This window comes from Euphorbia lathyris, chromosome 6 (genome assembly GCF_963576675.1).
Source record: "Euphorbia lathyris chromosome 6, ddEupLath1.1, whole genome shotgun sequence".
Classification (NCBI taxonomy): domain Eukaryota; kingdom Viridiplantae; phylum Streptophyta; class Magnoliopsida; order Malpighiales; family Euphorbiaceae; genus Euphorbia; species Euphorbia lathyris.
In genome coordinates this window covers 80,422,133-80,478,950 of record NC_088915.1, presented here as the reverse complement: position 1 = coordinate 80,478,950, position 56,818 = coordinate 80,422,133, and the positions used below count along the sequence as shown (strand labels likewise).

The 56,818-nt window shown below is 33.5% G+C and overlaps 1 protein-coding gene and 1 long non-coding RNA gene across 2 annotated transcripts; one reads left to right on the top strand and one right to left on the bottom strand.

Annotated features, from left to right (window-relative positions):
- Window positions 1-8,122: 8,122 nt before the first annotated feature.
- Window positions 8,123-10,249, bottom strand: LOC136231998 (uncharacterized). The gene is made up of 3 exons (XR_010690228.1): window positions 10,046-10,249; window positions 9,601-9,662; window positions 8,123-8,593 (listed from the first exon to the last, which is right to left on the bottom strand). It is a non-coding gene; the product is annotated as an uncharacterized lncRNA (long non-coding RNA).
- Window positions 10,250-29,559: 19,310 nt separating this feature from the next.
- Window positions 29,560-46,188, top strand: LOC136233779 (alpha-farnesene synthase-like). The gene is made up of 11 exons (XM_066023470.1): window positions 29,560-29,709; window positions 30,650-30,908; window positions 36,530-36,618; window positions 36,720-36,844; window positions 36,912-37,012; window positions 38,608-38,666; window positions 39,363-39,793; window positions 41,573-41,791; window positions 42,832-42,982; window positions 44,239-44,487; window positions 45,518-46,188. The coding sequence occupies exons 1-11, from the start codon at window positions 29,581-29,583 to the stop codon at window positions 45,824-45,826; spliced, it is 2,121 nt and encodes a 706-aa protein (XP_065879542.1). The 5' UTR covers window positions 29,560-29,580; the 3' UTR covers window positions 45,827-46,188.
- The last annotated feature ends 10,630 nt before the right edge of the window (window positions 46,189-56,818 follow it).

Here is a 56,818-nt window from a genome sequence, read left to right as displayed (position 1 = left end):
TTGTAGAACTTCGTACATTTTAACACTTTTGATATTATATGTACTTTTTTATGTTTATTAATTTTTGTTTTAATGTTTATGTTTTTAAATTTTATTTGTTAAAGGGTAATCCGAGTTAAAATGCCGTAATCTTATTTCTAAACGGATAATTCGACTTAACCACAATTATCAACTATTTTTTTTTTTTGTGATTTATTCATGCGGGCGTGAGGTAATCACGCCTCACAACAGGGTGAGGCGTGAGACTATCACGCCTCACGCCTCACCACAGGGTGAGGCGTGATTACCTCACGCTCGCGTGCCGGGAGAGGTTTTTTTCCCCATTTTCCCACCTCAAAGCCTCAAAGGGTACTTTCGTCCTTTCACGGGGCTAGAGGTGGGAAATTGGGGCTGGGTTTAACAACACCCAAAATATATGTACCAATACAAAAAAAAAAATATTTGGACCAAAATCTAAACTAAAAGTTTTTAAAATCCTAGAATGACTTATATTTGGGGAAAAAACTAATATGCTAGAACGATATATATATATATATATATAAGGGAATGAAGATAGTAACTTTAACTACTATAAATAGTATGTTGTGCGGATTTAACGAAAAATAAATAAACAAATAATCGAAACACAGATTTACGTGGTTCCCCAACGTTGTGTTGACTAGTCCACGGGCAGAAGGAGAATAGTATTTATTAGGAGGCGGAAAATCATATTACAAATTAGATTTACACAATGAAGTATTTATAATACTCAATCTAACCTAATCCGACTTGGAATCCACGATGTCCCCACGATGTCTCGTTGCTTCCTGTCATAGTGCATTATACTGATTCAAGGCATTACGACATACTAGGTAACCTTCAATTATAGAGCTGATAAAATTGGTAGTTTAAATGAAATATATTTTTTTTAATATTTCGATTTTGATATCATTTAGGTGTTATTTGGTTTGAAAAGAAAAAAAAAATCTGAAATGGTGATTTTAGAAGACCGAAGCATGCTTTTTAGGAAATGTTGGTTCTAAACAACTTCAATTCTTGAAATTTTTCAATTTGAGATCAGCAAATGTCATTTTGGAGTCGTTTAGTTTTATAAGTGACTTTTATGTTAGTAAAAAGATTAAGTTTGGTGATTTTTATATCTAATTTTGAAGTTTAATGTTATAAAGAAAATAAAGTCAAAGTCAAGTATATCTTAGTACATCCATATTAGATGTCTCATTAGCCCTGAACTTGCATAAACTTGTGCCCACCTTTAACTCTATGTAATGAACTTGCATAAACTTGTGCTCACCTTTAACTCTATGTAACTGAACAATGAGATATTTGCACAAATTAAAATGTGCATTACTTATTAAGTTCAAATTTTTAATAGATTATTATAATCATGTTAAGGGGATGATAAGTAATTTTAAACAAGTTTAAAAGATGAATAGGACATTATAAGCAGTGGCGGATAAAGGATTGGTCGGCTGGAGGGGCCAATTTTACATGTGCATGCATAAAAAAAATTTGCTAAATCAAACTCGTTCAAAATGTTTTTTACGTATATATACATATTATCATTTCAGTAGTTCAGAGCCAATTTTTATGTACTACCATAAAACAACTTCTCAACAACAATAAGCTAGATTTGGACTATAAAAGTAAAATTGAGTCATTTTGAATAAATTTGATTTTTTTTTTATCATTTATCATATATTAATCAAGTTGGATTTGATCATTAAATACAAACTCAATAACTTAATTATCCACTCGAAACTTAACCGTTTATACTACAACAAAAAAACATTATATTTAATCAAATCACCAATTTATAATAATTATATAATATAAGAATTCCTAATTTATTAAATGCTCAATTAAATACTAATCAAAGTACACAATAATTAATAAATACTAATCAAACCTAGATAGACAACCAAGTTACAAAGGAAAGGAAAAGAAAGTAAGAAAAAAAACTAACATAAGTTGTGCTTTGTAATTTTGTCACTTGAGGTCTGTTTTGTAATTTTGCCAATAAAACAGAAAAAGAAAAGAAGTATGGAAACACCCCTGATTAGGGTAGTTTTGGCGGTCGGAGGGGTTTAGGCCCTCGTTTCCGCCTTTGATTATAAGTAAATTTAGGGATCAATGAGGTATTTCCAAAATTCAAAACGTATCGAATAATATAGACAAGCACACAGGGCCTTTGAAGTATAAAGTAAAAAACTATGGTTATATAATTTTGGGTTATACTTACCACCCTTCAGGTATAAAAAAATGGAACGCCAATACTACAAATTTTCATACTTTTAACATCAAAATCATTCAACTTTAGATTTAATTTTTATACCGTCATTTTAGTTTAATTATTGTAATTATAGTCGTTAAAATATACACCGCGAAGAGTCATACAAATTTACCTGTGGATTAAAAATCTTTAGAAAAGTAATGGCATGTCTTAAATAGTTGAATGTGTTTTTTGATGTAAATGCTTGTATTTTCATTAGACGAAAAACGTACAAATATAATAAGAAAACCACAAGAAATAAAACCTTACAAAAATTCACAAAGAGACAAAAATGACTAAAAAGAGCATGAAAAACCTATAAAAGGTATAAAACACATAAAAAAAGAATAAAACAAATACTTCTTGGAAATCAAAATCCGCAGAAGAGCAACTGCAATCCGATCTTCATCACTCAGACCCTTTCAAATATTCAGATCAAAATTCTTTCTTTTGTTAGAGCCACATAAATCTATTGATCTACGTATAAAATAAATCGTTTCCACTCTTACTAAATCTGAAAAAGGTATAAATAAAGTAATGATTGAGAGCAGATACAATTCAGACATATAGAAAAATCTTAAAAAAAAAATAGACACGGATTAAAAAGAAAAAAATAACAAAAAGAACACAGAAAACCTAACCCGGTATGAGGAGGAAGAAAGGAGATAAACTTCCTTTCTCCTCTTGAAAGTAGACCCACTTTGATTTAGAAAGAGAAAAAGCAAAATCAACAGGAAGTTTTTTTTTTTTCTGCAGAAAGAAACTGTTGTTGGCTAGAAATAGTAGTTGAATATGTTAGTCACATGAAAACCTGTCTAAGGCATTGTTCACATATTTATTTCGACGACTATGGAATAGATAAAGTTAGACGATTTTAATGTTTAAAAATTAAAATTTGGATGATTTTAATATTTAGAAATAAAATGTTTGGAAAATTTATATAGAAATTTAAATTTGAAAAATTAATTATAACTATGTTAAGTATTAATTTAAATAATATCAAATTAAATAAATTATTGTTTTTTTTATATATTTTAAGAACTAGATTTTATGAATTAACGGTCTAAAATATATATTTTAGGATTTAAATTTATGAATTGAGATCTAAAATTTATAAATTATGGTATAAAATTATATTTTATCTGTGAAATATAAATGATAAAATAAAAGAACTTTTATATTCCACTTTGAAATTCAAATGTCATAAAGAAAGTAAAATAAAAATTGAAGAACATAAATGTAATTTACTCTTAAAAAATTAAAACTTTGAGTATCTAATTATTATTCTTACGTCCAATATCTTTATTGTAATAACGTCAACCATTTTTTAAAATTATTAATCTAAACGGTTAATATTTTTTTTTTTCATATACAGCTTTTTTTTAAGAGAGACTTATGAGATTATTTTTGGCTTAAAGCACTTTTTGGCCATTGATCTATCTAAAATTTGTGCATTTGGCCCCTGATTTATTATTTGGTCATATTTGGCCCCTGACCTATCAAATTAGATAAAATTCAATCCATATTGAATGGAAAATTAACTGTATTGGAAAATTAACAGCATTCACCAATACAAAAACGACACATGACACATAAATAAAATTAATTTTCAACTGGAGATGACAACGGTAACTATTTTACATAGTAAAAAAATCCTAAAAACTTTTTCTAGTGTTCCGATAGAGTGAAAATTAATTTTATTTATGTGTCATGTGTCATTTTTGTATTGGTTACTGCCATTAATTTTCCAATAGAGTTAATTTTTCATTCAATATGGGTTGGATTTTATTTAATTTGATAGGTTAGGGGCCAAATATGACTAAATAATAGGTCAGGGGCCAAATGCACAAATTTTGGATAGGACAAGGGCCAAAAAGTGCTTTAAGCCATTATCTTTTGGTAGATGCTCTTCCAATTAAAACTTTCCGTATATGTTAGGATTCTAATATGAAATCTAACTTAAACGATTTCAAACTCTTAACCACTCCAGATAAATGATTAAATTTTTTTATTTTCATAAGAATGTCAACTGTATTCTGAAAATTATCAATCTTATAATTAAGATCTTTATCGCAAGAACTTCAACTATTTTCTTAAAATTATTAATAGTAGGTTTAAGTGGTGTTTGTTTATTTCATATTCTTCTTATATTTGTCTTTTCATATTAAAAGTGGAAGTTTTAAGTGTTTGGTTAAATAACTACTATTTCTGTTTTATTATTTTATACATGAAAAACAGAATTTTCCAACAACAGTAAATTCTTACTTTTTCAAAAAGAAACAACGAACAGTATATAGACGAAACTGAGCCTTTAGGAATGTTTGTTTCAGCTTTTAGGAAGAGTGTGTAGCGTTTCACTCCAAACCGCAGGAAATATAGCGTTTGGTTAGGTTTATATAACCGAGCATTTAATATTTTCTCTTGAAAATTGCAGCATTTTAGAGTTTTTCACAAAAAGCTCATTTTTGGAGCTTTTCATTAACAACTGTTTGTAGTTATATATTGACAGAATTATTCCACAAAATAGGTTTCCTTTTTAACATTTGTTTCTATTTTTATAACATAATTATCGAAAGACAAAGTTTTGACGTTCAATATTTTATTTTTATTTAGATTATTTTTATTAATTTATATAATATATTTCTTATTTTATAATTTATTTGTTGATTAATTTAAAATATATCCATATTAGATATTCTAAATACTAACAACAATGGTTCAATATAATTTTACCAGGCCAGTTCATTTGTTATGGCAGCAGTGTGTATACCGGAACTCTCACGCCTAGGCTGATTGAAGCGCTTGCATTACGAGAAGGTTTGCTATGGGCTATCACAAACGAATGGACGAAGATTGAGTTTGAGTCGGACGCGTTAAATGTGGTAAAAGCCGCAACACATCCGAATTCTGACTTATTTGATTTTGGTATGGTTATTCAAGACTGCAGACATTTATTATTGAACAATCGAGATTTCTCGGTTAATTATGTTCCTAGATTAGCAAATGGGGCTGCTCACTTAGTTGACAGGCAATCCCGTTCCAATGTTAATTCTTTTGTTTCAAGTGTAAAGCCGTTTTGGCTAACATCCGTTCTTGAGCATGATCTTTCATCCTGTTCGTTTTAATTGAAAGGCTTTTCTTACAAAAAAAAAAAAACAACAACCGTTCAATATAATTTTACCAAACACTAATAATTAAATACTTCCTCCGTTCCATTATATAAGTCGTTTTAGAAAGTGGATTTTTTTCCAAAATATAAGTCGTTTTGGTTTTCCAAAAACTTTTAGTTTAGTTTTTTGGTCCAAACATTAAATATTTTGTCTTGATCTATGTGTTTTTGAACATTCTAATATTTATTGCCCAATAGTGACATGAGAGAGAATTTTTTTTAAGTTAACCAATGTAAATTTATTAACTTGACTCAACATTAATTGTATTTCTTAATTTGTGTGAAAATTTCTAAAACGACCTATATTATGGGACGGAAGTAGTAACAAACATCAACAACAAACAATTTACTGCAACCACAAACAGCTACAGTAACAGCTGAACGAAACGGGGATTAATATCTTATCATCTCAAAATCAAATCATGGTCCTCACAAACATTATCTTCTTCCCCTAAAGTAGGATAATAATGAAATTCCATTTGGATAGAGATATTGAATCCTATCAAATAAAAAATCTCCTTATTTTCTTTGATTTTCTTATTTTTGTATGGTTGATTTTCTTATTTCATAGACCAAATTCACTATCAACATTTAATTTTTTTAGTGAATATCGAACACGTGATGTAGAGCCATTACCAGACAATTCCATTTACGCAATTAACGTTTTTGACCACTACATATCAATTTCGAACTCTTTTCTTTTCTAATGATTTAATAATAAAAGAAAAAAGGATCCTTTTTTAATGATAAATTATACCTATAACCATTTAATTTTAAGGTAAATTTCAAATAAAACCCATTTGGTTTCACTAATTTTCACATAAGAGACTGTGGTTTACTTTTTTGTCAAAACGAGAATTGAGGTTTCGCACTTTTAAGAAAACAATGACTTTTTGGATTAATGCTATTAAAACAATCTTTAACGACCTGAAAATGAAAATTTTCAAGAATTAAAGTTGTTCAATGTCATATTTACTATGAAACTACATTTTCGATTTTCGAAAATCATCTTTTTTGGAACTTTCTCTCTCTAAACATTAACTTTCTCTCTCTTTACCAAACATCATCTAAATAATCTCAAAATAAAAAAGTTGAAGAATTAAAGTTGCTTAGAATATTAGTAGTTCTTAAAATATGTCATTTTTGAAGTCGTCAATGGTGATTTTAATAGTATCAATCGAAAAAGTCCTTATTTTGCTAAAGTTGAAAACCTCAGTTCTTACTTTGAAAAAAAGTAAATTACAGTCATTTATCTGAAAATTAGTAAAACCACAGAGGTTTTATTTTAAATTTACCATTAATTTTATGGTTATTAACATTATGACCCCATTTCAATATATATATATATATATATATATATATATATATATATATATATTATAATAATTACATTTTAAAATAGGATATACAAATTATTCAATTTTATCTTTTATTAATATAAAAGTCTTTTTTCATTTGACTAAAAGTAAAAACTGTAGGGTTAGATACAAATAACTACCATATGATGGATTTAGCGGATTTGTAGACCGGTATCCGTGACATTTTTTTTTACAAATACAACCCTATGGTTGCAAAATTTTACATATTTTTTTTACTTTGAATAGTTTGACCGATAACGAACTCAAAATGAAAATTTTCAAGAATTAAAGTTGTTTAGTATCATATTTACTATGAAATCATATTTTTAATTTTTCAAAATCATCATTTTTTGAGTTTTCTCTCTCTAAACATTATCTTTCTCTCTCGTAAAAAACAACACCTAAATAACTTCAAACCTAAAAAGTTGAAGAATTAAAGTTGCTTAAAATATCATTTAACTCTTGAAAATTTTCATTTCGAAATTGTTGTCGACCAAATTCTGACAAAGTGAACTCAAATGCAAAATTTTGCAAACTATAGGGTTGCGTTTGCAAAAAAAATAAATACCATAGATATCTGTACGCAAATTGACCGAACCAAAGGATAGTTATTTTTATCGACAGAATTTTTCACTTTGGCAGCGGTTTAAATCGCCACTAAATTATTAGAACAGTTTCCAAACCATCGGATAACTGCCCGCTATAAGCCGTTGCATACATTGCGAAGGTTTTCTACAAGCGTCGTGATAAAGTTTTTTAGCGAGGAAAGTGATGTACCTATGACTTTTAACGTCACTAGATATAAAAAAGCAAAACCATACACGGGCATTGCACGGGTTTTTATTTTAAATTTTTAATACATGTTTTGATTTATCTTTTAAAGATAAAGATAAAATTTAGCCTTAACATTTTAAAGAAAATGCAGATTTAGTTTTAACGTATGAAATGATGCATATTTAATCCTAACGTTTCCAAGAAATATCAATTTTAGTTATACGTTATCGAAAATTAAAAAAATTGGTTTTTACTGATATTTAAAACCTTCCAAATATCAAATATATTTAAGATATTTAATGTATTACTAATAAAATTACAAAAATTATGTTAAAAATTGTAAAACTAAATCTGCTATTAGTTAAAAAGATCAACCAAAAATATATGAAACGGTTTCAACTTATTTGGAAGGTCGGTTCTAACGAAAGGTCGGATGTGACGGTTGGATGAAAGCTATCTATGAGTTTTTTTTTTTAAAAATCAAAAGGCACTCAATATTTTTTATAGGGATAAAGTACCAAAATACACCTAAGATGTTTGAGGAAGTACCAATTTAGGCTCAACGTTCAAAATAGCACCAATATAGACTTAACGTTTACAACATAATATCAATTTAGGCTTAACGTTTACAATATAACATCAATTTAGGCCTCACGTATAAAATAGCACCAATATAGGCTTAACGCTTACAAAATAATACGAATTTAAGTTTAACGCTTTACAAAATATATACAATTTAAATATAAGAAGAACTGGTCCACTCAATAGAAGGAAAATGCTTCCTGCAATTTGCAGTTGTCAAATTCAATTTTGACTATATAACAGCAATTACCTTGGGAAAGTTGTCTTTATCTTTCATATAACAGGTTCTCAAGTTAAAGCGAATCATATAAATCACCCACATGGTTGTTATCAAGGTCGCAGAATCAAGTACTGTGTGTATGACAAATTCCATGACAAAACTGCAATACAGTCTAACAGCTTCAAATATTGCTCTCAGCTCCTGTGTTTTCAGTGAAATTCCTGCAAAGAAGTAATACTTATGAATGCATTAGATGATTTAATTGATTAAAACCTATTATTAGGACCTGATTGAACATATCTTAATTCAACCAACTACACACAACTAAACCTAAAATTGGCATGGTAAATATAAGTTTGAACCAAGAAATCGAGAGAGTAAAAAATTAGTAATATTATAAAGGCCTACTACACAAATAATCCCTTGAACTTGTCCAAATGTTGCAACTGTCCCCCTCAACTTTCAATTGTAACAACTTACCCCTTAAACTTGTTCAATTGTAAAATGTAACCCCAAATTGGGAATTTTTTTACTCCGTACTTGAAGCAACAGCAAAAGCGTTTCCCTGGATTCGTACCACGCCAAAGATCTGATTATCACACTCCACAAGTGTTGCAGATTTTGCATTTCATGTGTTTCTTTAATTGCAGTCAATGTCAGCAATTTGGGGTTATATTTTACAATTGGACAGGTTTAAGGGGTAAATTGTTACAATTAGACAAGTTCAAGGGGTAAGTTGTTACAATTGAAAGTTGGAGGGGGCAGTTGCAACATTTGGACAAGTTCAGGGGGTTATTTGTATATTAAGCCTATTATAAATGCAACCCGAAATTACATTGCAACATTTTAGACCATCTTAGATTCTTCAAAGATCTAATTTTGGATGTGGCTCCGCTTGATGTAGCATTTTATTTTCACATTTCTCAAAATTAATAATAAGATGCCCAATTGAAAGTTGGAAAAAGGAATAACTCATGTATCATATTGGCCTACATGGACTGTACCTAAAGTTTCCTCAACAATTTGGAGAACTTCAACCGCTAAGGGAGCAAAATGCATAACAGGAGAAATTGATAATATGTTCAATTGGCCTACATGGACTGTATCATATTGGCCTACATGGATGGACTGTATCTAAAGTTTCCTTAAATTGATAATATGTTCTAAATGCTCAGATAAACCCATTTGAAAGCATAACAGGAGAAATTATCAGAGAAAGAAAACCGACCAGGAAGAAGATGCAGCAGACGCTATCTCCAATTCTTACCGAGTTTTCCCAAATCAAGTCACCTGAAAACAGAAAAATTGGGAATTCTATAATCCAAACCAAAGAAACCACATATATAGAAGATTAACTCTAAGTAAAAAGTTATCTGAATCATGTAGGAACAATAAATTTTAGAAAAACAGTGGCACATATTGGAGCACCTACTGTGTTCCTCTTGAGAACAATCTAACACCACTAACACCACTATTTGTTTCAGAAGAATATCCCCAAACCAGTCCGCACCCTTGGAATAGATCTAGGAATTTGCAGAAAATTCAACATGTGTCTATATACTAAATCAAACAAATTTAAGCAAGATCTACACACAACTAAACCTGGTAAAGAGAAGTTTGAACAAAGTAATCGACAGAGTCAAAAATTAGAAAAACAAAATTTTTTTTTTTACCTTAACAGATCCACTTTTCAACAGCAAGAGATCAGTACAACAGAATCGAGAGAGGCAGGCAAGACCGACTGAGATAGAAGAAATGGGAGAGAAGAGATCGGTGAGAGCGTGAGAGGAGTTCGAACCAACAAAATATAATACTGTCGAGGGATCCGTGTTAGAATAATGGGAAATGAGAGAAGAGGATGCTTTAGAAAAATGACACGTAAGCAAAGCTGGTCTTAAAATACTACACATCAGCAATATTATTTACAGATTAAGTAGATATATAGATGTTTGAAACTATTATAAAAACTCTAATAAAACGATAAGAAAGAACCGTAAAACCAAGTGGAAATCGCATAAACAAAGTATATGCATACATTCTTGTCGCTTTTTGCCATTGAAATCGATTTGAAAGACTTTGGAAGAAGAAATGTAGAGATTCAATGACGCTAGAAATTTGCAGAGATTGGGACACTTCGAGTTTGCAAGTTAAATATGAAGAAGGAGAAAGGGAAATTTGGCTAAGTTGTTATATATATATATATATATATATATATATGAAGGGTATTATGGACAATTCATATGAAACAGTCTAAATATGTAAGTTGTTTTCAAATGGGTCTTAATATGTAAACGGATCTCTAATTTGGCTCAGTTTTGTAATTTTCCCACGATAAAATAATATAGTCTTAAACTTAATGGTATTAAAAAACTTTATCCCTACCCTAGTAAAACCCTCGGTAACAGTAGCAACGACAACGATAATAACACTTTTCAACGGTTATAAAAACCGTTGCTAAAATTGTTAAAAACGGTTCTAACCGTCGGTATAGTAGAAAAATCTGTCGGTAAAACTTTTTTTTTTCTAGTGAGAGATATATCTATTAATACAAATAGTCTTAACTAATAATCATTCAGGATCCCAGAGGCACGCTCATATTTAGCACGGAGCGGAAAGATAGAGTTCAAAGTGTTGGGGTTTTAGTGTCCTATAGACAATTGTTCTAGGATACAAACTTAATGTAAATGAAGTGTTTTTTATATCATTTGTTTTAATGAGATATGGTTTCATAACTATATAAAGGCAATCCCTTTTAAGAACTAAATAAAGTCTAATAAAAGGAGATCCGTATGTTTGTTTAAAGTGATTATAAAGTGTTCATACAAGCATGAAACTTAAAACCACCCCAAGTCAAATAATATGTTTAGGATTGACATATCACTGCTGAGACTTGCATGTAACAATGTCTTCTGTCACGAAAGAAAGCTGATCTCACAAGCTTCATATACACAGATATCTGGACAGTTACGTGGATCCAATGAAAAGGAGTTCATTAGGATTGGGGACCCGACTTGAGATAACAGGATGAGTAGATTCATCCTTGTCACCTGTTTATCTCATTGGTATTAATAGGTATAAGTAATCCTCAGACTCAAAGGAATGTTAATTAGTAATTCTGGATTATGGAATGTGACGCTTTGATCCTGTTGTAACACGATCCTTAACAGAGATGACTCTAGGGTGTGAACGGCAGACGTTGGGTATCACAGGAAGTAATTGCAGGATAGTTATACATTGGATTGAGCATTTATCACTCCCGATAAATGGGAGATATGTCCATGGATCACTTGTGGAAGACTTGACTCTAAATCCTTGCAAGGTGATAGCTTAAGATTGAAATACAGATTTCTCTTAACCTATCTAATTGGAGTTGACTCGGCCTGTACAAGTAAAACGAACGTCTGCTATATGTGACTTGACATATCCATAGTCATAAGATTCAGTTCAAGGATGTAGTTGATAAATGATCGAATTATACTGTAACTAATACGGAAAGGTCAACGAAAGAATCAACCTGTCTTCTTATAGCTCTAGGGGGAATGTTTCGGATTTGCCAATCACATTTTGCGTACTCATTCCGTTATGCAAAGATTAAATATAATTCTGTGAAAATTAATTTAATAGTTGCATACGACTAGAAGCAATAAGAACCTAATGGGTCACACATAAGACTTGGAACCCAAAAGAGAAACAGATGTTAATTAATTGATGGAAGCCCAACTGAACGCAATAAGGCCCAGTTAATGAAGGGGGCGATTTTATGTATATAAAATACATAAATAATTAATTTGATTTTATCAATTCTAATTAGATTAGGATTATGAATTAAATTAATTAAAGGATAAATAAGTTAGGAGTTTTAATTAGATTATATTACTCCTATTATTATCCTATAAGGTTACTAATATTATCTTTATATTTAAGATATAATTATAGATAATAAATAAGAATTATATTCCGAATTAAATTCTTATTCAGTAACCTAATTCTATCTAACTAGGGTTTAGATACAAGAGGATATAAATACCCCCTTATATGCAATTTTCGAAACACACTAAGCAAGCCGGGAGAGAGAATTTCGACCCCACACTATAAGGACGAGATTATCTACCGCTTCCTTCCGTTTAATTGATTTTCATCTCTTTCTCTTTATCTTTGATCTTGTGTTGATTAATTAGAGACAATCTATTTTGGTTGTTATAAACGGTTGAATTCTAACTTGATCTTCGATTGTTTTGTTTTGTGCTCGGGAACTCGAAGTAAGAGTTGTGGGCACTTCGTTTGCAACGGTAGATAGAACTTCTAAAAGGTATTTCTTTCTATCCCTCTTTATATGAAATAACGATTAACGGATCTTGGGTTTATGGAAATAGGTTAAAATTTTTATATTTCCGCTGCCATACGTTAGCCTATTTTCCCTCACGAAGACCAATCAAACGCTGCCACGTGTCTAGATACACATTTTATTGCCTATAAATAGCTTGAGAATCAAAGCTAGGGCTTGTTTGGTTCAGCTGTTAGCTAATAGCTGTTGCTGTTTGCGGTTGCAGTAAGCTGCTTGCTGTTATTGTTAGTTGTTTGCTATTAGCTGTTTAATTATTAGTGTTTGGTAAAATTATATTAAAATGTTGCTGTTAGTATTTAAAATGTCCAATATGGACATGTTTTAAAAATATTTTGTGGAAATAAGAAGGATAATTTTGTCAATAACAAACAACTATTCATGAAAAGCTCCAAAAATAAACTTTTCGTGAAAAGGTCCAAAACGCTGTAGTTTTCAAAAAAAAAATGCTAAACGCTGCGGTTATATAAACCTAACAAAACGCTATATTTCCTGCGGTTTGGAGTGAAACGCTAAACGCTCATCCAAAAAGCTAAAACAAACACCCATTAAAGGTACGGAATCTCGTAAACATTCTCTCTTACTTAATTGCTTTTTAATTACTTAATACTTCCTCAAGTATTCTTTTGACTTAAGCATGAGAGATGGTTCGCTAGATCTCTGGCCTCTTTTTTTGACAGTTGTAATCGTTTCAGGTCATTGAAAACAGCTAAAGTACAGATTATTGAAATTGTTATGTTTCTTAAAATCGTGATCCTCACAAACACTATCTTCTTGCCCTAAACTAGGATAATAATGGAGTTCTATTTTGATAGAGATATTGAATCCTATCAATTAAAATATCTCATTTTATTTGCTTTGATTTTATATTTTTTGTGGCTAGCTTTGATTTTCTTATTTAAGCACAAATAATTTTTTAATTTGTATTTATGGGTGAATATATATCGAACACGTGATGTAGAGCCATGACTGGACAAGACAATTCAGTTTACGCATTTAACGTTTGGGACCAAGACAGATAACTACTCGTACGATGAAATTGGAATTTTTTTATTTTTTATTTTTTATTTTTTATTTTTTTAATGTTGTGTCCATGATTTATCAGGGAGTTGCTAAATATCACCCCTTTTACTTGTCACTGTATCCTTTTCGACGTTTTTGCCATTTGTATAATTTTAAACAAAAACTGAAAATCCTCTCTTTCAAGCAAGAAACTGAAATTCTAAAAAATGGATCCGAGAATTTCGGAAAAATGACGATTTCGAACACGAGATAATAAATCGATCCGAGAACTATTAAAATTAACGAATTTTTTGAAAAACTCGTTTTTTTTCCGGTTGAGTTTTCTTTTTCCGTGTCTGTCAGTCATGATTGTTGTTCGGGTTTGTGATTTTAGAAGAAATTAGAGACAGAATTTTAATTTTTGATTGAAAATATGGCAAGGGAAAAAATGTCCAAAAGACGGCGGTGATAAGTAGTTAAGATGCGATATTTAGCAATCCACTTTATTAAAGGCATAATGCTAGTTTGACTCCCAAAACTAAAACTAAGTCTTCAAAGTCAAGATCTTAAACTATCAAAATTATCAATGAGATCTCTGAACTAAACAAAAATCATCAATTGAGGCTTCATCGAAAATCATCCGGTTGAAAAGTTTGAGAATCTCTTTCCAACCCATTTTGAACCAACACAAAGATTATTACAGTCTATATTTTGATTTTAGGATATGATAAAGACTCAATTTATGATTTTTGCTTAGTTGAGGAACCGAATGATGATTTTGATAGTTTAGAGTCCTGATTGACTTTGAAGCTTTAGTTTGGAGAGCCAAATGGGTATAATGTCTTTATTAAAGGCATAACACTCGTTTGACCCCATAAACTATACAAATTCACTTAAGACTTGAAACTATTAAAATCATTAATTAGGTCTCTGAACTAAACAAAAATCCTCGATTGAATCCTCATCATATCCTAAAATCAGAAACGGTAACTATTTGATATGAACTGTAATTATTTTTGTGTTGGCTAAAATGAGTTTGGGGAAGAAGGTCTGAAACTGTCCAACCGAATATTTTCGATGAGGACTTAATTGATGATTTTTGCTTAGGATTTAAACTCAATTAATGATTTTTGCTTAATTCAAGATCAGATTAGTAATTTTAATAGTTTAAGGTTCTATTTGACTTTGAAACTTTAATTTGAGGAGCGAAATGCATGCCTTTGTTAAAAGACAACAAGATATTTGATTAAGTTTATGGGTAAATTACAAATATAACCACTTAATTTTATGTTTACTAAATTAAGGTTAGGTGTATTTCCAAAAAAAAAAAAAAGATTAGGTGTAATGACTCGATACAGAATAGGTGGCGCCGAGATAGAAAGTCTAAGCAATAAGCGACCCATAAGAATGACGATAGAGGCAAGAATGAACTGAATCCCACATCAAAAATGGAGAGAGAGTGACCTTATCTTATCACTAAGGTGTGTATTCAATATACGTCACGCGTTTTAAAACCGCGAGGTTCAAGGTGTTGGATTTGGACCAAAGCAACGGGGTATTAAACTTGAAGCAACCTCCCCGATCAATGTTAATGTCAATGGAAAATTCAAGTCTAACTGGGATGACCCTTTCGTCATTAAGAGGGTAATGTCAAGAGGAGCCGTGAAGATCATGGACATGGATGGAAACGAATTCACAGATCCTATCAACTAAGGCCGAAGGCTCTAATGTGTATAAAAAATATAACAATATCGATAGTTTGTTAGAATAATATATCAAAAGTAAATGGCAAAATAAAATAAAATAAATCTCTTGTTAGGTTGAAAACCCAAAAGGGAATTAAGGCATTGAGCGACAATGGCTGATTAGAAACCCTTAACGGACTAGCTGATAACATAATATGTTGTGTTTGAAATATAAACTAATAAATTGTACCCATTTTGATCTCATTAATAAAGTGTATGTCTTCTTGAACGATTTGTGATGCATAAAGAACACCGTCTTTGTTGAACATGCATAAAATAAGTTTTTCATTTGCACTAAATAAAGATATAGAAGTGTTCAAACTACATCAAAAGCACTAGATACTCATCCTTGGAAGGGAACAACTCTAAGAGTCCTCACGAGAACTCTCTCCTGGAACCTCCTAGTTAGCCGTCTCCTATCTACAAGTTCAAAAGTCTTCCGGAACATGGCAATCCACTCTCTATAAATATCGGTAGACTCGATGCTCAGCTTATCGTGTATGGAAATCATGTGCATCCTCCTCAAGGCCCACTTCTCCTATCAATGAAGCAAGAATCGATCCGGGTATACGATAGAGTATAACTTAGTGATGTCCATAGTTGAATATAGTGAGGATGTGTGGTATTACTCACCTCTGAAAACCTCCACCAGGGGCAAGTCCAACGGATATTGGTATCATCGACACTCTGCAGCCGAGCCCTCCAAGCACCCAAAATAGTAGCATCCAAGTTTATCATCGTCAAACCTTGACTCAGGTAGTGTTTGAAAGTATAGCGACAACACGCCACTATAGGGGAATTTTTTAGGTCTCCCTTCTCTAAAAGCCAAATCTGAAGATATACATTGATAAGTGCGATCATGAGAATGATTAGTGGAAAATCAAATAGCAATAACCGCGAATCAGTAATTACCTGGCGAAAAAATAATCAGACTCCTAGAAATATTAGTGGCCTGCCCCAAGCAATACAAGTCTAACCCAATGAAAGTCTCAGGCAATGCTAAGCCGGTAAGGGAAGCACCAATTACGATCTCCAGAATCACAAAAACAAGTTGGACGTCACACAGATCGGCATACGCCCAATAAAATAACTAGGTCAATAAGTAGAGAATCACCATGCGAACCTAACTAGTGTTGTATCGGCTCTTTGCCATGTGTAGGGGGGAGGGGAGTTCGACCATAGGCAAACTCAACCCTAAGCATTAGCAAAGCTACGAAAAGGCTTCAACATAGAGTGGCGAATGAGATGTATCAATGTATGTGGATGGTAGAGACCCAATTGGTATCAGCAACATCATAAGGGGACATGGACTAGTCTAGTGTTGGATCTCCACCACCTCTAGGTCAATAGTCAGTACTAGCTTAAACGATCCACCCTAGTCCATTAAGAACTAGGAGGATTGGACATTCGGCCTTTGTGAAGGGAGGTGAATGTCTCTATAAGGTGGAACTCTATAGACACTATGAGGTCTGAAGTTAGCGAATAGTGCGTGTCCATTTTAGGGCGAGGTTTATACACAAGGATGTTGGTCCCTTGTGTTATGAGAATAAGTTCCTAAGGGGGGGGGGAGGGGGTTAAAGGAACTATTTAAAATTTTAAGTATTAAGGCTGACTTGTTCTTACTTGTGAAATATATTTTGTCACACAGATTAATAGCACAACGATACTGAGTGCGTTCAGAGGCAGCTTTAATTGGTCAGCAACTAAAGTTGTTTCTGATGTTGATTCAGGAGATAGCACTTAGAAGTCCATTCCTGAACACAACACTAGATCAAGCAACTCAGCAGGCTTAAGTTAAACGTTTTCTTAGCAAATATAAAAGCAAGCAGATGTAGAAGATAAGGGATAGAAGATACTACTGAGCTCTTTTAGGTAGAGCACAAACCCTTTAAAATAGTCAGCGAGAAGTTACAGAGTACCGTCCTCTATATACCTACACTTAGCACTATCCAACTCTGATTGCTAAATACCGAGCAACTCAGAGTCTCCTAACTAAATTTAGTGATTGATAATATTTTGTTCTAAAACAAAGAACACTTGAATGATCTAATCTATTGTTTACACAGAAGAATAAGAGTTTGTGTAAATATTGCTTTGCTTTGCTTTCAGCTGGAACTTCAAGTATGAATTTGCTCAGAGCTTTCGCGTGTTGAAGATCGAGTGCGAATGAAGAAAATAACAGGCCTTTTATAGTGACATATGAGGGCATCAGTCATTTCGAATTTCGAAATAACCGTTGGAGGGAACCAGCTCTGTTGTCTCTTTCATCCTCAGCAGCCAGTGCCACGGCCAATCGTAACGAAGTCTTCTCTGTCTTTCTGTCTCTTGTTGATCAGCGCTTCAGTTTCTTTACTCAGTATGCTTCGGATTGTCTCATAATTTTTGGTAAAGATTCCAAGACAGCACAGCGACAGCTCGTCTGTTGCGTCTGAATCTTTTCTCATTTAGTTAGCCTTTGTCTGCAAGTTAGGAAGTCAACTTGTGCTTTGTCTGCTTCCTCCTTTGGTCTTCGAAGTCAGCAGCTTCATGAAGAAGGCAATGGCTCTCTTCTGGATCATTCCTTCTGTTGGGATGAGTTGATCCAAAAGCCTTTGACCCATTTGACTAGCTTCTCGACTTCTTTGGGCCTTGACTTATCTCATGGGCTTTGGGCTTTAACTTTCTTTCTTTTACACTTATCATTTTTTAATTCATCCAAACACTCAACAAACACATTAGTATAAAAAAAATCAAAGCTTTAAATTTAATGTGGTGAGAATTTTATCTAGGGGTTTAAATTCTAATTTAAATATATTTGTCATATCAAAATTAGTGTGGAAATTGTGTTTCAACAAAGGAGTCCTACCAGACTGAATACCATCAGGCACATTGACAGGACGCTTAAAGGGGATAGACCCCTTCGGTAGGAGTTGGCTGGCCAAGACTAGGAAAGTCTTGGCGCCACACGGGTTGTTGGCCCTGGCTCAAACCTGGCCCTGTGACACTATGCACATCTCCAGCACACGCCGAATGGAAAGACCTCGAGTAGGGGAAGTCTCATGTAGCAAGCTAATAGTCTCAGGGTCGGTCAAGCCAAACCAAGCCTGAAGTGACATGACGTCAGTCACTACGAGGTCTAAAGCGGGTAAGAAATCACCTGAAGTAGTGGAGACACTCAAAAGTGGAACTAAACCCCTCATACATAGGCAAATCTCCAAGGATGTGAATCAGAACACGTGGACATCAGTATCCGAGAATGAAGAAGCAGCCTCCATCGCTTATCATGATTCGTGGGTACTAAATTGCTATCCTTTTACTGTTTTTACATAAAAGAAAATTAAAGTCCATCCATAGTTGTCATAGAATTTTCGAAGTTTTCCGGTGATTAGGGGATATTCAAATCCTTCAAAACCCCGTAGATTCGTCCGTTCTTCAAGATTATTAAGTTAACTATTAATATCTTGATCATTAAAGTTATTTAGCATATGTTTTATATCTTTATCACCACAAAATCATCTTCCTCACAAACATTATTTTCCCAATAAATTAGGATAATAATGGAATTCTAATTTGATAGAGATGTTGAATGCTAACAAATAAAAAATGTAATTTGTCAATAATATGAACTCCTTATTTGCTTTAATTCTTATTCTTATTCTTCTTATTATTATTATTATTATTATTATTATTATTATTATTATTATTTATTTTCTTATTTGATAGACCATTCACAATAATGTAATTTAAGCACACATAATTTTTAATTAACGTTTGTGACGACGACATACTAGCTCTTACGATGAAGTTGAAACTCTCTTCTTTTGTAATGTTGTGTTTCATCGTTTAATACAACATAAAAAGATTCTTTTATTAAGTTTAGGCTCAATAATTTAGGGTTAATTATATATAGATACCTTGCGGTTACGCTGATTTGTAAATTGATACTTATGGTATTTTGTTTTGCAAACGCAACCATCTGGTTTGCGAAATTTTGCATTGTGTTCACGTTGTTAGAATTTGGCCAGTAACAATCTCGAAACAAAATTTTTAAAGAGTTAAATGATATTTTAAGCAACTTTAATTCTTCAACTAGTTAGGTTTGAGGTCATTTAAGTGTTGTTTTTTATGAGAGAGAAAATTAATGTTTAGAGCGAGAAAACTCCAAAAATGATAAATTTTGAAAAATTAAAATTACGGTTCCATAATAAATATGATACTAAACAACTTTAATTCTTGAAAATTTTCATTTTTAGGTCGTTATTGGCCAAATTTGGCAAAGTAAAATAAATGCAAAATTTTGCAAACCACATGGTTTCGTTTGTAAAGAAAAATCTCACAAGAATCCATCTGCAAATCTGTGTAACCACATGGATTCTACTTGTAATTAACCGAATAATTTATTATTTCCTACATTTTCACGTAACATACTGTTTAGTCTGTTTATTTTGTAAAACATATTATAAACCTTGTCGATATTAACATTTTCATCAAGTTTCTTATAATACATGTTAGCAACAGCATACTGGCGACACTATTAGCAATGACATACCATCAACACTATTACCGACGACTTACACTGTACACATGTTATTAATTGGCGGCAAATAATTTTACCAAATTGACGGTATGCCGATAACATAACACTTGCCGACAAGTTACGATGACAAAATTCGTGGCTAAGACACCTATTAATTCTTTTGGTTGGTGAAACAATTTGCCAACACTAATGTCATCGTAGATAACAACGACAATGATTATTCGTCGATGTATATTTTTCCAACAAACAATTTGACTGCAAGGTAATGTTTGTTCGCATGTCGTCGCTAACCTATATGATCGATGAAAATATTATAGTTAACGACGACTTTATCTCGTCAGTAAACTTTACTTTCTTGTATTATAGGATCTTTTCTCATCTCTTAGTTATTGGATGAATATAGAAGTATGGCCATTTACATGTTGAAAAAGTATTTTTTTTATCTCCCAAATCAATGTTATATAGTTTAACTAGAGTTAATTATATTATTTTTTCCATATCCTTATTCCATAAAATAAACATGCAATACTAATTCAAAACTATTTTATTTTTATCTTATCCATATCCCTATCAAATATCAAACCCCCTAAATATTCATAATAATGACATTGCTCATCTTTTCTCACAATTAGAATAAATTTTGGATTTCAAACATCTAGGTGGTCCAAATAACCATTTTCTTAAACACTTTTAAGCAACATAGTAGATGACTCTCCATTATAGATATGATGTAAATCATATGCTAAATAATTTTAATTTTGAAATTATTTTGATTGTTTAAAGAAAGAAAACTCTAAAAATAATAATTTTGAAAAAATAAAATGGTAAAATATGATTTTTACTCTGTATCATTTTAATAATTTTTATAAAATGTAAATCAGTTAAAGAAATTAATTGAGATTTTATTTAAAAGGTCAAATAAAACAATTCAACTTTTATTAAGAAAATATTCAAAATAATATTTTTCAAATATATTATGGTGATAAATTAAGCTAGCTTACCACAAAGATTTCTCACCCTCCAAAGTTTATCATATACATATATATAAAAGGCCTAATACACAAATAACCCTCTAAACTTGTCCAAATGTTGCAACTGCCCCCTCCAATTTTCAGTCGTAACAACTTATCCCTTAAACTTGTCCAATTGTAAAACATAACTCTAAATTGAGAATTTTTTTACCCTGTACTTGAAGCAACCGTAAAAACATTTTTCCGGATTTGTATCACACCAAAGATCTGATTATCACACTCCACGAGCGTTGCAGCTTTTGTATTTCACGTGTTTCTTCAATTGCCGTCCATATCAGCAATTTGAGGTTATGTTTTACAATTGGACAAGTTTGAGAGGTAAGTTGTTATAATTGAAAGTTGGAAGGGACAGTTGCAACATTTGGACAAGTTCAGGGGCTATTTGTGTATTAGATCTATATAAAATAACTCGTTACTGAAAACATTGAAAGGTCTATATGTAGCATTTTTTTGAAAGGACAACAAAAAAAATTGAAACATAATGTGAATGAGCACGTGGTTGCGGGTACCAATTTAGGAAAGGTTAAATTTCAAAGTCTCCATCATCATATGAAGCTAAATCAATTTTAATTTTATAAGTTTGATCATTTTCATAAGTCACCATCACTAGGGCTACTACCATACCTTTCATCCTCTCTGGCATATATTACTCAAATTTCTACCTAACAATATTCAACACCATTTCTACATGCATAGTACATCATCCTATGGTATGAAAAAGTTGATTTCCAAACCAAAAAATATAGGTTAACCAAACTCCTAACTATATTCGCGGAGTCACACTCTCATCTAATCTCTGTTGCCGGCACCACAACCTACCGACCTAATCCCTCAAACTATGCAGTCACTGCTAACTCTAGCAACAGTTGCCATGGCCCCGTAGAACGTCGATGACCTACTAGAATCCAAGATCTAGAGGTTGCTCGACAATACCTGGAGATAGCCCATGACACTCTGGAAAAAGGAACATATTGCGAACCCTTAAAGAAAAAGTGTTTTCACAAGCTCCCTCGTTCTTTCGTGGAACTGATGGCCATGACACATACTTTCGTATGCTATAATGATAGTGACAGACCGTCGGGCTATGAGGAGTCCGAGAAAGACAAGTCCAAAGGCGGTGGGAAACGTGAAGAAAGGGCCAGACAATTTACCGACCCAAAGGAGGATGAGAGGCCTAGAAGGGCTGATGGCTCTATGCCTTATCGCCCATGGTGAGAGGAAGAATGAGTAGACTTCTGAGGCACCGCTAAAGCAAGCCACTCAACCGGCTGATAAGTGCACTACTCAGATAGATCAGCGCAAGTGTCGCCCCACAAGCCTATGCAACAACATAACACATCCTCGTTGGAGAAATCTCCCAACCCCCGAACGAACAAAGAGTTGTATTGAAAGTATCATAAGTCCTTTGGGAACTTAATGAAGAATTACAATCAGTTGCAGAAGGAGGTGGACAAGATGCCCGAGCAAGGAGCCCCATCCAAATTTTCCCGCCCAGCGGACAACCGCCAAAGCCTAGCGAGCTATCACCAAGGCATGATGACCCCAATGACCAAAGCCTAGCGAGCTATCACCAAGGCACCAGCTTACTCTGAGGGTAGCCCCTCTAGAAAAAGAAGAAAAAGGACTGCAGGAGAGTCTCTCACCGTTTAACCACCTTTTCGCACCACTCATTCTGAAGCCTTTGTTGTCACACTAGTATATGGGTAGAATTTTAGTGGACACAAGTAGCTCAGTCGATATTTTGACTTAGAAAGCCCTCAAGGCAATGAAATGCAGCAAGAGCAGGTTCTAGGTGGGTACCTTCCCGCTAGTCGGACTCTCCAACATCGAAGTGCCAATTCTATGCCTTATCTCCTTGCCCGTCGTCTTTGTCGATGGGGCAACGAAGGTCGAACTCTAAGCAGATTGGTTGGTGGTAGATATTTCGCTCACATACAATACCATTTTAGGAAGACCCATTATCTCAGCTGCAACAGCCACCATTAACATCTCCACCCTCAGCCTCACTCTCTCAAGCGCTCGTGGAAACTTGGTCATCAAGGAGACTAATAGCTTGCAAAGGAAATTCACTAGCAAGCCGCTCTGGTAGTTGAGGACACCCTGAGGGAGATGTCTGGATACAACCCACAAACTATTGAACCATTTCTCGATTTCACAATCACGGAGGGCCACACTTCAAATTTGGGAGTGAACTCTCCCCGGAGTTGTCAGAGATGATCAAGGTTGTTCTCTCTAAAAATGAAAAAGCCTTTGATCGGACCACCCACAGACATCCCATGGGTCTCCTCTGACCACACCACACATTAACTGGACATCGATGCACTCCTAGGTGAAGTAGTAGGCCATTAAGGGCAAAATTAGTAAGTTTTTAGTGGTTAAATTCATTAGGGAAGTGAACTACCTCAATTTGCTCTCTAACATAATACTTGTAAAGAATAGCAACATGGACTTTAAAATGTGTTTGACTTTACCAATGTTAATAAAGCATGCCCAAAATATTGTTATCCTATACCTAATATCAATCAACTCATCGACCAGACACCTGATTGCAAAATTCTGTCTCAATTAGATGCAATAACGGGGTTGCAATAGATTCCCATAGATCCTAATGTTGTAGAAAAACATCATTTATCACACACGAAGGCACATATTGTTACAACATAATGTATTTCGGGCTCAAGAATGCCGGAGCCGTATATAAGCGACTCACTGACAAAATGTTCTCTGACTTCATAGGGGAAGCAACACAGGTCTACATCGAAGATACAATAGTCCTCAACACCAATAAAGAGGAACACCCTTAGGACCTTTCTCAAGTCTTCACCATCTTCTATAAGTACAACTTAAAGCTTAACCCCGAAAAATATTTCTTCGGTATAAGATCCACAAGTTTTTATGATATGTGGTTTTGGAAAGAGGCGTTGAGCCTAACCTAGAAAAAATCAGCGCCATACTAGAAATGAAAGCCCCAAAACACTGGAACAAGTCCAAAGGCTCAATGGGTGGCGTATTGTCCTAGCAAGATTCATCTTATACTCTGCTCAGTGGTGCATCCCTTTCTATAAACTACTTAAAAAGAGCACTCATTTCAGTGGAATTCAAAGTGACAGTCAACCTTTCAGGCGGTGAAAAATTTCCTTAGCTCACCACCCTTGCTATTTGCGCTCCAAGATGGTAAATATTTTCCCCTATACTTCATAGTGTCAGAAGAAGCTGTAGCCATAGTCCTCACTAGATCCGCGGGCAACAAACTGTTCCCCATCTACTACCTTAGCAGTGTCTTCAAAGGTGTAGAACTGTGATATTCCGATATTGAGAAAGCACTTTTTGCAATCACTCATGCCCTAAAAAGGTTGAGACCCTATTTATCGTCAAAACAAGTCCACACCATTATCGTCAAAACAAACTATCCGCTCGAAAAAAGTAGTCCAAAGTTTTGAGGTATTAGGAAGGATTACCGATTGGTCCATCTGACTTTCTCAGTTCGATCTACATTTTGAAGATATAACCACCATAAAAGCTCAGACCCTAGCTGATTGTGTACGTTTGAAATAAATAGGGCTCCAGAGGAAAGGGAAGAAAGAAGCATGAATTTGGACGGTTCTAGAGGTCTGAATTAGGAAAGGGATGGGGCCGCTATTCGGGGACCAAACGGTTTCCAGCTCAGCTATGCCATCAGTCTAAATTTAACTAATACTAATAATCAAGCAGAATACGAAGCAGTCTTAACCAGCCTATACCTAGCCAAGCTGCGAGTCAAAGGACATTTAACCATATACAGTGATTCCAAATTGGTGGTATGCCATATTAACGGCCCCTACAAAGTGAAAGACGTAGTAATGGTACAATACCTCTCCCAAGAACAATCCTTGATTCAATCACTCAAAGATAAGGGCATCAAATTTCCATCATCGTAATCCCCATAGAGGAAAACAAGGAAGCTGGTGCCATCGCTGCAGCAGCAACATGTGAGCATTCGGACTATCCTAACATCCTCATCAAAGTCGCTTCCGCCCCAACTATCCACGAGGCATCCTTCTTCCAAATTGATATGCAAGATGCAACCTTAATCGGGAGGAGAAGCCCCATCATCAAGTACCGTACTGAGGGGATCTTGCCTGAAGATGAAACAAAAGCGTTTGATTCTTAATGGTACGCCTTTTCAAACGGAACCATATATCGAAAAGCACTTGTCCTCCATTGGCTCAAATGCCTCAAAGAAATCCACCAAGGAGTATGTGGTTCACAGCAGGGAGCTCATTCCATTGCTAGGAAGGCCTGACTCCAAGGACTTTACTGGCCCTCCATTGAATAGAAATCATAAACTTTTGTCAAAACCTATTAGGCTTGCCAATGCATTCCTACACTTACAATTTCCTCGGCTCTGCTTTCAAAGGCATCATTACCCTTTGGCCTTTCGTTGTTTGGGGGATAGACATGTTGGGCCCTTTCCAGCTAACACCTGGACAACAACATTTCATAATAGTTGACATCAGTTACTTCACAAAATGGGCAGAGGCTGAATCAATCGCCAAAATTACTGCAGAAAACACTATCTCTTTCCTATAAACGAATATCCTCAACTGTTTTGGGATACCTCACTCATTTATCACCGACGATAGAAGGCAATTTGTTTGTGCCCCGTTCAAAAATTTGGGCATCAAGCGCCGCTTCACATTGGTAGCCCACCCTTAGAGCAACGGACTAACCGATGTCACCAATCACACTATCCTATATGTACTAAAGGCAGGGCTTTATGATCGAGGAATCTCCTGGGCAGACCACCTACCTACAATCCTTTGGTCTTATCGCACTACTCCACACACAGTACCACACATAACTCCTTTCTTTGTCACGTACAGAATTGAAGCAATGGCTCTCATAGATGTCATCCTCCAGTCCCCCAGAGTGCAGACTTTCGAACCAGTGTCAAATGAGGAAACCCTCATAGAGGATGTCGACCATTTATCCGGGGAGTTGGATTAGTTCACATCGAATAGCTATCTTAACTGATATTGAAAGGAAAGGAAGAAGCTTTTGTTCTACGACCTTTAATGGATAAAAACCTGTTGGTTTAGGTAAATGGGTTAATTACTGTAACGAGGAAACCGATTTCTGCATTTAGTTGAAATAATTTCTGCACCATATCTTCAAATAATAAAGGGGTAATTAATTTATTAGTCCTTATATTTTGACAAAACACATTGTTTAGTCCCTGTATTTTCAAAAACACATGGTAAGGTCCCTAACTTTTTCTCAATGAACTGTTTAGTCCTTCCACCTGTTTGTTAGATTTTTTACTGTTTATGACTTCAGAAATAACTAAATTACCCTTTACTATTTACCTTCAAACTTCAGAAGAGGAAATCCAATTTAGAAAAAGAAGTTATTTGTATGGAGAACAAGAAAAGAACAGACCCAATGCTTACGAATTTGAACGATTAAGAAGAAAATCAAGAAGAAGAACACTCAAAGTTGATTTCAGATGCATTAGAGTTTAAAGGAAAGGAAAATAAAGGAAAAGAAGAACGCAAATCCAAATTGACTAACAGAATCTTCATGAGAGTCTAATGGCAGGGACTAAACAGTTCACCGAGAAAAACGTTAAGGACTAAACAGTTCACCGAGAAAACCGTTAAGGATTTTACCGTGTGTTTTTTAAAATATAGGGACTAAACAGTGTGTTTTATCAAAATATAGGGACTAATAAATTAATTACCCATAATAAAGTCCCATCTTTTGATAATAAAAAGTTGAATTCCCATCTCTTGTAATTGAAAAATAATTGTGGCAGATATGAAAATTGTAATCAAAGAGAGACTGCAAACTAATAAACTGTGAATGAATAGAATGGAGGTCCATGACTTGATTGATGTCATAAATGATGGAAGTCTCAACTCATTAATCCTATTGATGAATAGGCAGCTTAAACTGTTCACGATAGAATAGCATTACATAAAAAAAAAAAACAAAAAACAAAAATAAGATTTAAGGACAGAAAAAACCATCGCTAAAAGTCTAATTCCATTTATTAAACGTTTCTAGTGACCGGAATTTTCCCTTGTATTAATGAGTAGAATAATTCAACTCATTATTAACTTATAATGAGGGACATTGACCTTTACTAGAAGCAGTGAGTAGTGGCGGATCCAGGATTTTACACACGGGGGCCAATTTTACTCTTGCGATTGGTGTCAGAGTTATATTTACGAAGATGAATGAAATTTTTAAACTCCAGCTCGTTAGGGCTGAGCAAATGTTTTTTTTAGCAACCAGCACTTTAAATTTTCGTCGTTTCGGTGTGTTAAATAATAAAAAATTAAAAATAATCGGTCTAAAAGAAGTAGGTATGTTTAATATTTTATAAATCCGGCAGTAACTTCTTAAGAAATACAATTTTTATCTTTTTATTTCTAATTGAAAATTTCTTGTAATTTTCACTAAGTATAATTTTATGTAAAAATTAAGTTTTTTTTTAGTCTCAAAAGTGTAAAAATTGATTTAAGAAAAAAACAATACACGAGAGTTAAGAAGATATAGAAAGTGATTAATAAAAATAACAAAGTTATTTAGAAAAAATTCAAATAGATAAATAAAGGCTTTTATTAAGAATAAGGTATAAGGGATTTGAATTCTAGATCTCTTATAATGAAACATGTCACTTAACCAACTCAACCATCTTGAAATATTGAAACTGTACTACAAAAACGCCAACATAAACTAAAATTAGGGGGGACTATCACATACCAAACCAATATTACTCAAGGGTTGAAGTCGGGGCCGGAACCCCCCCGGACCCTGGGCTGGATCCGCCTCTGGCTGTGAGTTCCCGTTATTTTTGGCCAAATATTAGAAGGGACGTAGCATACCTAGTGGAGAGGTGTTACATATGTCAAAAACCGTCAAAGGGCATGCTTCCAACTTGGGGCTTCACATGAGATTACCAGTGTCGACTACTGTTTGGGAGGATCTCTCCATAGCCATTGTTTCTTATTTCCAAGAACGCAAAGAGGGATGCATTCCATATTTGTGATAGTTGACAGATTCTCGAAGATGGCAATTCTTTCCATGCCAAAAGACCAATAATGGTATAGCAAAACTTTTCTTTTGGGAGGTAGTGAGACTACACGTAGTATCGAAGAGTATCATGTCCGACTGGGATACTAAGTTTCTAAGACATTTCTAGAGGACCACATGGGCTTTCTTCGACAAATAGTTGAAGTTTAGCACCAATGCGCACCCTCAAACCGATGGACAGACCAAAGTGGTGAACATACTTTGGGGAATCTATTGAGAAGTAAATGCAAGGGAAAACCCGAGTTTGCATACAATAGGGTCGTCCATTTGGGCACAGGAAAATCACCTTTTGAAATGGTCTATACGAAGGTTCCCAATCATACCATTGACATTGTGAGCATATCGAATGAGGACAATATTAGTATTCCTGTTCAAAGGTTAGCCCTTGACTACCAACAAATGCATGATGGTTTGAAGGTGACACTTGAAGTGAGGATTCAAAATTTAAAGGCCAAGATTGATATGCGCCGAAAGGATGTTCAATTTGAAGCCGGGGTTGAGGTCATGGTATATCTGAGTAAGGAGCGCCTAGTAAGTGCGCCGAGTAGCAAGCTTGAACCGTGAAAGTATAGCAGGTACAAGGTTACCAATAGAGTCAATACCAATACTTACCGTATAGCACTCGCCAATTGGTTGAGCAAGACGTCTCCCTCTTTTCATGCACGTGACTTGAGCCCTTACAAGTTGGATGTGCCTCTCAAGTACACCATAAGAGAATTAGGATCCAACTCCTTTGAGGAGGAGAAAATGATGAGGGCATTGATATGAATCAAGGGGAGGAGCCTTGATATAGGGCTCACACAACGTCTGAAGTCAGACACATGTCATGTGAGTTAGGTGGGAATCCAGAAATTTCGTGAGGAAGATTGCACGATGCATCACTCAGATCACATGATCAATTGCTTCTCTTTTATTAATTTTAACCCGCCGTGTGAACCCTCGAAGTGCCAGAGCCGCTTTTTGTCTTGATCAATCCACACGGCGTGCCCTCAAGCCACTTGTCACATGGGCTTTTCAATCTTCAGCCGCACGACGTGTCCCTCAGGCCACATGCCATGTGACGTTATTACTTCATTAGCAAGTTCTACGAATTCCTATCATCTATGCACATAACTTATTTACTGTTTTGCCACTAAATATTTATTGTCTTGCTATTTGGTTTATTTTCTACTTTGTCATTAAGTTATTTGTATCTATTTTACCCTATTCTCTTAAAGGAATGTAGTAATGTAATGAAGGGTATAAAACCCTAATGCTTTGCTATTATTATGATGTTTTAGGTTTTACCAAATCTTGTTGTTGAGTTGATGAGCTCATCTGTGTTCAGTGGCTGTGGATGTTCCTCTAGATATTTATGTAATTTAAATTGTGAAACATATGTGTGCCACGTTATCCTTAATAGTTGTAAATTGTTCGTCTCTTGCCTATATAATATCCCCTTGTCTAACCCTTAATTACTCACTTCAATTCTAAAAGTTTGTCCAAAAGTAGAAATATGGAAGCTTCTCAGATAAATTCTGATGGTTTTAGCATGGTGCAGAACACAGATAGCCGAAGGACTGCTAACTATAAGCCTAACATTTGGAAACATGATTTCTTGCTGACTCTTTCTTCCTCATTTCATGTAAGATTTTTCTTTCCAAAACACATAATTTGTAAATTTAGCCCCATAGGTATTAGGGGGCGAACTAATCTAGCTTTCACGTAAAACAACAATCTAATGTTAATTTTAGCATTTACCAAACGGTGCAATTTCAAGTTTCCTTAATTAAAAATGAGTTTTTTCCTATGTTGCACAGAAACTATTCTTAATCCGTGTTTCGTGTACTTTTCCATTTTCTAGCTAACTTTTCTTAGAAATACTGTTTCCCGGTATCTGTTTCCATTTCGGTACACCATAAAGGTTTTTTCATTAACAGGAGATGTGCAATTTCATGTTTTTGTCACTCTCATGCCTCCACGGTTGAAATTGCACATCTTATGTTATTGCATAAAACTCATTTTCTATTAACTAGACTTGAAAATACATCTGGTAAACGTTAATTTTAAAATTACGACAAAACGAGAGCCAAATATTCGTGGTTCGATGGACAAAAAATAAGCAAGAAAAAAAAAATGGGGGAGGGGGTTAAAGATCAGGGACTGAAATTATTCACAAATTCTTGAAATATCAGAATTTCGGACTGAGTTTTTATGTTTAGCGAACGGAAATTTTCATGGTAAAACTTTATTTTCATTTCTTTCTCCCTGGAGTAAGAGGGGTCAACCGACCCTGTGACCCCTCTACGTACAACAACAACAAAGCCTTAATCCCGAAATGATTCAGGGTCAGTTAACATGAACCATCATATAAAACCGTGCAATCAAGTCGTGTCAGCCACACAAATTCTCTCCCTCCACTCTGTCTTATCCACTACCGTATTCTCCTCGATCCTTAATAAACGCATATCACTCTCGATCACCCTCCTCCAAGTTCAATAAACGTAGGGCTAAATTTGTAATTTAGGATTCGGAAAACTAACAAAATTCGACATGTTTAATTGTTTTGGATACGGGTTTTGCAGGAAGACAAGTACAGAAGAGAAGTTGAGAGGCTGAAGGAGGAAGTTCAAGATCTTTTCAGTGAAACAGTAGATTTACGCGCTAAACTCGAGCTTGTTGACAGCATCAGAAAGCTAGGCATCGGCAGCTATTTCGGGGATGAAGTGAAGATAGCTCTAGACACGGTTATGGCATCGTTTGATCTCAACATGGGAGGCAATTTGTACATCACTGCATTGAGCTTTAGGCTACTCAGGCTACATGGCTATGATGTTTCACAAGGTATTACATATTCAATTATATACATATATAAAAATGCAAGATAATGTTCAGATTGCCCTTAACGTTTTTCGAGAAATGTAGATATATCTCTATCATGAAAAATGGTAAAATTTTATCATCAATGTTGTTTATGCAGCAATTTTAGGGTAAATTATTAGAAGCACTCGGTTCTCCATGTCAAATAGAGGACATCCTATACATATTTTGACACGTGTAATATAGACCCACAATTATTATAAGAGGCCCACTATTTTAATTATTACGTGTGTCACCATACACGTGTCCAAATGTGAATTGGGGTCCTCCGAATGACATGGAAGACCGAATGTTTAATATTAGAACCGTCAATTATCGTGTTTCGTGTTAAAATCGTGTTATCTCATATTTATGTTCCATATGGTTTTATATGTTATAAATGCTAGAAAAATGATTTTCGTGTCAATCGTGTCGTGTCAGTCGGGTTGGCTCTGTAATCGTGTTTTCGTGTCAGAAATTGCCACCTCTACTTAATATAAGAACTCCAATTGTAAAAGCAGACACCTTGGAGTCGGTTATTGTTTGTTATGAGTGAAAAAAAAACCTAGCACATATGAACTGGGCCTCATTTTTTTTTGTCCATATACCCAATTGGAGAAAAAAAAAATCATTTGAAAAATATTTGCCTTTTATAGCTGAAAAGTAACTGTTTATAAAAGCACAGAATTCCTGCTTTTTGGAAAAACAATATTTTTTTAACAATTAACTTTTAAAAACAAAAAGCAGATAAACTAAACGGATCTAAGTCCAAAATTAGTTCATATATGTAGTATTTTATGGCCCAGTCTAATTGGATGAATTTAATAAGCCAAAAACTAAAAAACAATAGATATTTTTTTTTATTATTAAAGCCTTGTTTTTAGAAAAATATTATGTTTTGAAATAGAATAAGTAATGAATATTTTTTTTTTGGTTAAGAAACAAAATATTTTCTGATGTTTAGCTACGATATCGAAGAATATATTACGAATTTTATTTATGTCATAGGAAAATATTTTTCTAACGCTAAGTTAAAATATATAACGTTATAATTTTTATACTTTTTATTTTCAAATAACATTTATATATTATAATAAGCAAAAAGAAAAAGAAAACATGAAAAAAGAAAAAAACATGAAAAACAAAAAAACCTAAAAAAAATGAAAATCAGTAAAAACGAAAAAAAAAATTGAAAGTAGAAAAATGTGAAAAAATGGAAAAAAAACATAGAAATCAATAAAAAGGCGAAAGCAATTAAATTTGAAAAACGGATAAAAATATTAAAGAGGAAAAGTGAAAAAAAAACCCGGAAAAACCAGAAAAACATGAAAAACGTGAAAATAAAAAAAAAATTCTTTTTCTAGTTTTTCTGCTTTTTATGTTTTTTTACGTTTTTTTTTTGTCTGTCACTCTTTTTTTTTTAGTTTTTTTCATGTTTTATAATTTTTCATTTTTCATTTTTTTTCCTGAGTTTAACATTTTTCCGTTTTTTTTTACTTTTTCAAGGTCTACGCGTTTTTACAGTTTTCACGTTTTCATTTACTGTTTCACTTTTTTTTTTTATTTCACTTACTTGTGTCTCACTTTTTTTTTTGTTTTTCGTATTTTCACATCCATTTTGTCACACTATTTTTTTTTCAATGTTTTACTGCTTATCATGTTTTTTCCGTTTTTAGTTTTTTTCTATTTTTTTTTTCATTTTTCACATTTTTTTTTTCCGTGTTTTTTTTATATTTTCACCGTTTTAACGTTTTTCCATTTTTTCCATTTTTTTTCTCATTTTTACCCTTTTTTTTCATTTTTACAATTTTTTTCATTTTTCACGTTTTTTTATGTTTATCGCATTTCCATTTTTACCGTTTTCGCATTTTCTGGTTTTTACACTTTTGTCTGTTTTCATTTTTTCTTATTTTTCACGTTTCCGACTTTTTGCCATTTTCCATGGTTTTTTTTTCATTTTACACGTGTATTTTTTCATATTTTACTGATTTTTCCATGTTCAATTTTTTTTTGTTTTCACCTTTTCCATTTACCGTTCTTCTTGGATTTTTTTACGTTTTTTCCACGTTTTTACTTTTTTTTTTCATTTTTCGGATTTTTCATTTTTTCCGTTTTCACATTTTTCCTATTTTTTTTTTTTACTTTTTCCTGTTTTTCACGTTTTGTTTTTCATTTTTTTTACATTTTTACCGTCTTGATGTTTTTTCGCATTTTTTACGTTTTCCAGTTCTACTGTTTTCATGTTTTTCCATTGTTTGTTGTTTTCACGTTTTTCCCATTTTCGCATTATACTGGTTTGGATGTTTTACATGTTTTTTCGTTTTTGTATTTTACGTTTATTCTGTTTTCATTTTTTGGTTTTCACGTTTTTTCTATTTTGACTACTTTCTGTTTTGCCTTTTTCAGATTTTCACTTTAAAAAAAAAAGTGTTACAAAAATGTTTTACCTTTTTGGAAAGGTTTCTATCTTTCTTTACATTTTTTCTGCTGTCTAATATATTTTTCGTTAACTTATTTTACTAAACACTGAAAAATAAAAATAAAAAATATTTTCTCCACAATATATATTTTTCATCAAACAAATATAGCCTAAAACTCAATAGCAAATTTTCATAGAGATTGCGTCATTAATGTCAAATCCGCGACAAATTCAAATAAAATGAAACCATCAACTTAAATTACATATTTGGTGATAGAAATTTATATTGAGAAATTTTTTTTTTGTTCGGTATCTAAATTGTGGAGTCGACGGATCTCCATGACCCCTATTCTTCATCTCATGGTCCATAGGTTTTTGGTATATGTCAATTTCTAATGCTATCACGTGTCAAACTAATCTAACGGCTGATAATTGCATTTATGATGAAACACAGATGTGTTTAAAGACTTCGTAACCGAAAGGGCACTATAAAAAAAGAGAGTTTTAGGCACAAACACTTAGAGACAAATAAACTATATTGTCCTTAAATATAATTTGTTAAATTAATAATAGAGACAAAAATTCATATAGTGCCCAATACTTTTTAAGGTTAGGATAGGGGACAAAGTTTAATTAATAAGTATTTATATAAAATAAATTAATTTTCAATAATAAAATAGGGTACAAACGTAAAAAGTTTTCCATTAGTTTGTCCCAAAATACTAAGCGGGAACAACTCCCCCAAAATAAAATTCTAAAATTGAAAATCCCTCTTCTCATTGCCCCAAGTTTTCCACCGCCTCTATCTCCCACTATGCGATCAAACTTCTCATTGCCCCAAGTTTTCCACCGCCTCTATCTCCCACTATGCGATCAAACTTGTCTCTGCACAATCCAAGCGCTCTCTCTTTCCCTTTCTCCGACCCGTCTATCTTTCTCCCTTCTTCTCCGGTCTACGATTCGGTACACCTCCATTGGTGGCTCTGACTATAAAAGCTCTGTGTGTCACAAACAGGTATTTATTTTTTTAATTTGTGAATTGATTTGATTAGGGTTTTGAACAATTTTGGGTAAACGCATGGTTTTTGTTTTTTAATTTGACGAATTTCATGATGGTAGAAAATATTTAAGAGAATCACAGGATGAGCATGTAGAAACGTCATTTTTTTCTAATAAAAGATGACTGAAGTTACCGTCACTGAACTTTTAATGTGTTTGAATTATATTTGGAGGTTGGAAAGGGAGATGGAAGCTAAGACCTTGTTAGAACCTACAAACTTCTTGAATTCTAATAATTCTAGCTAGATAGTATCATTAATTTCTTAATTTCTTCTTTTTTCCACAACCTTGATCTGGTTTTAGTTTTAATTGTCATGTTTGATCTTTAGATTTAACTATGTTTCAGATCTTTGAGGGATAATTCAATTTGTTTTCTATCCCTGACCTATATATGCAAGACCTATGTAGTACTAATATTCATGATTTGGGAAAGAATTGAATATTCCATGTTCAAGCAATAATTAGTTGCAGCCATGTGAACACAATTTTTTTTAATATTATTAACATAATTGAATATATATCAAGATTCTGTTTCAAATTTATTATCTTCACAATTTCATTTTAATTTGACACTATTATCTACATAATTGATTATATATCAAGATGTGATTTTTGATCATACAAAGACATAAACAAAATTATTCATAGAAGCAGTTAGATTGCAATGTGATGGAATCTTTAGGACAGAGCTAAACAGAGCTGTTGAATGAGGTGAAACATTTTGGGACTCAGATGACCATTTTTCATTCAGAACCCTTTTATTTATTTGGCTTTGCTTTGATGTTATGTATTGTAAAATCTTTTAGGATAGAGTTGAGACAGGGAACTAGGACAACGTTGTTGAATGAGGTGAAACATTTTAGGACCGAGGTAACCATTTTTCATTCTTAACCATTTCATTTATTTGGCTTTGCTTTGATTTAATGATTCATAATAGTTGACTCAGGTTTTCACTTGGGTGGTTATTGTAGTTAGCACATAATATGATCATCTTATTAGAAGTGTGGGATTGGTAATCTTGAGTGTGATGCTCATGCCTTTCTGTTATACTAAGTTTGGTTGGATTAGATTTTTCCTTTTAGTAAGTTGTAAATTTGCTATATGACAGTGACAGATTTCTTCAATTTACTTTGTTGTTTAAATAGCCTTGTTGAAGATAGATTACTATTTTGAATTTATAGAATGCTTTACTTGATTATCTATATGCTTTTACCCTGACATGGCCTTCCAAAAGGATACCAAATATCCCAGTTTGATATACCAATTGCAACTTGCTTGACATCATTGATAATTGGTTTGATTTGTCTTGAATCATTTTTTATCTGTCGCCCTAGTATTGCTATTTATTTGTATATTTCATATATTAGTTTTGTCTTAGTGAGTAAGCCTTACTTGCGAATTTTTATTAAATGCATTAGAATGCTAGTAGCAGAATGTAATCTATGTATTTATACAATGTTATCTGACACATTCTACTTGACTTGCATGAGCTTGATATCTAGCTTGTGGTCTATACTCTATCATGATTAATATTATTTTTGCTCTGCTATATGATTGAATTATACTGTAGACCTTAAACTTAAGAACCAGTTGAGTAAATTCCTGAATTTGGATCCAGAGGATTGAAAATTTCTAAGTATCTTTTGGGCTCATCAGTCATTACTAGCCTTTGTTTTCTATTTTTGCAATTGCAGCGGGGAAGGGAGATGTGCTGTTGGGTGGAGGGAACAGAAAGAAGAGATGAGATAGGAGAGTGCTATCTGTTTTTCATGCAAGAAATGTTTTCCTATTTCATGTGTGAAATAATGGGCATTTTAGCTACATTAATGTTGTTAGGTTAGGCTACTTTGTTTTCCCTTGTGGTAGATGTGACATGGGAGAATGTTATATTGCTGAACCGATCTCATGCCACCTACCAATCCATCACGGTGAAGATGTTATATCCGAACAGGAAATCCATGTTTCAAATCATTTAACGCCTTTATCCCTGGCTAGAATGATCAAATTATTGTCTTTATAACTATGCTTTAGTTGTGTAGAATTAGTTGACCTATGTTTTTTAACATCCAAAATTCCTACTTTTTCCTGTTCCATGCGCTTATACTTGCTGTTTTGTTTTCCAATCCAGGTTCATGCTCTGTGGAAGGATCTGGTTCACAGATCCATCAGCAAGACTCTAGTATGTTCCTGCTAATGTTAATTTCCCCTGTTATATTCTAGGGTCCTTTTGGTAAAATTCATGTAGAATGTGTATTCAGTATGTGGATGACATATTTAAAGTTCTTATAGCATTTGTGTTGGAGAATTCGGAGCCATAGTTGCTTAAGGCGACCGAGGCGATCAAGCCACCACCTTCTGTTATGGGAGGCGGCGAAATTCGAAAGGCGACCACCTTTCCACCGCAGGCGAGAGGCGGTTCTGGGGAAGAGGCGGTCGCCTTTGGGTCTTAGTTGAAATTTAGGTTAAAAAATGGAGTAACTGTAATCTGACAGTTCATGCGATTGCGATAGAAAGGTTCTCTGTATCCAGTTTGAAGACTCCATCTCCTCCGGGCTTCATCCACTTCGACAACTTCACTTCATCTCCTCCAACAGCACTGCCGATCTAACAGGTACATACTTCGACAACTTTACTTCTCTTCTCTGTTCTGTTCTAACTTCTAATTCTTACTTCATCTTCTTAGTTTCTTTTCTTCCTCTCTTACTTTTCTTAGTTATAAGTGTTATGCTGCCTTTATGACTTGTTCTAATCTTATGCTGCCTTTATGATTTGTTCTAAATGTTATGCTGCTCAAATTTTTATGAAAGTTTGTGAAGTTTTTACAAGTTCATTATTAGTAGTTTGTTGTGTTGTGCAAGTTTGTTATTAGTTTTGTTAAGTTTATCATTAGTTATTAGTTCTAAGTGTTGTGCTGCTCAAATTTTTATGTTTTATGGTCAATTTGATTCTTTATTTCAGTAGAAGCACTTCAAAGTTGTCAATCCTTTATGGCAACGTGCATAAACAAATCACTATGGAAATTGTGATCCCTCTATGAAAAAGAAGTATTTTTTATGTTATGATCTTGATAGCATAGAAGCTGATAAGGTTGTGAAGTTTTAGCAGTTACATAACCTATCATCGATAATAAGCTGCAATTATCATTTCCCAGAGTATGCATATAAACTGATCTAATGATTAATGCAAATAGGTGCAAACCGATATCATTACATGTGTTTAAACGACCTACTAGCACTTGGTGGTGGTGGCAACTTTGCTTTGTGCTTGGATGGAGATTTGTAAGTTGAATTTTTTACTAATCCACTTTGAATTTCTTCATTTGGTGCAAAGAGAAAAATAGAAAAATCATCTAGATGTTATTTCATTTAATCCTTTTATTTATGTTATTTTTCTCTTATTTTTCCTTGAGGTAGGTTAAATGGAACTAATGGACCTTCTGAAACCTATGGGAAACCTAGAAGCAGGGGCACATCTTTTCCATTCAAGGAATAGAAAGGGAAAAACACTATAACACCTAATAGGTCTAGAATGGAAAATACCTCATGTGCATACAAAGGACAGTACACAACACCTTCAGACCAAATGTAAAAGCTCAGGAAAATAATCAACTCAATAATTAACCTCAATATTAGGATTAAAAAAACAATTTACTCAGAAATACAACCCAGGTACAAATTTATTATCAATAACTAGCATTGCTTCAAATAATTAACTCTGATTGGAAAATGACGCACGTGTGAAGTGTAGATTATAATATTCATGACCGAGAAGACAATTTGATGAATTATTTCTCAAATTGGCCCAATTTATCAACGTTAGGCGTAAAATTGCTCTTGCCTTCCAACATTAGGAGTAAAATTGCACTATTTTAAACGTTAGGGGTAAAATTGCTCCTAACCCAAAATGTTAGTGGTATTTTTGCACCTTAACCCTTTATTTATTTACAACATAATGTGAATAGAAACAATAGATCAACAGTACAAAATGTCTGGTCAAGCTGGTCACTTTCTTTATAAGAACTCATAAGATCAGTGTAAACATCAACAATGTAAAACATAAATTTTAGTGGTGTTAATAATACACTAATTCTCTTCTCAAAAAATAATACACTAACTATGCTACCTATGATTTTGGGAGTGATAGTGAGAATAATTATTTGATTTAGGAATGCAAATGTTATATGATATTTTCTGTGTACATTTGCAGATGAAGGATTTGAGAAGGATTTGAGAAGAATGAAATTATTTAAAGCTAAGAGGGATATGGTTTGATTGATCTTAGGAATTACGGTAGAACATATCAGAACTGATTTTATTTGGGAAGAACAAGCTCAATAGTTATATAATGAATTATGGTAGAATTATGGCTTGTACTTGTTAGTTCCTTTTTTCTAATCATCTTTTGTTGAATATTACTATTATATAATAAATAATTTTCTGTTGATTTTTTTTGTCTGATTTGTGTCTATAAATGAGGTTATGGTTTGCTGTTGAAAAACGAACCAGTAAATTACCGATTATGGTTGCTGTTGAAAACTTAACCGAAATCAGTAATTTACTGCTTTCAATTAATAATTAATATATTATTTTTTTAGAGCGTGTGTCGTCCTTTATTGTAGGGACAAAAATATGTCAGTATTACATGAGGACGACAATTGTCCCTAAAAATGGGGATGATCGTCATCCTTATGAACGGGGATGAGATGTTGTCCCTAAGAACGGGGACGACAGTCGTACGTAAGAATGGGGATGAGATATTGTCCCTAAGAACAGGGACGACAGTCATCTCTAAGAATGGGGACGGTAGTCGTCCCTCCTAACGAGGACGACAGTCGTCTCTAAGAATGGGGACGACAGTCGTCCCTCCTAACGGGGACGACAGTCGTCCCTAAGAATGGGGACGACATCATGTTTTTCGTCCCCTATAGAATCAAGGACGGAGGAAACAAGGACGAAAAATAGGGACGAAAAAATTGTCCCCGAAAGTATAGGGGACAAATTTTTATGTTTTTGGGGACGATTTTTGTCGTCTCTGAAGGTGTTATTTTTTGTAGTGGGGGAATCTCCATGAAAACCAAAAGTTTGGACATTGCAAGTATACTCGAACTTCTTGAGGCTTCGCATCTAGCTAAAGAAGGTGAATCAGTGTTAGAAGATGCTAAGATTTTCTCAACAAGAATCTTAAAGTCTATGGAATATTCCAAACTTTCAAAGCACGTGCTTCATTCTTTGGAGCTCCCATCTCATTGGAGGTCAGAATGGTTTGACGTGGCATGGCAAATTGACAATTACCAACAAGAGAAAAACATAAGCACATGTCTTATTGATTTGGCAAAGGTTAACTTCAACATTGTCCAAGCTACACTACAAAAGGATTTAAAAGACATTTCAAGGTACTATTTATTAATTTACCAAAAATTAGATTTGGTTGCATCATATATTCAAGGTAGTATTTACTCACTCTGTTCCATAATACATGTCTTTTAAGGTTAATGCACACTAATTAAGAAATGTAATTAATTTTGAGTAAAAAACTTTGTTACCATTGTATTAATTGGATCCACTGGTGACTTTATCTATTCCCAAAGCAAAAAGTCAACTTAAATAGGGGTATATTTGGTAAAAGTAAATTAATGTGCATAGATTAAAACAAAATATCATGTATTGTGGAACAAAAAAAGTTCTTTAGAAAGACATGTATTGTGGAACGAAGTGAGTATTAATTATGCTTCTAAAAAACAATTCCATGATAAAAGTTCTAGCCGGTAAATTACATTCATGGCTACTGAACTTTATTCATTTTAACATTGTGGCCACTTCAATTCTTTACGGGGTCACTGAACTTTACACTTGTTAACACTGGTCGCCACTCAATGCCTTAAAATGATCATTGATGGTCTCAAAATACAAAATTCGAAGAGTTAATAATGGTATTCTAAGGAACATTAATTTTTGAAAATATTGTTTTGTTAGGAGAGTGAATTTGTGGAGAGATAAAGCTCCAAAAAAGATGATTTTTGAAAAATAAAAAATGTGATTTCATGGTAAATGTCGTTCTGAACAACTTTAATTCTTGAATATTTTCATTTTGAGGTCATTAACAGTAATTTTGAGGAGCTAGTTAAAGTTGAGTGGCTAAATGTAAATTTAAGTGGCAATACCATTAAAAATTGAAATTCAATAGCCATAATGTACAGGGCCGATCCCGAGATTTTAAGGGCCTAAGGGCGAATAACCAAATGAGGGCCCTAATAAATAAAGTACAAGTGAAAATTAAATTATGAAAGTTAATTGTGCAAAGAAAAATTTCTTCAAAATGATACTTTTTCTATTACACTTAACGAACGATCTAATAAAAAATATATTTCATATGGAAAAAACATTTTATATCACTTTAATTACCCAGTTTCTCATACAAAACAATGTCTACGAGCATTTTTAGATTCAAAATCACTAATAATATTGTCTACATCAATATGATCTAACATACTTCTCTCAATACATAAAAAGCGTAGACCATTTAAATTTTCCTGTGACATTAATGAACTTAAATAACTTTTCAATAATTTTAACTTCAAAAAACTTCTTTTCACCAAATGCAACGGTCACTATCATATTTAAGAGGATTTAAAAAACAATTGAAATATTTGGATAACAATATATTGTTTTGACAAACTCAAGAAATTCAAATGCTGACATTGCTAAAACCAATTTTAGTTCTTATGTACTTGACATTTTAAGAAATTCTATTTAGAATATCGGATAGTTGTAAATAGTTAGTCTAATCATGATTAATATGTAATTTACCCATAATTTTGTATCTTTTTTCAATCTGAGTAAAATTAAAAGCATATTACTATATTTGGACCCTCCCTCATCATTGGGATCTGGGCAGGCACCCCTCCTGCTCATGGTTAGGGACGGGCCTGATAATATATAATAGGTAAAGTCCAATGACCATGGATGTAATTTAACCGTCAAGCATGGCAACATAGGATAAAAGTTACATATTTCATTTCAAACTAAACATCAAGGTCGGATATTTTCGTCGCAAAATCCATAATGGCGAAATTAATTTGAAATTTTGAATAGATTGGATTTACCGACGGAAACTATACATTTAAAAACGGAAATTTCCATTGACAATTAATTTTTCTTAATGTATTTATCAGGTGGTGGAGAAACTTGGATCTAATAGAGAATATGAATTTCTCGAGGGATCGATTGGTAGAATGTTTCATCTGCACTGTAGGACTTGGATTTGAGCCCAAGCACAGCAGTTTGAGAAAATGGCTAACAAAAGTGGTTCTTATGATAATAGTTATTGATGATGTTTATGATGTTTATGGTGCCTTGGAAGAGCTACAAATTTTCACCAATGCTGTTCAAAGGTTAGTTCATATTATACTATCCGTCTTAAATATTTTTAAGGCTCTGTGCTAAATGAAAAAATTGGATCATATTCATTAAAAAAAAAATTAATACTTTCATATAATAAAAGTTTCAAAAAAATTAATTTCACGTAACAATGATAATAATGTTTCTACAAAATGAAACATTAAACTACTTTTAACTTAATTTTTTATATAATAAAAATAATTTAATTAAATATTGTATAAAAATAGTGGGTTGCTAAATACCGCTCCATTTTTACTAGTTTCCGCCGCCATTTAGATTTTTTTGCTTTTCTCATAATTTTGATAAAAAAACTGAAAATTCTCTCTCCAAAATCACATACCCGAACAACAATAATTGAAATTTTAAAAATAATTGATGTGTGATAACCCGAACCCTGGAAATGGATGATTACAAGTTGGAAACATTAAAATTTACGTTTTTTTTTTATCAAAGACATCATGAAAATAATGCACATTTTTTATGACGATAGTGCATGTTTCGTCACAAAAAATTACAAAAAAAAATTGCATTTTTTCTCACAAAAAATTGAACGATAGTATTTTTCATCATTAAAATTTTTACGATTTTACGTTGGCCAAAATTTGGCCTAGGCGGATGGAGCATCCGCCCCAGCCATTGGTCGGGCGGATCCGGCATCCCCCTAGGCCAAATTTTGGCCGATTATCTCCAACATCCAAATTTGTAGTTTTTACATTTTTCAAAATGTAAAATTGTTTAAATGGAGGCGGTAATAAGCAATCTGGGGCGGTAAATAGTAATACCCAATAGTAGATCGAACCCCTTGAGGACCTTAGACCGCTAGACCCTAGATATTTCCTAGAAAAGTTAACATTCACTTAATTTTTGACAATAAATAATAAAAATAATTTATTTAGATATTGTATAATAAAAAAAAGATTTGACACCCTTAAATTTGTTTGTACTCCCATCTCCTACCCCGGGCTATTAGCTAATACATCATTCACAATTGAATTTGTTCAAAAAAAACTTTATTGGACCCTTAAAATTTCAGGTGGGAAATTGGGGGTGAAGTTAAAAAGCTACCAGAATGTATGCAAATATGCCTTGAAGCACTCTACAAAATTACTAATGAAATGGCACTTGAGATTCATACTCAAAAGGGCTTGGATTATGTTCCAACGCAATTTCACCTCAAGAAAGCGGTAAGTTTTTAAATACTTTCTTTCCTTTCATATGATTAAGGTCATATTCTTTATTACTTATCTAACTAAGAAATTAATGATATAAATTTATGGGATAATTACTAATCTAGTACATTTGAGGTGTCTATTAATATATTTGACACACTTTCTTTTCATTTTACCAAATTAAACACTTTCATCCATTGTGGATAAAAATACCCTAATCTCCCCCAACCTCCTCATTTTCAATTTTTTTTCAAATTCTTGCAACAAAATTCAACAATTCAACCCAAGATCTAAGCATACTCATACATTTTTCAAGTTCATGTAAGTATTCTTTCTTCATTTTACATACAAATTATTCAAGTACGCAGTTGGTTAGTTGAATTTTTTCTGGTTGAACCCGTCATTTCCGATTTCCTCCGTTTTTGTCGGATCGATAGTTGCTCCTGTTGCATTTATGACGAAAATTGTCGCATTTGCAATGAAAATTGTCTCATTTGTGATGACTGTTTTGTCGCAAATGCGACAGGAGCAACTACCGATTCGACAAAAATGAAGGAAATTGGAAATGACGGGTTCAACAAAAAAACATTTAACTAAGTAACCGTGTACTTAAATAATATATATGTAAAATGAAGAACGAAGGAGATGCAGAAGAGAATGAAAGAGAGAAGATGAATTTTCCTTGTCTGCTGCAATGGCTTCATCCATGTGTTTCTTCTCTGCTCCGATTCCAAACATTTTTCCAATCCTCCATATGAAACCGAGATAAAGAAGGTGTTATAGCGTTGCTTCGATGGCGTTATCGAAGGCAATAGCAAAAGGATTTTCAGACAAATCAAGAGACAAAGTTTGAGTCTGATGGAGAAGATCAATTGAAATAAGGGTATTCTTGTCCAATGTAGATGAAAGTGTTTAGATCCATAAAGTAAAAGGAAAGTATGTTAAATATGTTAATTGACCCTTCAAATGGGCTAGATTAGTAATTAGCCCAAAATATGTCTTTTAACATTTCCAACTTAGAGCAATTTCGGATATACGGAGAAATTTGGAACCAAGCAACAGAACTCTTAAAACATGACACTTAGTCGACTGTCAAATCCAAAATTGCTCTAGGTCGAAAACGTTTGAATATAAAATGTTACTATTTTATAGGTTAGAAATATATAAACACTTTCCAAAAAATATTATGAGTAAATTATATGAAATATATAAATCATATAATACAATTTATGACATGAAAATGCGTATTAACACCTCTATTTTATTTTCAGTGGGGAGATTTCTGTGAATCACTATTGATAGAAGCAAAATGGTTTAATAAGGGGCATACACCATCATTGAAAGAGTATTTAAATAATGGTCGGATTTCATCTTCAGGCAGTCTCCTTTCTGTTCATTCATTTTTCTGTATCATGGATAGAGTAACACAAGAAACCATGGATTTTCTTGGAAGAAATCAAGATCTAATACACAATATTTCTTTGATAATCCGGCTCTGCAACGATTTGGGAACTTCCGTGGTAATTATCTCTCTTAAAACAACTCCATAATCTTCTTCTAGCGTTTTTGTATGCTAGCCGTATAAAGGGTTCTTGATATAGTATCAGAGCATCTTAGACCAAGTGGTCGAGGATCTGAATACTAATAACTTCTATTTAGGCTAATTACATATAAATGCTCTTGGTTTCGCCCATTTGCAGATCGGTAGTTGTGGTATTTTTTTTCAAACCCAACACTCTGGTTTGCAAAATTTTGCATTTGGGTTCACTTTGTCAGAATTTAGCCGATAAGGACCTCGAATTGAAAATTTTAAAGAGTTAAATGATATTTTAAGCAACTTTAGTTCTTAATTTTTAGGTTTGAGATCATTCAGACGTTACTTTTTTATGAGAGAGAAAGTTAATGTTTAGAGAGAGAAAACTCAAAAAATGATGGTTTTGAAAAATAAAAACATATGATTCCATAGTAAATATGATACTAAACAACTTTAATTTTTTAAAATTTTCATTTTGAGGTCGTTATGGGCCAAATTTGGCAAAGTGAAAAAATGCAAAATTTTGCAACCAAAGGTTGCGTTTGTAAATACCATAGGTACCCATCAGCAAATCCGTGTAACCACAAGGCATCTGCTTATAATTAACCCTTCTCTTTATTAAAAGAAATTTCAACACATAGTAAAATAAGTCTGTATTGTAAAGGCTTCAAACACAAGACCTTATCAGCTTAAACTTTGGGTCACTTGGTTCATTAGCAACTTAATTGCGAACAAATACTAATTGACATAAAAGGTTAAACTGGTCGGTAAAGTGTGGAAGCAATATTTATTATATCCGACATATCTCCACATGCAAATGCCTCTTAGACTTGAAGCATGCACAATATAAATCCGCTCTATCATGTGTTAGTATGTGGTATTGTTGCATTTGAACTCTTAACTATTCGTCTAAGAAACTCTGATACAATATTAGGAATCGATTGACGTTCTACACTGGTCCCGGAGGTCCGTGACCATTGTGGATTTGTTTTTAACAATTGTTGTAATGAATGCAGGAAGAACAAGAGAGAGGAGATGCATCTTCTTCAATACTATGTTATATGAAAGATATGAATGTTTCGGAGGAAGCAGCTAGAAAACATATTAAGGGCATCGTTAACAATTTATGGAAGAAAATAAATGGAAAATGCTTCACCAATATTTCAACCGATGATCAGATGCAATTATTTTTAAATATTAGTACAAATATGGCTCGAGTGGCTCATAACTTGTACCAAAATGGAGATGGATTTGGTGCTCAAGGACATGAAAATAAGAAGCAAATCTTATCACTCCTAGTTCATCCTATGAATCTCGATCATTAGGTGTAGCAATCTGATTTGTAGCTGGTGATGTCAGAGTAGAAAAATTAAGTAAGAATTGAACATATAAAAGATAGCCATAGCAACAGAAATGAATTGAATTCTACATCAGAAGTGGAGAAAAAGTTACTGAGATATGTCAGTAAGGTGTATTTCTAATATATGCGGTAACGAAAAAAAGGGTCATGTGGGTTTTATGAACATCTTAATTAGCTAGTAAGCATCTTGTTGTTTCAACGCTTCTAATGATTGTCTTTCTTCGGGAATTGACATTTTCGTGGTCAATCCATTAAGTAAATTTCTCAATTTATGATGGATTTCAAACTATTTCCAGTTTTGTTGTGTTTTTAGTTCACTCTGCCAATCATTGGCATAATTGAAGGAATTCTCACTCATGTATATTAAATCGAAATACATGTTACGATTTTTTTAGAAGAATAGAGAAGAAAATAAGAAAATGGTGCTAATAATTTTATTCAATTTGTCAATGTTCTGCACAATTAAAAGATACAGATTTATGCCTTTTTATAGACTTATAATGCAACAATAAAGGAGATTTTAAAGCAAACAATAAAATCTCAACTAATTATCTCACTAACAAATAAAGACTTATTAAAACTAACTTAGTCAAATAACAAACTTTGAATCAGAAAATCATAATCTCAACATTCCCTCCTGATTTAAAGTTTTTTTTTTCATATGATGTACTTTCCATCATCTTGTAATCGGAGCACTTCTCTGCGTGGCTTCTCGGTGCACTTCTCACCGCCTTCATTTATTAATTGGAGCACTTCTCTCCAACATCAAAATACTAATTCTTCATGCATCAACAAAACATGTCAAATTGACATTTTCTTCTGTAACTTTTTGCATTTGAAATGGTGAGGCTTCTCATTGTGACAGCAGTCTTTTTCTTCTTGATCATGCTTCTCACCATTACCATACCGAGTAATTTTCAATTTTTCTTTTCAAATTTTGGCAAAGAAAATTCGCTCAGCCACTTGTTCATTTTCTGGAAGCCATGGTTGAGTTCTCCTTAAAATACTCACAGATCAACCTGAAGATCACTAAGGCTCTGATACCAATTGTTGGGATTTTTTGAGAAAGCCTATAAAAGAAATTAATAATAAAACATGATGCTAACAATTTTATTGAATCTGTCAATGTTCTGCACAAAAAATAAAGGAGATTTTAAAGCAAACAATAAAATCTCCACTAATTATCTCACTAACAAATAAAGACTCATTAAAACTAACTTAGTCAAATAACAAACTTTGAATCAGAAAATCATAATCTCAACATACATGTATATGTAATAACAATTTTGAAACCGAAATCTTATACTGGTTAAGTCTATATGGCTAATTATATTCCAATACAACTATAATTACTATACACATAATTCCTTGTTTTTTCATTATTCTTTATAGCTCATCCTCAAGCAAATTATTGTGTTGAGGAAATGTTAGTTTGTCCTGAAGAAATAGAAAATGATGTTTGGTTAGTGAGAGTCATCGGACTATCCACACGATTCAATAAGACCTTCCAAAGCTTGAACAAACGGACGGTAGGAAAGGTTCAAGGAAATCACATTGATTATTCCTTATATCTCAAGGAAATCACATTGATTATTCCTTAGTAAAGTTTGTAACTTGTTCAAATCAATGGATGTTTAAGATAACATAGAACTTAGGTTGGTCACTTTCCAATTAGTTCTAAGCAACTAAAGGAGCGTAGCTCAACTGGTATACTTTAGAAGTAGCAAGTTGGTATCGAATCCCTCCTCTTAAAAAAAATATCAAAAAAAAAAAAGTTCTAAGCCTATTTCTATGTCAGTTAACACTATAAATAGCAAAAACCATGTGTCTATGTTGTCTTGAAATTTCAATATGCATGAAGTTCTAAGAGACGTTTTATCAAACACTCATAGTTCTCAACAAAATGTACCTAACATTTAAGTAATAATATCTCTATTTATCACTTAGATTCATTGAAGCTTTTCCCAAGCTCATTAATGAGTATAAATATAGTATAATTAAGAACAAAACATACATCTCAACTATAAAATAATGGGTAAATTACACCAATGACAACTAAACTTTACCTATTTTAACATTGTGGCCACTGAACTTCAATTCGTAACGGTATGACCACTAAGTTTTACACTTTTTAACACCAGTGACTACTCAACACCTCAAACGATCGTTGACAGCCTCAAAATAAAACCACACCGATGGATATGGTCCCTAGGATAGGTACCTTGATATCGGTGAGTCCGACTAGTGGGAAGGTCATCTCTTATAGCCTTTTCTTATGTAGCCCCATGGCTTTAAGTGCCTGCCAAGCTAAGAGGTTGACCGAGTTGCTCGTGTCTACCAAGATACGGTGGACCCTAGAGTTATTGATGGGTAAGGATATGATGAGGGCTTCATTGTGAGCCATTTGCAATGGAGGGCTGACAACTCGTGAGTCTCCCTATGGCCCCTTGAGCTTCTTCGGGCTTGGGTGAGGGAGGGATGACGCCCCTTCTCGAATGATGTTGATCTCGCCTACCAGCATGATAGGAAAGAGCTTGCACATGATGTGGTCCTCCTTTGAGTAGAGGTTGATCATGCTTATGAACGTAGCGCAATGCTCGTTGGAATCCTCGATCCCTGTGTAAGAGGAAGTCAGGGTGTTTTCTAGTTCCTAGGGAAGCTGGCCTCTATGATTCGTTGGACTAGGGGAGTTTTGCTCGATGTGATGCTCCCTCCCACAACGCCTCCCAGGGCCTTCTTATCTAGGAAGCCCTGGAAACGGATTTCCCAATCGCCTTGATCGCCCTAGCGAAAAGGTGGGGGCGTCGAGGTCTGTGGGGCTGGTTGCTCTTAATTCGGGGGGCGTTAGACTCCTCTAGGTCAAGGGTAGTTGGCTCTGGCATGCGTTGGTGCTTGAGTTGGAGGAATTCCCAGATACTATTGTTGTCCTCCAACATAGTCATCTGTGTGGCTAACATCTGGCGTTAGACTTCAACCTGGCCGCTCTGAGTCGTCTAGAATTGCTGCAAGGTTTTCAACAGTTGTGTCGATCGATCTTGGTCTAGGTCCGTGGAGGAGCTGGCCGTCACATCATCCGTGAAGGCGATGCGGTTGGCTGCTGCTTCGAGATCTTGTTGACAGGTAGGATGGCTGGTTCCCATGATTTTCTTAGTAGGCATAGGCTCCACAGGTTGAAGGGTTTCCGTCATGTCAAAATATGGGAAAGAAGAAGTGAGGGTTTTAAGAATGTTCGGTCCATGCTCACCGTACCAAATGTTGAGGAGTCAAACTCACCGTATGTTGTGGGTCGACCTACGCCAGGAGCGGTCTCCTTAATACACTCAGACGATCAAGTTAGCAATAGTGATATAGAGAGAGAAAGTCCAAGTCCTTAGAGAGATAAAAAAGTTGCCCTTATGAGGTTGTGGGTGGGAAGTATTTATAAGCCTTCAATGGAGTCGGGGATGGGTTTCACGCTCCATTCCCCCAGGCCAAGGCTCTCGCCTGGAGACGACGGGGTAGGCCTGGACGCGAAGAGGGACCGGCATCGGGGACCCGAATTGATGACTCTTGAATAAGAGATCTTCACTTACTTCATCACTATATATATTTATATCTATTGTTTTTCATGTACATTTTTTTGAAAGGATTTTCAATATACAATGAACACCTCATTTTTACACACATATCTTTAAAAAATGACACATCAGGAAAAAAAAAAAGCTTCAAATGATTTCAATATTATAGTTAGATAGATAGATAGATATAGAGGTTTCACTAGTCAAAACCTTTAAAGTAGCTCAAACCTCTAATTTTACCCTTAAAACCCCTTTACCACACAGGGCCATAGATTTTTTTTGTCAATCTGACTAAAATATTTACTGTGTTATTAATATAGTTAAAAAAACCAACAAAAATGAACGAAATTGTTATAAAGCACATAGGTCAACTATCACTCTTTTTTTTTTGTAAAATAGAGGTGTTACGCCCTACGAAAACAAACTGAAAGGAACAAAAACAACTAGATTCGGGTCATCCGAGGACGACACGAACCACAAATGTCAGTAAACATAAGATTTTGGATGTCTGCATGAGGTACATCACACTTATGAAGACTCAAAGACAATCGTCATGCGTAGTTTACAATTCATTCAGAAATACGGTTCCCTTCATGGAAAATATGAACTAACCTCACATCTCAATCTCGAGCATTCAACTCCCTCCGCTTTGAAACAAGCCATAGAAACGATGACGGTTCTCCACACCCTCACTCACCATCCGAACCACAACCAACGCATCCAATTAAAAAATAACCCGTCGATAACCTTTACCCCACACGAGTTGTAAACCAAAGAAAAGCCCCCAAAGCTCCGCCAATACCTTCACTCTAAAATTATTAAACTAACATAAGAACGTTAACTGTTGTCGCCGTCCTATTGCTCCCTTCTCATATTTTTCCTTATTCTTTCTCCGTTCTAACCTTCTATTTAAGTTTACTTAGAGGATGAAGAAAGAAGCTTGTCTTCCTTCTTTCTCCTCCAATATATGTTTTAGATTTAGTTTTTAGCTTTAGATTTATTTTTTCTTATTGGTTTTGAAATCTATCCTTATTGGATTTTTTTTCCGTTAGATCTACATTTATTAGCTATACTTCTTTCATTTATTCTTTTTTCAGTCTTAGTAAGAGCGGAAAAGTTTCATCTTGTCCGTAGATTTATAGATATGTGTGGTTGCAAAAAAGAAATGACTTCGATCTAAATGTCCGGAATAGCTTAGATGATGAAGAATGGATTATAGCAGTTTTTCAACGGGATTCGACTTACGAGAAGGATATGATTTATATCTTTGATGTGTTGTCCCTAATATCATATGGAATAAAAGGTTTGGACCTAGACACGTGTGCCAATCAAAAGGCTTCATCATAAAGCATAACTAACTGGACACGTGGACCAGTAGCAATGTCGGATCCCAAAAGAACACTCCTAATCTCGATGATGCATCGTATATCACGGAACAGGGAAAAGGCTACGGTTCATGAGCCAATTAAATACTCACACGTGGAAATGTGCTCAATAACATGTATATTTCAATTGCCTATACGTAGCCCATCTATGAGACATCATAAGGTATGTAACCCCCTTCACTAGGATCACATAATCGACTACCTATCATCATAGTCCCATCATCTTCCACAGAAATATCAGGTCTTTTACCTTGTTGTACACGATCTCTCATTTTGCTGGCCTGCTAGACTGGCCCTCTGTATCATATCTAGCCCTTTTGTTTACAAAAGTTGTTTTCTATCTTTCACAATTTCCTCAGGTCTGAGTGCAGATTCTACTAACAACCTAAAGCTAGTTTCATATGCATGAATCCCCATTCTAACATCTGGGTGTAGACCATGTTCGAACCTACGACATTTTACTTCTTTTGTAGCCACATTTGCAGGTGCATATTTGGCTAAAGTGTTAAACTTAAGCTCGTATTCAGCCACAGACATATCCTCATGCATAAGGGTTAAAAACTCTGTTTGTTTCCTATCTTTATATATCATTGGTATGTATTTATTAGTGAACAACTTCTTGAAAATATCCCATGTTATTTCAGTTCTAATTCTTGTTCTTTTTATAGATCTCCACCATTCTAAAGCTTCTCCACTGAAAAGATTAGAAACATATTTGACCATTGAGTCTAGTTGACATTCTGTGTTCTCAAGTACATCTTCAATCTTGGCCCACCATTTATCAGCTATATCAGGATCTGTACTTCCCTCAAACTCTGTTACACCCATCTTTTTAAGTCTCTCAATTTTTTTTATCAAAGACTGGCGCATCTCGACGAGCTTGAACACGTGGCTGAGGCTGACCTTGAGCCAAATAGATTCCCATCATCTGTTCAAACTGGTTGTAACCCTGAGGATAACCTGCATGTCCTGAAGCTCCTATATGTTCTGAGCTCCCAGACACATGAACATGACCAACTGAACCATGACTAGACACATTACCGGATTGTCCATTCTCACCATCGGACTTCATAACCCTACATGAAACATGACCATGTCAACATGCTTTAGAATAAGAAAACATGATTATGTGGTCTGAACCTAGGAATCCAAACCAAGTCATACACAACCTAATCCCTAGGAAAGTAGGTCCACTCTGATACCACTAAATGTAACCCCTTTCAATAGGATCACATGATATCTCACACAATATCAGTTACAGACATGCTTTCAATTCTCAATCATATAAACTTCAATCTCATATAAACTTTACATATTATACATAAGAGAAAACATTTACAATTTACAATACACGTGTAAGTCATTATCCTACATAGAGGATTTACAAAACAAAAGTACATCACAAGATCCCAAAATGCCTAGATGAGAATGGACTGACACTGCCAGTGCGACCTTAAACAAGAAGAACTCCACCTAACCTGTAAAAACGGTTGGCAAGGGGTGAGTTGCCTACTCAATAAGCATATTACGCATATATGTATATACAAAAGTAGTGTAAAGAGCACAAATCAAAATATGTCATCAGTACCAAGTTAGAATTTTCAATAGAAAGATATTCACTTGTTTCACTTAGTATAGTAATACTTATTTTAGAAAGGTCATGCTATACTTAGACAATATATATAAAATGGTCATTGGGTCTAATCTGTATTCCGGCTCACTAAATTTAGAATACAATCATCTGTGCTACGGAGGAGTTAAACTCAACTCACGTACTCATATATCTCAACACATGTGCTTCCAGCTCACAATATTCGGATAACACTCTCAACTTGGACCATTTCACATATCCATCTAAGCAAGCTCATATTCATTTATAATCCAACCATTATCCAGTTCCAGTATGTGCACAAGGCTCAACATGCCGTATTTACTTATAACACTGCAACATACTCAATTATATCACTTTCTTATCAATCATAACGTATCACAAACACTCAAACATTATTCACATCATTCACATCAGATTTAACCACATCTCACACTCACCAAGTCACAAGGCACAATACATTCATACACATATATAAGCAATATGCTTACTGTCACACTCAGTTCGATCTATTCTACACGATCGGGTGTGCGTTCAATTGCACCTTGTCCTCCTAATGTCACATAACATTCATAAAATTAGCTATAACATAAACATAATGAAAATATAAACTAATGAATGCTATATGATTTACAAGACACTAACTCCACAAAGTTCATGCAATCTAATCATTTTGTCTTAGATCATCATATGACCTACTTGCACACATTCTGCCATAACTATCTCTATATGAAACCAAATGCCCTGTTTCTTGAACCACCTGAAACTAGACATATATGGGTATAACATATCCAAAATTCACTTTAATATCACTTCTACACAATATATGGCATGAAAATGATTCTGTCCTATTTCCAGCCAAGAAACAGACTATCCAGATTTGCATCTACCATAATTCACTCAACCTAGCTCACACTAAACACAATGGATTGTCAAATCCTTTTACAGACATATACTGCAAGTAGTTAGGAACACGTTTTAATGAAGAAACTTTCTCAAATTCGGACTCTAAGGTCCTCAAAATGCTATATCAACATGGCTGCCTCACATGACATTCAATTTCGAGGCAGTCATGTTCCATCTAGGTTTTCTTCATCTATATATGGAATTAAAGTCCCATATTTTACAGAGGGTTTCATAACACATATAGGAACATAGTTTATTCTTTATGTATCTTCAAATTCGAACAATATCAATATGAAAAATATGCTCCAAAATGACTGAAAGCAGTACCATAGATTTCTGTTTAGGGCACTTGATACATATCTTTCATTTGGACAGCCTAAAACCAATTCAAACAACACAAAAACTCAACAAACTCAATCACAACTCATCCACAACAAATCCTATGATCATACCTAGGTATTTCAGAATCTCAAACTCATAGAAAACAAGGTAAAACAGCATACTAACCTTCAACTTGTGTCTATCACCTAGTATGCTTCCTAACTTGACTTGTTTGGCTTGAAAATGGAAGAAATTGGAAGATTTTTCTTTGGAGGATGTTAGGGTATGAAAAAGGAAGCTTTGATGAAGATATGGTCGAAAGGTTTGGCTGAAATAACAAGATGTAAATTGTATACATCCTTTTGAAAATGAAGAGGCATAATTTGTCTTACATTGGGTGACACCTCGTGCTTGCTCACAAACCTCAAATTCAGCCCTCCTAAAGTGTAAGTTAATCAATTTAGGACATATGAATTCATTCATTCATTCATTCATTTAAGTCCTAACTCAATTAACCAATCATTACATCTTAACAACACATCAATCGCCTACTAATCGCACGGTAATCGCATTATGCATACGAAACTTCTACTGACAATGAGATGAATCTAAAATGTATGTATTCAATTATGAAAACATATATGAATGTGGGAAGACTCATATGTTAGGGTTTTAGGGATGTTACAAGGTATATAATCATTTTTCTACAAAACATTCTGCTGTCAAGTCTCATTACTATCTTCAAATATCTTACTGAGTTAGGCATCAGAGAGTGAACACCGAATTTCAGCCCCTCCCTGACTGTTTGTTCATTGTATTCAAATCCGTTCAAACTGATCATGTCATTCTCCAAATTGTGACATCAGTACTTTTTATATGTTTCATTGTTTTTTGTAGTCTTTTTTCTTTCCTTTGTGAATCTCGTATGCCTGTGTATACACGATGTTTTATTCCTCCTACCTTTGTACCATATATTTTTTTTTTAATCTAATGAAATGATATATCACAGTTTTATTAAAAAAAAAAAGCCATATCAATGTCAACCATTTTTTTTTAATTATTAATTTTACGTTTAATATCTTTAACATAAAAACGTGAACCATTTTATTGAAATTGTTAAGCTTATGTTTCTCAAAATCGTGATCCTCACAAACATTATCTTCTTCCCCTAAAATACGATAATAATGGAATTCTATTTTGATGGAGATGTTGAGTCCTATCAAATAATAATAATAAAAAAATAAAATATTAAAATAGTTCTAAGGTTTATGGAAAAATATTAATTTAGATTCAACGTATAAAATAGTATTCAAAGACTCGTTTGTTTTACCCACTGTTTGCTGTTGTTGTTTGCTGTTTGCTGTTAGGGTTTGCTATTTGATGTTTCTATTTGCTATTGCTATTTGCTATTTGTTGTTTGCTGTCACGGTTTGCTGTTGGAAAAAGTTGTTTTAAAAAAAAAACAGAGATTCTCTACTTTTGTAAAAGGCTACTTTTCAAATGTAAAAGGCAAACATGAGATCACTAACCAAACACCTAAAACTCCCACTTTTGAAGTGAAAAGGCAAACCGGAGCATGAAAAAGAGCAACCAAACACCCCACACGATAGGTTTAACGTCTACAAAAAAAAGTACCAATTTAGGTATCGATAACAAAACGTGACATGTTATTTATATTATTCCGTTAAGTTCTGATTTCTATCTTTACATACAGTTGGTAGAACTTTACAGAATAATATAAATGGTATGTCATGTTCAGTTATCGAGATCTAAATTAATACTCTTTTATAAACGTTAAACCAACATTTATGTAAGTTTATATGTGAAACTTTAAATTGATACTTTCATAAAACCTATATTTGTATTAATTTATATCGTGAAACTTTAAATTATAATTCCAAAAAACCTTAAGCATATTTTCATACTGTACCTCAATAAAAAAAATAAAAAATCTAAATTCTCATATAATATAATATGAACACCTTATTTGCTTTCATTTTATATTTTTTCGTGTAATACATCATTTGCCTCTTGAACTTGTTTAAAAAAATTTGATTGCTCCTTGAACTTTTAAATGTCTTGATAGCTCTCTGAACTTAAATAAAATATTCAATTAGCCCCTTTAACTTGCGTAAAATATAATCAATTAATCACTCGATTGTAAAAAAAAAAAAGTAAGTTAAATGCGGAACATGTACTCCACGTGTTTTAGAATGTTATTCCATAATTCAAAAATAGATTAAAAAGGAAGTTATTACTTACTCAACAATAAAATTTGCCTTCTCTAATATTACAACTGCATCACCTCGATTTTGGTTGCTTTACTTTTTTTAAGACGCGTGCAATTAATACATCTTTCGTATTTAATTTACTTTTTTGCAACCAAATCATCAATTGATTATATTTTATGCAAGTTCACGAGCTAATTTAATATTTTATTCAAGTTGAGATGGCTATCGAAATACTTTAAAAGTTGAAGTATGAATAAAACTTTTTGAATAAGTTTCTTAGCTAACTTTGATTTTCTTATTTAAGCACAAATACTTTTTATTTTTCATTTCTTGGTGAATAGATATCGAAATGTAGAGCCATGACTGACTAGACAATTCACTGTACACATTTAACGTTTGGGACCACGACAGATAACTACTCGTACGATGTTGAAATGTTGTGTTAAAGGTATGACACTATTCTCGTTTGACCCTTAAACTATAACTTCAGATTCATTTAAGACCTTAAACTAATATTATCATAACCGGACTGGATATCAAACTGGATATATATATAGATTACGGATCATTTAGTCGGATCTAATAGCTCGGATTGGTCGGACTGGATGATGTAATAAATAAATATATAATATTTATATATACTAAATATATATAATTAATTGAAAACTATTTTTATAAATTATATATATATTCAAACAAATTATAAACTACTTTTGGTTTGTTATTTTTTGTAAACGAATAAATAGAGTTTAGAATAACTTGAAATGTGTCAACATATTCTACGTCATGCGATCTTATTAACGGTATATTAAAAACTCAAAACGGATAAGTGATTAATAAGAAATTGACACTTAAAGTGAAGCACTTGAGGTTGTGTCTCTCCAAACTGTGAGAGTTAGTTTTCGTCTCCATGAGTGAGCGTGTTTTTCTTGTTTGTTTGAAAATAAT

Excerpts from the sequence above, each read along its gene's own strand:
- LOC136233779 (XM_066023470.1), top strand. The coding sequence starts at position 29,581 with ATGGAAGCTTCTCAGATAAATTCTGATGGTTTTAGCATGGTGCAGAAC. Across the intron at positions 36,845-36,911 it reads GAAGAGGCGGTCGCCTTTGG|AAAGGTTCTCTGTATCCAGT; the intron begins GTCTTAGTTGAA and ends CGATTGCGATAG. Across the intron at positions 38,667-39,362 it reads TTAAAGCTAAGAGGGATATG|GGACGAAAAAATTGTCCCCG; the intron begins GTTTGATTGATC and ends GACGAAAAATAG.